This window comes from Carex rostrata, chromosome 26 (genome assembly GCF_964058835.1).
Source record: "Carex rostrata chromosome 26, lpCarRost1.2, whole genome shotgun sequence".
NCBI lineage: Eukaryota > Viridiplantae > Streptophyta > Magnoliopsida > Poales > Cyperaceae > Carex > Carex rostrata.
This window is the reverse complement of record NC_135943.1, coordinates 2,777,270-2,843,698: the sequence shown is the minus strand read 5'-3', so window position 1 is coordinate 2,843,698 and position 66,429 is coordinate 2,777,270. Positions and strand designations below refer to the sequence as shown.

The 66,429-nt window shown below is 34.1% G+C and overlaps 8 protein-coding genes across 17 annotated transcripts in view; 7 read left to right on the top strand and 1 right to left on the bottom strand.

Moving 5' to 3' along the window:
- The window catches only part of LOC144544631 (autophagy-related protein 18f-like), a 5,888-nt gene extending 1,731 nt beyond the window's left edge, over positions 1 to 4,157 (top strand). The window contains exons 2-8 of one of the 7 annotated variants that reach the window (XR_013508275.1): positions 1 to 77; positions 303 to 752; positions 988 to 1,218; positions 1,873 to 2,607; positions 2,955 to 3,137; positions 3,219 to 3,504; positions 3,828 to 4,157. The exon at positions 1 to 77 is cut by the window's left edge and continues 370 nt beyond it. Coding sequence is in view for 4 of the 7 variants with exons in the window: in XM_078293171.1 (XP_078149297.1) it covers positions 1 to 77; positions 303 to 752; positions 988 to 1,218; positions 1,873 to 2,607; positions 2,947 to 3,137; positions 3,219 to 3,483 (1,949 nt within the window). In the remaining 3 variants the exon portion in view is untranslated. Of the gene's footprint in view, positions 78 to 302; positions 753 to 987; positions 1,219 to 1,872; positions 2,608 to 2,902; positions 3,138 to 3,218; positions 3,505 to 3,824 lie in introns of all 7 variants that reach the window. The other 6 variants (XR_013508276.1, XR_013508277.1, XM_078293173.1 and 3 more) reach the window with 6 other exon arrangements.
- A 3,281-nt stretch (positions 4,158 to 7,438) lies between these two features.
- Positions 7,439 to 9,601, top strand: LOC144544385 (putative F-box/LRR-repeat protein At5g54820). Its single transcript, XM_078292892.1, is given in 4 exon segments — positions 7,439 to 8,388; positions 8,687 to 8,854; positions 9,157 to 9,406; positions 9,409 to 9,601. Coding segments are annotated over 4 exon segments (1,377 nt in total). The 5' UTR covers positions 7,439 to 7,488; the 3' UTR covers positions 9,468 to 9,601.
- A 2,589-nt stretch (positions 9,602 to 12,190) lies between these two features.
- On the top strand, positions 12,191 to 14,954 carry LOC144544384 (putative F-box/LRR-repeat protein At5g54820). Of its 3 annotated transcripts, none has more exons than XM_078292890.1 (4): positions 12,191 to 13,223; positions 13,519 to 13,686; positions 13,881 to 14,274; positions 14,623 to 14,954. In XM_078292890.1, the coding sequence occupies exons 1-4, from the start codon at positions 12,267 to 12,269 to the stop codon at positions 14,646 to 14,648; spliced, it is 1,545 nt and encodes a 514-aa protein (XP_078149016.1). In that variant the 5' UTR covers positions 12,191 to 12,266; the 3' UTR covers positions 14,649 to 14,954. The 3 variants fall into 3 exon arrangements, with proteins under 3 accessions (XP_078149016.1, XP_078149017.1, XP_078149015.1); XM_078292891.1 differs by lacking the exon at positions 14,623 to 14,954 and having other exon boundaries at positions 12,191 to 12,569; positions 12,627 to 13,223; positions 13,881 to 14,577; XM_078292889.1 differs by lacking the exon at positions 14,623 to 14,954 and having other exon boundaries at positions 13,881 to 14,577.
- Positions 14,955 to 17,392: 2,438 nt separating this feature from the next.
- Positions 17,393 to 18,001, top strand: LOC144544077 (uncharacterized). The gene has a single exon (XM_078292494.1). The coding sequence runs from the start codon at positions 17,393 to 17,395 to the stop codon at positions 17,999 to 18,001; it is 609 nt and encodes a 202-aa protein (XP_078148620.1).
- A 12,380-nt stretch (positions 18,002 to 30,381) lies between these two features.
- LOC144544462 (sulfite exporter TauE/SafE family protein 5-like) lies at positions 30,382 to 40,923 on the top strand. 2 transcript variants are annotated; one of them, XM_078292972.1, is made up of 4 exons: positions 30,382 to 31,341; positions 39,585 to 39,713; positions 39,948 to 40,097; positions 40,371 to 40,923. In XM_078292972.1, the coding sequence occupies exons 1-4, from the start codon at positions 30,568 to 30,570 to the stop codon at positions 40,677 to 40,679; spliced, it is 1,362 nt and encodes a 453-aa protein (XP_078149098.1). In that variant the 5' UTR covers positions 30,382 to 30,567; the 3' UTR covers positions 40,680 to 40,923. The 2 variants fall into 2 exon arrangements, with proteins under 2 accessions (XP_078149098.1, XP_078149097.1); XM_078292971.1 differs by having other exon boundaries at positions 30,386 to 31,341; positions 39,585 to 39,731.
- Positions 40,924 to 54,790: 13,867 nt separating this feature from the next.
- LOC144544461 (sulfite exporter TauE/SafE family protein 5-like) lies at positions 54,791 to 58,760 on the top strand. The gene is made up of 4 exons (XM_078292969.1): positions 54,791 to 55,617; positions 57,442 to 57,588; positions 57,794 to 57,943; positions 58,214 to 58,760. Exons 1-4 carry the CDS (start codon positions 54,835 to 54,837, stop codon positions 58,520 to 58,522), a joined length of 1,389 nt encoding a protein of 462 aa, XP_078149095.1. The 5' UTR covers positions 54,791 to 54,834; the 3' UTR covers positions 58,523 to 58,760.
- Positions 58,761 to 61,149: 2,389 nt separating this feature from the next.
- Positions 61,150 to 63,934, top strand: PNSL3 (PsbQ-like 1). Its single transcript, XM_078293148.1, has 3 exons — positions 61,150 to 61,532; positions 61,659 to 61,948; positions 63,771 to 63,934. Exons 1-3 carry the CDS (start codon positions 61,226 to 61,228, stop codon positions 63,867 to 63,869), a joined length of 696 nt encoding a protein of 231 aa, XP_078149274.1. The 5' UTR covers positions 61,150 to 61,225; the 3' UTR covers positions 63,870 to 63,934.
- Positions 63,935 to 65,469: 1,535 nt separating this feature from the next.
- LOC144544444 (F-box protein At4g09920-like) overlaps positions 65,470 to 66,429 on the bottom strand; it is a 2,000-nt gene continuing 1,040 nt past the window's right edge. Inside the window, exons 2-3 of the mRNA XM_078292954.1 lie at positions 66,233 to 66,400; positions 65,470 to 66,029 (exon numbers count right to left, since the gene is read on the bottom strand). Of these exons, the coding sequence (XP_078149080.1) occupies positions 65,682 to 66,029; positions 66,233 to 66,400 (516 nt within the window). The 3' untranslated portion in view covers positions 65,470 to 65,681. The remainder of the gene's footprint in view (positions 66,030 to 66,232; positions 66,401 to 66,429) is intronic.

Sequence of the window (66,429 nt, the reverse complement as noted above, 5' to 3'; positions counted from 1 at the left end):
ATGAGTTGAAGTTCAGATCGGCTGTGTACTCAGTTCGGTGCAGTCCGCGCGTGGTTGCCGTATCTCAGGCTACACAGGTGCTGTTGTTAGTCTATAACTTGCTTTATTTATTTTTTTATTTGTGGTAGGTTAGGGCACTTTTAAGAATGCACAATTATTTGCTTGATAAACTTCAAATTGTAGTTGGTGCATATTACGGTGTCTAGTTGGCATTAAAACCTTCCGAGATTAAATTTTGATTTTATTCCCATAGCTCACTATTTATCAGAATTCCTTTATTTTTTTTTCATTTTTTTTTTCAGATACACTGCTTTAATTCAACGACTCTAGAGAGAGAATACACCATCCTTACATTACCAATCTCCTCTACAGTAGCTGGCCCTGTTGGGATTGGGTATGGGCCACTTGCAGTGGGCCCGCGTTGGCTAGCATACAGTGGTAGCCCTGTTACTGTTTCTGATGCAGGTCGAGTCAGCCCTCAGATTCTAAACCCTCCTAGTAGTGGTACCAGAGTTGGTACCGGTATAGGTTCAGGTTCAGTGCCAAACGGGAGTCTGGTGGTACACTATGCAAAGGAATCTAGTCGACAGCTGGCTGCTGGGATTGTGATACTTGGTGATATGGGGTATCAGAAGATATCAGAGTATTTGCCTAGAAATGGTAGAGGTTCAAATGGTATGAACGGGAACTCTTTACCGAGAGCTAACGGTCAAAACATTGGGATTCATGCAGATAATGACAATGCTGGAATGGTACGTGATATATAAATACCGCTGATAAGTGTTGTTATGTTAAAAAAGAACTAAAAACATTGGTAATATAGATTGTCTTATTAATAAGAAAATTTTCGAAGCACCTATAATTCAAAAGACAACTTACCGATTTTGATAGGCAACCTAGGTTTATTAAATTAATATTTTAGTTGGATTCTGTGGATCCTTATCAGAGTGTTATTATTTTTAAATATAAGGAACTAAATATATGCAGGTGATAGTGAGAGACATAGAGTCCAAGCAAGTCATAGTGCAATTTCGGGCACACACTAGCCCAATTTCGGCACTATGCTTTGATCCAAGTGGGACACTTTTGGTGACAGCTTCGATCCATGGCCGAAACATTAATGTGTTTCGAATAATGCCACCTGCTCCTAACTCAGAGTCTGATGCATGTGGGACCTACTTCCATCTCTACCGGCTTCAGCGTGGCATCACTAATGCTGTAAGTATTATTGTAACATTGAATTGTTATAAATAATGTCTTTTAATCTAGAAAAACAGAATAGGTTATTTTATTGTAACTTAGAATATTTTGATGTGTGCGTCCCTGTCTACTTCTTTTGGTTGTTTGCTGATTACATCAGATAGTTCAAATTGTTTGTTGTTGGAAATGAGCAAACTCATAAAAAATTTCATATGATTTCAATTGAATAGCCTTATGAAGATTGTCCAAATGCCAATTATTGATGATTTCTAATTAGAGGAGGGATCCACTTACACCCTTTTTTAATATGCAAGCACATTTTAATATATCCTTCATGTTGAGCAGTTTGGATTGACTGTTTGGACTTTGAAAATGTAGGGTGTAATCCGGTGTCACTAAAAAAGGGTACAAGTGGATCCTTCATCTTCTAATTATTACAGGAACAAATCATTATTGCAAGTTGTCAACTAACTTTTGTTCCGATTATGGAATTTGATTACTTCAATTTATTCTGTGTCACACGATGTCTGTGTGTTTTTTCCATCTAATACTAAAATTGTTTGGGCTTTCAAGGATTAAAATACATAACCAATAGCAAGTGGCTACACCATTATTGCTTTCTTCTCTATTTATAGTTTCTAACTTGCGCTGTTTTAAATGAACACTTTTCAGGTGATAAAGGATATAAGTTTTAGTGATGACAGTGAGTGGATAATGATAAGCAGCTCCCGTGGTACCTCCCATTTATTTGCCATCTCCCCTTACTGCTCAACCTCTTATATAAATGATCCCAACCAAGCAGACAACAATAGCCTTATAATAGACCACATTGCCACCTCCTCACCGTTCCGCGGGCCCCACGTGTCCGCCTCTCCCAGCCTCCATCGAAAGTCTCTCTCCTCTCCTGGCCCACCTGTCACCCTCTCTGTCATCAGTCGGATCCGAAATGGATCCAATGGCTTAAACGGGTTGAAGGGTGCAGTTTCGCTGGCCACGGGAGGGCCCACAAACTCGATTTCAGGGGCAGTTGCCTCAGCATTTTACAAGAACACAACTTCTTCTACAGCCAAGGATTATCTTCTTGTCTTCTCTCCATCAGGGAGTATAATTCAGTATTTTCCACACCGTACTGAGTATAGCGAAAATGGGTCTGAGAATCGATTTGTTGTGGAGGCATTGCAGAAGTGGGACATGTGTCACAAGAAGAATCGGCAGGACCACGGGGAGATATTCGACATTTATGGGGAACAAGAGAAGGGAGGGAATGGGAATAACATGTATAATGGGTCAGCAAAGAGTGACGGGTCAAGGAAGTTTGGTAACGAGGAGTCCCGGAACTTGTACTACATTTCTGAGGTTGAGCTTCAGACTCATATTGTCGAGGTTCCTTTTTGGGCTAGATCTGGGGTATCTCTCTCTCTCTCTCTCTCATTCACACACAAACAAACTCTTAAGACACTCAAAAGCAAACATGCATGGCCCTGTGTTGAGTACACAAATTGGTTGAGAGCAGGAGATTTGGTACTTATGCCTCTATATATTGTATAGTTTTGTTTAGGTTATATTCTTTTAAAATGTTTATCATCAATTAATTTTCCATAGCACTATGATGCTATCATGAAATGAATTAAGATGGATGTCTTTAACCTTGCTCTCAGCCGAGTAAACATTACCTGAAAATAGCATAATTTATGTAAAATAGGCGCATTGAACAGTCTATCCTAATCAAAGATTGGACGAATTGAGGTGAACAGTATCTTACCATGGTTAGAGTGTTGGCAGATATTCTTTCAAGCGATGTCAGAGAAAGAATCAGAAGCTTCTGATGAAGGGGAGATAGAGATAGAACAGGTCCCGACCCGAACCATTGAGGCCCGGTCAAGAGACCTGATACCTGTCTTTGACTCTCTTCAGATGATCCGGTTTCACCACTCAAGGTATCTTATATTACACTCTGTAATTACTAAAAATACCCTTATCAGTACTTCACTTTTCTTATAGTATGTTGGTTAATCTAGAGCAAACGCACATGGCCCGCTTGTCCGACAGAAGTCAGCAATGTCAGAGGAAGGCATAGGTCGACTCTCGCAACATAGCAGTTGCAGTTCAATGGATTACAGCTACTCTGAAAATGGAGGCAACAGTGTACATAACAGAAATAGTGGATCCCAGACTGTTGCTGTGAATAGTAACGGTAGGGACACCATGTCAGAGGCCCGGCTTCAGCTTGTAAATAATGGTGTCGTTGAAGCCAGTGACCTACGTATCCCCGACTTGTTATAAGAATTGGGTTTTCTAGAAAAGGTAAACAATAAATAAAAAAAAAAAAACATCCTTTTTTAATATGGCATAAGCAAATTGAAAAAATTAGCAGAATTTGGAAGTGTTTAGTTGTGAGGTGCTACTGTAATTCGGGATTGGGTTTGCATTTACCAACTTACAATTGTGTCACCACTAGTTTAGCACCAGTTTGTATCAGTTTCGTTACTTTAGTATTTGTGGAGTTGTATGCTTTTATCGCTCTTGATTTTATGGGACTGAATCAGACGGTTCATGTTCTTTTTATTGAGATTTCACCCTTTCTCTATGTTCTGATTTATCTCTTTTTTTTATGTTGTGGGTAGCAGATGACTAGCTTTGGAGAAAAAAAGAAGTTTGAATTGTTGAATGCTTCTTTGGTGTTTGTGTGAGTAGTAAAAAATTCTTTGATTTTCCCCGTTTGAGTGTATTTGGCCCCAGTCTGTTTGTATACGTATTGTATATAGACGATAAGAAAAAAATCAAGGGAAAAATGAGAAAAAAAAAAAATTGGTGGGTTCATGAAACGAGGCCTTTTTTAATTTGGGGATTTTATGTGGGATAAATGTGTATATAAACATGATGCCTAAGAACTTTCTAATAAACATTTATGTAATTTGTATATAGCTGTTGTTCAGTGTGATTTGTGTTTCATCTAATGCTTTTTTTTTTTTTTTTTTTTTTTATGATGATGCTAATAATTGCACTGTTAATTGTATTATTATTTTTATTTAAGGGTTAAATTGCCTTATTCAAAGTATTATGTTGAAAACAATGTAGTTTTTACATTAGAAAAAACATAAACGTTGGCACATTAAAATTGATACGAGAACCAAAACTGCAACATTAATGGCTTATTGGTATTTCTGCTAAAACAACGCAAATCTTATCATTTGATAATCGGTGCAGATGGCCATCGGACGGCCGTAAATGTACTGATCTAATCTGATTTGTAATCGTACGGCTAGGAGATCCATCTGACCAAAACTTGGGTCGTGGGGACCATTAACAAACAGACAAAGCAGGGATATGGGGCTCCACAGATTGCACATAATTTCAATTTGCAATTCGTAATTCGTTTGGATATGCTGCGCCACATCATCTCGCTTGAACTCTTTTATTAGCAATAGAAAAATGACACGTGGTATTATACTTTTTATTTTCTAAAGAAGCTTGTGATCCATACAACTATACAAGGGATAAGCAGCTAGTGGTCTAGTGCTCCGAGTCCGAGAATCGCATTTATTGTTATAAATAGATACGAACAAAGCGGCTGTATGATCCTCCACGTTGCTTTCTTTTCTTTATATTTTTTTATTTTAGTTCTTCTTTCAGAAAAAAAAGAATGTTGTTGTTTGTAATTTTGACAGAAAAGTATATTATGTCTAGTATGTCACGTAGTTTGTCTTTTTGTATCTTAGAAAATTATATTTATACACGATTTATACTAGACTGATTAAATTTGTACATAATCAATGCTTGATAGAACAAACTTTTATAGTGTTTACACTTGACAGAATAAGCATAAATTCAGTACAAATTTATTTCGTCAATCACGAACCATATTCTGTTAACTAATTTTTATATAGCACTCATATATGCTATATATTTATTAAGTCCAACAAAGAAAAATGTGGTTGATTTGTTGATAGAGCTGCACAAAACTTGCAAAACTTGCAACTTTTTGCAGATTCTACAAGTGAACAAGAGTTCAACAATTATAGATTCAATCTTTTTTGGTAATGGATGAAAATATACTCTCCTTGCTCCTAGATTCAACATTTTTTGGTAATGGATGGAAATGACAATGTATCATATGAAAGCTTGCTTTTGAGAATTATTTTCTTCTAAAAGAGATCAAAAGATACGTACAAAGCATCGCTAACAGTATGCGATCCATTGAATAATAATAGCTTAATAAATCCAATGGAGAAAATGGTATATCATGCAGGAGTAGCCAATGTAGTGTTATTTTTATTTTTGTTGAGATATTAATTTGTATAGATTGAGTGCGTATCCTCTGAGATATCTCATATTTTGCGTGACCGACGTGTCCGTTGCCTATTCGGGGATACAGCAGGGGCCAATATTATTTGAGCTTTGAGATTCGTGCAGAACGTATTTGAACGGTTGAAATTTTCCAACAAGTCACGCAAAATATGAGATACCTCAGAGGATGCGAATTCCCTCTAGATTGACCAAAATAATATGAAATTGATTTGTTGATAGAACTTGGTAACTCGCAAAAATCACTTTACGGTTTGAGATTAAATCTCAGCCGGTTTAAGATTTGGGCTAGTGCAAGAACAGTATTATTGGGCTTTGAAATTCGTGTCAAGTTAAAACGAACGGTCCAAACCTATTAATTGCAAAAGATTTCCTTTTGATTTAATGGAGAGGATACGCATTCAGCTTTGAGCAGGCTGCGCGGGACCCTACAGTTCTACTTCACACAAATTCGTATCCTCTGCGTTAACTCAAAAGAGAATCTTTTGAGTTAATGCATCTGCACTAATATTAAAGGGCCCCGGTTTTAAAATCAGACGGTCTGATTAGTTCCGTTGAAAATCAAACGGCCAAAATACATTACCTCAAAAGATTCCCTTTTTAAGTTAATGCAGAGGATACGTGTTCACTTCACACGTGAGTCGTGACAACCTTCCAAGGCAACATTCCATGCGCTGCACCTGGGGTCCCACTGGATCGGATCGGAGAGATTTTCGAGTCCGATTATCTATGATAGTTTCTAGATGCGTCTACCAAGTCCAAATTTAGGCCAACCCATCTAACCTTTCCTATCAACCCGCTACCTGAGAGTCTGTAGAGATGAAAAAACAGAAAGAAAAACAAAATTTACCACTCATAATAAATCTGCAGTGTCATATTCATATAGCCTTCTCTACAAAATTTGAACAAAATCTTATTCAAAATCCGATTATATTTGTATGATTTCTGTCGAGATTTCTAGAAGTCAAGTGGTTAAATTAACACTTATCAGAACGAAATATCTTTAGTTAGCACTTCAATAACCTGAAATTAAACGAATATTATTCAAAACTTCAAATTTCAAATTTTACCATCCAGGCTTCCTCAGAGCATGCACTAAATTTTTTGGTATGCGTCCTGAGGAAGCACACTAAATTGATTCTTTTATTAATTTTTTTTGGTTTTCTATTTTTTTATGCACACTCTCAGAAAGGCATCAAATATTTTATTTATTTTTACTTTTAGTTTTGTTCTGAATTGTTTGAAATTTTTGGACTATTTTTTTTTTGTTTTGCGTATAATTTGTAGTATAAAACGTTGATCGAATTGTGTGTATAATTTGTAGCAATTTGCGCACTAGCTTACTTAGTACAAAACGATGGTTAGATTGTGCGTATAATTTGTTGTAGTAATTTGTATTTCAAATTTAGTCCAAAATTTTATTTGTTAAACAAGTGTGTTTTATTTTCTAAAATTTCACTGTCAAATTTGATGTGTATATATAATTTTAAAAATCACAGAAAAATATAATATAACATAAAAGAATTTAGTCCAAAATTTTTAAACAATTTAGAACAGAACTAAAAAAAAAATTGGTGCGCTTCTTAAGGGTGAGCACCAAAATATAAAAAAACTAAACAAAATAATAAAAAAATTACTTTGATGCTTTTTTTCAGAACGGGCACCAAATAATTTAGTGCTCATTCTATTAAAGTGTCGGTGGTAAAAATTAAAATTTGGAGTTTTGAGTGGTGTTTGTTTAATTTTGATTAACTGAGGTGATAACTAAAATAAAAATTTCGGCTTAACAGATACGAGGATAACATATTGGGGACAAACTTTCAAGATGAGAATCATTTCCTGTTCTTTTTTAATTGAACCTTCGCACGGAAGAATGGAATATCTTCTAAAAAGTACCAAGTCTAAATGCCCCAAAGTGCAATAAATCCGATCCATTTCGTTAGTTGGATTGATTACTCACAGAGAACGAGGGAGAAGACATTGATGGCGAGAGGTGAAGATCGAATTAGCAATCTCCCATATGAAATCCTCCAATCCATTGTTTGTTTGATGCCTCTCAAGGATGCAATTAGAACAAGCATCTTATCAAAGAGATGGATACTTCTCTGGCAATTCAACCTCGTCTCTTCAACCTCTCTGCAATTTGGTGAAGATTTCTCTTGCAATCAATCCCCCAAGCAATTCGTCGCAAATCTAGATCGGTATCTGCAGCTCCATGGAAACAGAAACCTCGATAAGTTTGGAATTCTCTTCTCCCCTTTTGAAAATTTCTTCCCCAATGTGGAGAACTGGATTAGTACCGTTTTAGCCAAAGGGGTCAAAGAACTCGATATAGATTTGTCACAAGGGGTATTAAACTCGTACAGAGAAATCTACATGGATGACAGAATGCCATTTGTGATACCTAATTCTCTATTAAATTGTAATTCTCTGACCCATTTGAGTTTGTCAAGGTGCAATTTCTCTGAACCTTTGGAATTGACCAATTTGGTTGGATTGGATTCCCTATCTCTTGATCATGTAAATTTAACCGATGAGATGTTAACCAATATATTAGAGAAGTGTGTTTCACTTGAAAGTATTAGTCTTAAGAGGTGTGAATTTCTGGAGGTGGTTAAGTTTGTAGGGGATAACTTGAAACTTCAAAAATTGTTGATGGTTGATTGTAGAGGTGTGTACGATATGGAGATATCGGCACCTAAACTCAAGTCATTTTTGTATCATGGATCAATATCTTTCTCTCATGCTTTTGGTAATATATCGAAAGTGACCGATGCCTACTTCTGTTCGGTTGGATTAGAAGATAATGATGAGGAGCTTTTTGGGGTATTATCGGAGTTTTCACATGTTAAAGTCTTGACTATTTGCTCCTTCAGTTTAATAGTACTCTCTCTATCTCTCTACTGTTTTTTTTGTTAGATTTAAATTAATTACATTTTTACATAATCTGTAAACTAATACTTGCTTCTTTTGGAAGAACTATCACTTATTGAACTTATTGGGATATTTTTTGTTTTGCCCTTTTTAAAGATATATTACCAAAATGACATGGCAGATGTATATTGCCCAATTAGAATGTTACCAATTACATCTACTGAAATTAATTTATATTAAAGTACAACTATATTATATTTTTTTTGTTATTGATGATGGTTATTAACATCGCAATTCTTTGTAACAGCATGTAATTGTAGAAGAAGAATATAATGAAGATGATTTCCCAATGGAACTACGCAATTTACTAGAATTGCAACTTGTCATGGATTCAATAAGTGAAGAGCATCTCCATTGCATGTTTACCTTTTTCCACCTTTGCCCCTCTCCATTCTTAGAGAAACTTTTTATTCAGGTTTGTCTCTGCAATTCTGTTTGATAGAGGTTTTATTTCATAAATAGTGTGATGTAATTACTATACCATGTAAATAACTATTTTCCTTCTCAATACATCTGTTGATTGGTGCTTTGCCGACGACCTTAAAAAAAAAAAAAATTGCTTATTGTGGTAATTTACTTTTATCTCACAACCAATACTTATTTTGGTCACAATATCATTTTGCTAAAGCAAAACATACTGGGCTAATTTGGTGCATTATTTGAATAGGAGATCCCAATTGTGAATTTGATCTTCTCTTTTCTTCTTTGATGTTGTAGTTTCCAAGCAATCTTGATCAACAGTATGACATAAGCGATTTGGTGACTGTTGAGAAAAATACACCGGATATAGTATTTCAAAAGCTGAAATGGATCAAAATAACCAATTTTGATGGTTCGCCACTTGAGCTAAAATTGGTGAAGTTTCTCCTGGAGAAAGCTACAGTGTTAGAATCGATCTTTCTAGTCATGAATCAATGTGACATTTTAAATAATAGCTTGTCCCTAAGAATAGTTCAGGGGCAACTATCAATTCTACCAAAGGCATCCAAAAATGCACAAATTGTTATATGTGGACCATTGGATCGTGACTGTACAATAAATCCAACACACAAAACCTTTTACCATCAAGAGAAGTATCGAAATGGAACAGCAGTGCATCTTGATTATGCAACTATTGGAGATGAAAATATTCCAGTCGACCAAGAATTCTTATAGTTCTGTATTGTTAAATTGAGAATTTCTTGAAGCTTGTAGCACTCATTATTGAAGCATGATAATCACTTTGGTAGTTTGGTGGTCTCTTATTTTTCATTTTATAAGAGTTAATCGCTTGTTTCAACTTTCAAGGCTATGTATATAGCAAATTGCTGGTTTCAAGGCTATGTGTAGAATATTGATAGGATTCTTCCGTACATTCTTTTGTATATATTTTAAGGAGATGTGTAGTATATTGCTGGTTGCAGTAATGGGGAGCATTGTTGTTAAAAAGTTGCTTTTCTTTTCAGTTGATGGTAACTATGAAGTCTACTGAAGGATCTATAGAACATGAAAGATGCATTGTTTAGCTATTGAATTCAGATTTGATCTTGTCAAAGAAACTCCAAAGCTTATCAAGTTTGGATTGAATTGAACATGATCTGTAAGCTTTGAATCTGAGACCCAACAAAAAACTGGCAGACTAATATTTAGTTGGTAATTGTTTTCTTCATGCTTGTGCTCGGCAATTTGGTAGCTAGTGTTCTTCTAGAATTAATTTAATTGCAGTTGACATTAAGCCGTCTTGCATTCAACATGAAATATTGAGTTTATGCATTTATATAATAAAGACTTGATATAATATTTATATTTATGTAAAGATTTGTTTATGGTTGATATAATATTTATCTTTTGTTTGTGCAATGTGTTATTTTCTCTAAATTTCTCCTCATTATTAGAATTGAGTGTGTAATTATGAAAATCTTGATTTTCTCTAAATTTTGTTGGATGAGCAATATGCAATCTTATGTTTGATGAGCAAGATGTTAAAGTTTCTTCTACTGGCATGGCTGCTTGCCAAGGACTGTCATAGGTACAATTTACTAGGGATCCTTTAATCTTATGTTTGAACTCAGCAAAGCATCTGCTAGTAGTTTGTTTTTTATTTTTATATTTTATAGTTTTTTAGGGATCCTTTAATTTATTTTCAAAGCACTGCAGGAAGTGGGTTTGTAATAGACTAGTAACAGTTACCATTTGAGCATGTACCAGTTGACTATCGTAGAAATGATCACTGGTATAGACTAAAGAGATTAATATCCACTTTTATTGATATCAGGAGGAGAAATGATACTGATTGGTTTTTTTCTTTTATTATCTACCTTTTATGTAGTTTCTGTGATTTAAAAGATCTGAGAGTTCTTTTTTGCAAAAATGCATGAGACCTGCGTACCGGTCAGTTTGGTACCAGTGTCAATTATGAGACCTGCATGATCTCTGGTGGGAGCACCGCAGCTCGCTCAATGCAGAGGCAAGGGTGAAATGGGACATAACATGCACAACAGGGACTTGGGCGTTATGGTGCGAGAGAAATAAGAAAATTTCCTCAAAGAAATCGCTCCCTATACACTTACTGGTAAATGATACAGTGGAGGAAATATGTCAGTAGAATGCTACTGCTTGAAATAGCTAGACATTAGGAAAGTTGTACTCTAATTGATATAATATGTCAGTGGCCCTATATGACAGGGACTTGAGCGTTATGTTCTAATTGATATAATTTGTAAAATAGCTAGATATTAGGAAAGCACTATAAAAGCTTTTCCTTCTTTATTAATACAAAAGTCTGCAATCACCTTGCCATTTGACATTGAAAAAATAACTTGTGATAATTTGACTTGATTATGGTGAAAAAATATACACACAAAATAACATATTATCTACTGATGCATCTTTATTGAATGAAAAATATACCACGTATATAATATATTTGAACATGTTGAATCCATCTCAATAATTTTCCAAAAAATATTTTTGTTTTGAACTGGTACCAACGTACCAATCCAACTAGGTCAATGCTAGTTTTGCATTGAGATAGAATTTTGAGGTTAAATGTTTAGATAAAATTATGTAATCACTATTATAAAAAGAATGGGTTGGTACAGTTTTTTTTTTTTTTTAAAAATGCATAGAATCACTGGACCAGTTTGGGACAATTTAAAAACTGTTTTCTAGGTGTTTTAAGTATTTATTTGTATTATATGATATTTTTCTACTGGTACGTAATAAATGATATTTTGTTGTTTTTATACTGGAAATATTATACATTGAATGTCCAATTTGATGTATATTATAGACGGTGGTAATAGACTTTACGGGTCACTGTTAGTTTGAAATTACTAATTTTTTTTTTTTATCAAAAAAGTAAGTACATAAGCAATAGACAAAATGAAATCATCATGCCAGAGGTAAAATAGTCGCTCAGATCACTGGAGCAATTAATACTTTAAAAACTTTTCCTTTCTCAAGCAAAAAAAAAAAAAAAAAAAAAAATAAACTTTTCCTTCGTAACCCGTGCCCTCCCCTCTTCTTCTTTTCTGAATTCGCATCCTCTGAGATATCTCATATTTTGTGTGACTTTTTGGAAAATCTCAACCGTTATAATACGTTGTACACGAATCTCAAAGCTCAAATAATACAGGTCCCCTGGCACCCCCGAATAGGCCCCGGACACGTCGGTCACGAAGAAAACAGCAAAATATGAGATATCTCAGAGGATACGTTCTCTCCCCTCCCCTTCCTCTCTCATATAATTACTGGAGCACACCCTAATGCCCCAAAGTGCAATCAATCCGATCCATTTCGTTAGTTGAATTGATTCTCACTCACAGAGAACGAGGGAGAAGACATTGATGTCGAGAGGTGAAGATCGAATTAGCAATCTCCCAAATGAAATCCTCGAATCCATTGTTTGTTTGATGCCTCTCAAGGATGCAATTAGAACAAGCACCTTATCAAAGAGATGGATACATCTCTGGCAATTCAACCTCGTCTCTTCAACCTCTCTGCAATTTGGCGAAGATTTCTCGTGCAATCAATCCCCCAAGCAATTCGTCGCAACTCTAGATCGGTATCTCCAGCTCCATGGAAACAGAAACCTCGATAAGTTTGGAATTCTCTTCCCCCCTTTTGAAAATTTCTTCCCCAATGGGGGTGTTTCAATCTGCCCGAGAGAAAGAGCAAGGATAAATCGTGGTGTAAAATGGATGGAGAACTGGGTTAGTACCGTTTTAGCCAAAGGGGTCAAAGAACTCGATATAGATTTGTCACAAAGGGTATTAAATTCGTACAGAGAAATCTACATGGATGACAGAATTCCATTTGTGATAACTAATTCTGTATTCAATTGTAATTCTCTAACCCATTTGAGTTTGTCAAGGTGCAATTTCTCTGAACCTTTGGAATTGACCAATTTGGCTGGATTGGATTCCCTATCTCTTGATCATGTAAATTTAACTGATGAGATGTTAACCAATATATTAGAAAAGTGTGTTTCACTTGAAAGTATTAGTCTTAAGAGGTGTGAATTTCTGGAGGAGGTTAAGTTTGTAGGGGATAAATTGAAACTTCAAAAATTGTTGATGGTTGATTGTAGAGGTGTGTACGATATGGAGATATCGGCACCTAAACTCGAGTCATTTTTGTATCATGGATCAATATCTTTCTCTCATGCTTTTGGTAATGTATCAAAAGTGACCGATGCCTACTTCTGTTCAGTTGGATTAGAAGATAATGATGAGGAGCTTTTTGGGGTATTATCGGAGTTTTCACATGTTAAAGTCTTGACTATTTGCTCCTTCAGTTTCATAGTACTCTCTCTATCTCTCTACCTTTTTTTTTGTTCGATTTAAATTAATTCCATTTTTACATAATCTGTAAACTAATACTTGCTTCTTCTCGAAGAACTATCACTTATTGAACTTATTGGGATATTTTTTGTTTTTCCCTTTTTAAAGATATATTACCAAAATGACATGGCAGATGTATATTACCCAATTAGAATGTTACCAATTACATCTACTGAAATGAATTTATGTTGAAGTACAACTATATTATATTTGTTTTATTGAAGATGGTTATTAACATGGCAATTCTTTGTAACAGCATGTAATTCTAGACGAAGAATATAATGAAGATGATTTCCCAATGGAACTACGCAATTTACTAGAATTGCAACTTGTCATGGATTCAATAAGTGAAGTGCATCTCCATTGCATGTTTACCTTTTTCCACCTTTGCCCCTCTCCATTCTTAGAGAAACTTTTTATTCAGGTTTGTCTCTACAATTCTATTGCTTTTCTAATTTTGCTTATTGTGGTAATTTACTTTTATCTCACAACCATTACTTATTTTGGTCACAATATCATTTTGCCAAAGCAAAACATACTGGTCTAATTTGGTGCATTATTTGAATAGGAGATCCCAATTCTGAAATTGATCTTCTCTTTTCTTCTTTGATGTTGTAGTTTCTTGATCAACAATATGACATAAGCGATTTGGTGACTGTTGAGAAAAATACACCGGATATAGTATTTCAAAAGCTGAAATGGATCAAAATAACCAATTTTGATGGTTCGCCACTTGAGCTAAAATTGGTGAAGTTTCTCCTGGAGAAAGCTACAGTGTTAGAATCGATCTTTCTAGTCATGAATCAATGTGACATTTCAAATAATAGCTTGTCCCTAAGAATAGTTCAGGGGCAACTATCAATTCTACCAAAGGCATCCAAAAATGCACAAATTGTTATATGTGGACCATTGGATCGTGACTGTACGATAAATCCAACACACAAAACCTTTTACCATCAAGAGAAGTATCGAAATGGAACAACAGTGCATCTTGATTATGCAACTATCGGAGGTGAAAATATTCCACTCGACCAAGAATTCTTGTATTCTGTTTTATTATAATTGAGATTTTCTTGAAGTTTGTGGCACTCATTTTTGAAGCATGATAATCGTATTTTTCTGTATACATAATAAGGTGGCATGATAATCATTTTGGTGGTCTCTTATTTTTCATTTTATAGAGTAAATCGCTTGTTTCAAGGCTATGTATATAGCAAATTGCTGGTTTCAAGGCTGTGTAGAATATTGATAGGATTCGTTCTGTACATTCTTTTGTATATATTTTTAGGAGGTGTGTAGTATATTGCTGGTTGCAGTAATGGGGAGCATTGTTGTTTAAAAAAGTTGCTTTTCTTTTCAGTTGATGGTAACTATGAAGTCTACTGAAGGATCGTAGAACATGAAAGATGCATTGTTTAGCTATTAGATTTGATCTTGTCAAAGGAACTCCAAAGCTTATCAAGTTTGGATTGAATTGAACATGATATGTAAGCTTTGAATCTGAGACCCAACAAAAAACTGGCAGACTAATATTTAGTTGGTGATTGTTTTCTTCATGCTTGTGCTCGACAAAATTTGGTAGCCAGTGTTCTTGTAGAATTAATTTAATTGCAGTTGACATTAAGCCGTCTTGCATTCAACATGAGATATTGAGTTTATGCATTATATAATAAATCTGAAGACTTGCTAATGTACAAAGCCAGAACCTGATTTGCATTCTGGTAAAAAGGTTGGTCAATATATTTTTACATTTTCAATTCCGGTCCTGAAATGATCTGAATTTGGAATGCTTCAGTTCAATCTGAATAGCTTGATTGCTGCAAGAGATACTGTGTTTTTCCTGTAATTACTGAGTCAAAATTTATAAGTGTTTTGTGTAACTGTGTTAGAATCAAAATTGCCCAAAACTCCCGAGAATCACTCGTTTTGTAGTGTATTTTTCAAGTTTTACTTTATAACCACACTGCTTTTGTCTTCTTTTAATCCTGAATGAGGCTCAAAATTCACACCACCAATATTAATATAAGTTGACAATTATTTAGCCAGTTTTTTTTTATTTTTTTAAATGAAAGTTTTGTTACTGTCACATGTTCTGTATTTTAATCCGATTACTTTTGTGCATTCAACAAACAAAACTACTGATGCATCTCATTAAAGCTGATATATAATGGATGTCATGTCAGTGTCACATTAAACAAACTCTCCAGTTGACTACGACACCTTCACTTCTGTCCATTGAACAAACAAACCTTTTTCATTTTAAAATTTTCGTTTAAAACTAAAACTAAAAGTTGATTTAGCACAGTCCGGGATGGATTTTTCACAATCCAGGCTACCTTGGTTCACGGGTCTAGACCCGGACGGATTGGCACAAACAAACTACCGTCTGGACCGGACTGGACCGGCTGGATTTTTTCAAAACACTATATTGAACAAACAAACTACCGACCCATCTCATTAAAGCTGATATTTAATGGATGTTTATGTCACATTAAGCACAAACTATCTTGTTGACTACGACACCCCCATTTTTGTCCATTGAACAAACAAACCTTTTCTATTTTAAAAGTTTCATTTAATAACAATAATAAAAATAAAAATTGGTTCCTCGGCACGCGGAACCCCTGGGTTCTGGGAAATAAATCTGCTGTGATTCTAAAGGGATCTGTTGGATTTATTTAATGGGACGCCCGTTATGGGAAACTCAATCCAAAATCCGACCCGTTATGAATAGATGCGAACCCATTATGAAAAGGTGCATTGGTTTTATATAAACCATCCATACATGTCTCTCTCTCACTAATAATCAGAAAAACGTGTGAATAGTAACAACCAAAATTAGAGAGAAAAGATAGAGAGCACCAAGAAGCACTCTGTTAAGGATTGAAGGTTTTAGGTCGTGGAAAACGCAGGGCTTCCGGCTTCGGCTTGTGATTCCTTGCAGAACCAGTGATACTGCTACGCTCGCAAGATCCGCTTCCGCACAAAGATTAACGGAGTATTTTGTAAGTCCTATCCGTTAATTAACATTGGTATCAGAGCCAGGTTATGGCATGTATTCTGGTTTTAATACACACGTAAAATCTGTTATAATTAAATTTTTTTTCTTCGAAAATTTGCTGATTTTATTTTCTTTAAATAATTTCAGTTTTCTGAAAATTTTCCGAAAATTAATTGTAAAGAAATTTTTAGATTTTTTGGAGAATTTCCGAAAAATTAATTTCATGTTTCAGAAAAAACGAATAATTTGAAATTATAAAATTATAACAGTGGTTAATTTTCAGATTTAATTTACAATTATTTTTTTGTAAATTTGATCAATTTAAATAAGAATTTTATTTTATAAACGTATTTAATTGTATTCACTGTTTTTGGAGATGTTTTAAATGTATCTTTTGGAGATGCATTGCAAAACAGTGATGTTGTATAGTGGAAATGGGAGATGCAAAGCAAAACCATGCATTTTTAGTTGTTTATGGATCTTATACAACTGGTTGGACAATTTTTTGGTTCAAATGAATCACAACCGTCCAAAGAACCATTTTTTCTCAAGAACTTGCCGAATTTTAATTTTGTCGGATTTGATGGTTGATATTTAGTGTGTACCATTTTTATTAGGTGCCTTGGGAGACAATGGTCTTACCACTATACCACAATCTATTTCATGTTATATTATTCATTCTATATATTATATACACTATAAAACATATTTTTCTCTACTTTGCAACAGGATTTTTTTTGTTTGTATATATTATATATATACTATATATTATATATTATATATTATATAATATATTATATCTATTTTCATGGAATTTTTTTTTGGTTATACGGATTTTTTTTAATCTGTTTACATAATTTTTTTTGTTTGTTAAAATTATATATTAAATGTATAATTTCTAGTGGGAGTTTTGCATAGTGAATAATTAATGGTAATAAAATTTATAGAATTAAAGGATGATTGTGAAACTTAGTGATCTTTCGATTTTAATCTATAAGTATTATTATTATTAAATTATTTCACAGTTGTTGTAAAACTAGAGTTGTTATGCTAGGTATTAAATAATTTATATTAAGCCATCAAAACTGTGATATGTCCTAACTTAGTTTAATTGTAATTTCTTAGTGAAATGACATCTGCATCTAAGAATATTGTGGCAGAACTCAATAAGGGTGAAAAACTGAATGGCGATAATTATGAAATTTGGGCCATGAAAATTCAGTATGTCCTGGAAGAACAAGAGGTTCTTTCGGTCCTGGATCATATTCTAACCGAACCAGAAAAAGGTACAACTGAAAAGCACATTGCTGATAGTGTTGCATATGAGTCTTGGAAAAAGAAGAACTCCATTGCTCGCATTACATTGCTGAGCAGTATGGACAATGATGTGATGCGTGAGTTTAGGCAATATGAGATTGCAAAAGAGATGTGGCTTGCTTTGAAGCAGAAGTTCGGTGGAACTTCTGTTACAAAACTGAGACAACTCACCATCAAGTTTGACACTTATAAGAAGCGTCATAATCATAGCATGCGGCAACATCTCAGGGAGATGTCAAATATGATTAGTGAGTTGAAGGATGCTGGCCATGTTTTGACTGATGAGCAACAACTTCAAGCAGTGATTCGTTCACTTCCTCATACTTGGAAACACATGAAGGTGAATCTAACCCACAATGAGAGTATTACAACTGAATCTGCTATGCTTGAGGAAGATCGTATAGAGGCATCTGGAACTTGAGGAAGATCGTATAGAGGCATCTGGAACTTGAGGAAGATCGTATAGAGGCATCAAAGCCTCAAGAAACTGAATCTGCTGTGCATTTGGCTGGTTCAAGCTCTCATGGAGGGCAAGGCCAGAAGCGTAAGTCAAATTATGGTCACAAGGGCAAACAAGAGAAAAAACATAAGGGGCAGGATCGTGGCAAGGGAAAGGCTTCTCAGAACAATTTTAAGAAGCATAATAAAGCCAAGATCAAGTGTTTCAATTGTGGTAAGAAGGGTCACTATGCTCGTGAATGCAAAGAGCCCCGCAAGGTACAAATTATAGAAAAACTTTCATATTTTTCATATATTTCCAGTTCTGTTTTCATTGCTGATTCTCATCCTTTGTGGACTGTAGACTCAGGGGCAACAGACCATGTAGCCAAAGACCGTGATTTGTTTGTGGATTTTCGTCGAATTCCGCAAGGTTCAAAATGGCTTTATGTAGGAAACAACTCTCGTGTACCAGTCAAGGGTATAGGCACATGCAAGTTGGATATGCATGATGGTCGAACCCTTCTCTTACATGACGTTCTCTTTGCACCTGACATTCGACGAAATCTTGTATCTGTAGTAGTTATTCTTAGATTTGGATTTACTTTGAACATGTGTGGTACTAGTATTAAGTTGTATCTGGATGATGTGTGTTATGGTTATGGATATGTATCGAATGGTTTTATTATTCTGGATGTTATTAATGTGATGACTTCTTCTAATACCTATTTTTCTTTAATTACATCATATGCTGATGAAAATGTTGATGTGAATGTATGACATATGAGATTATGCCATATTGGACAGCAACAGATGGATAGATTAGCCAAGGAAGGCATGTTATGCCAAATTGAAAGGGTTAGTCTACCAACATGTGAAAATTGTTTAAAAGGAAAAAAAAAGGCAAGAAAACCATTTGGAACATGAACCAGATCTGAATTTCCATTGCAATTAATTCATTCTGACATTTGTGGACCAATGAATGTGAGGGCACGACATGGAGGTAGATACTTTATCACCTTCATTGATGATTATACGCGATATGGTCACGTCTATTTGATATCTCATAAATCTGAAGCTCTTGCTTGTTTCACGAAATTTATAACTTTATGTGAAAATCAATTAGACAGAAAGGTTAAGGCCTTAAGAACGGATCGCGGTCGTGAATATTTGTCTGATGAGTTCAAACAAATGTGCGAAGAAAAAGGAATACTAAGGCAACTAACCATGCCATATACTCCACAGCAAAACGGAGTGGCTGAAAGGAGAAACCGGACTCTTTTGGAAATGGTTAGGTCAATGATGGCTCAAGCAAATCTGCCAATTAATTTTTGGGGTGATGCATTATTGACTGCTGCATATATTCTAAATCGTGTACCTTCTAAATCTGTTTCTTCAACTCTTTACGAACTTTGGACTAATAGAGACATAACAGTTCGATATTCTGTAAAATGAGACATATATATTGTAATTCATATATATATGTACTGTAAAAAACAGATAATACAAAATCATACGAAATTACAACATACAAATAATATTTAGATAAAAATTCAATCAAAATGATAAATCCGTTACTACATACAATGAAAAAAATAAATTCAACATAAAAACTTACTAGATTTGAATATCGCCGTCTTCTATCCGATCGAAATACACTATCCATCGCGATCATGTTTAAACAACGAGATTGAGTCAGTAATCTAAAAAAAAAAATCATCATTGCGAACGAAAAATGAATGACAGAAGCAAAATACTGTAAAACCACAAGATGCATATTGTAAAACTACAAAGTGAATACTGTAAAATAACCCGATTATGCTCCAGATCGCCTCGCTCTTATCTCTCTTCTCCAGATCGCCTCGTTCTCATCTCTCTCCACTAGATCGCTCCTCCAGATCGCCTCGTTCTCATCTCTCTCCACTAGATCGTCTCTCTTAGATCGTCTCTCTCCATTTGAATCTAAGAGAGATACTGGAGAATTCCGTCGGAGAGAAGAAAGCATCGGCGAGCGGTAATGGGAATTCAAGAAGGAACAGAAGCCGGAGGCTTAGGTGTGGTTGAGACCAGGACAGAGATGGGGATGGTGGCGCGTGGAGGCGACGGGGGACGGGTGGGAAGAACAGTGGTGGAGGGAGCGGCGTAGATGAGAGACTCGATCGGGTGATTAGTTTTGAGAATTCTAATTTGAGGGATCGGGTGTTTAAATAGCAAGACGAAGTCGTTAGAAGAAGGTGGGGACCGACAGTTAGAACGGGAGTTGGATAAGGTTGTGGATAGATGATGGATAAAATCCAGTGGACAGAAACATTTTCTCAATAGTAAAGTAGGTCCCATGCCCATCAAACCTATTCCACTCTAAAATTTCAAATCCAAGATGTGAGAGATAATGGAGAGATATGGATTCGATAAAATAGGGGTGACACGGCTCACATAGGGGCTGTTGTCCGATTGAGAAAAGGGGCAGTAGCCTCTGTGTGGGAATGAGAATTTCGTTCTCTGTTTGTTCTCTGCTCTCTTGAATGAAAAAGAGAATTCCTATTCCTTGTGTGATCCGTATGCAAAAAGTGCAAAATAATGGGATCATAGTTCGATTCGGGGATTCCCGATTAACGCTGAGATGGAGATTCAGGAAAATCCAATGCAAAAATTTAGGACTGTCAACAAGCTAAGCAGAATTAGTCACAATTTGAACTCGGTTTGTGTCAGAACGAACCGAATTTTAGTAAGACGAGCCGAATGAGATCAGCTCATTAACGGCTTGTTCATGTCATGTGAGTCGTACATAGATAAAATAATTTTGTTGATTTGATGCTTTGAATCATTCATAGACCGCACGCCAATTTTTTTTTTCATAATTTTCTTATAGTTAAGCTACTACAACCATTGCCAATAGCAGCTGAAAGGATGTGGCAATACATTAACGAGCTGAATTATAATTGAGCGAGTTAATTATTAGTTTTTTCCGAACTGATATTGAACAAACCATGAGCGATCCTTATGATTTTACATTATAAATCTATAATAAAAGAACAAAATATTTAATATTTTGTCTCTTGACCATAAAATAAATAAAAATAAATAAGAGATCTAACAATTATGGATTGTATACTATCATATATGATTGTCACAATTAAGTGATCTAATATGAAATTAAGATATTAGACAATCTCTATATATTAAATAGGGTGTGATCTATAAATGTATAGAATAATTTAGACAAATACAAATTATTAATTATTTTGAAAATTCATAAAACTGTCTATTCAGAGAATCCGTGTAGTCCATGTATGATCTAATAGTGCATCCTTATATAAGGATGGGTCTCAAAGGCACAAGATAACGAACAACTCAGATTTCTGAACAAAAGTTATTTTAGACAGAATCTGAGTGCATTATCTTTTCTTCTACTAGCAAAGAACTAATAGGAGAGATCAATTAGAAAATTTGAAGATGATTTATCAAGAGTCACATTTTGCTGTCTTGAAAGACTTGATCCATGACCATACAACGTAAAGGCAAGAAAGGCTTCTAGCCATTGAAGACTTGAATCGTGCTCAAGGAAACGACTCTTCGCACTTGAGAATTCCATAACCAATGTTATGGAACCAAGTATTGTATTCCGCACTTATTATTTTGTTTTATGAGTCAACTTTGGGATAGGACAATCTATAGGTATAAAGTGGAGAACTGTTTCTCCTTCTCTGAAATGTAAGTGTTTGATTCCTAAATGAAATATAATTGTTTGATCTTTAAATAAGACATAATTGTCTGAACTTTATGATTCCCTAACATAACCAGCTATCAACTAATGATACAATTAACACTTATAAAAAAAAGTTAGATTTCTTTTTTAAAGTTATATTACATTTTAAGTATGTCAAACGCATGTAGTATTTAAATAAAGAAAAAATGTATGATGCATGAGTCATTTAATATACTTCCATACATTTTGTCTTTTTTTCTTATCTATTTTTTTCACTAGTATTTTTATAACATACTTACATACATTTTAACATTTTGTATTTTATCCATTTTTTATGTATTTTTATGTAATTTCTTAGATTTATTCTAATTTAATTCCTTTGAGTATTTTGTGTGTGTATATATGTTCATTTTTGTCTTTTTTTCCTAATTGAACCTGTATTTTAATAAAAATGAACATACTTTTAATATGAATAATAAAAAAATAATATACTGTATATACAAATATCAATAATTTGACATGACTATTACAAATTTGGATATTTTAGAAACTTTTTTATAATAGTCATGTCAATGTTCTCTCTTATCTTAATACTAGTAATCGTGTCCGTGCACAGCAACGGGAGCAAATTATGTAGTAGAAAATATTAAGCTCTTTAATAAGGAGGAGAGATAATTTAAATCAAATTTGTAGAGAAAAATAGTTAAATACTATATTTAGAGTAAAGCTAGCGTGTGACATGCTCACCAAGAAAGTTTGGTGAGCATAACTCTAAAAGTATATCGGATCGACATCAAATGCCAAATCCAAACCGTTGAAATCCATGTACTTCATGAGTGATGCATATATATGCAAAATTTTGAAAGTTTCGAGTTTATTTGCTACACGGTCAAGTGGTCAAAGAAATGAACATTTTATTATAAGTTATTTTATATATTCAATTTTTATTATTTCTTTGACCACTTGACCGTGTAGCAAATAAACTCGAAACTTTCAAAATTTTGCATGTATATGCATCACTCATGAAGTACATGGATCTCAACGGTTTGAATTTGGCATTTGACGTCGATCCGATATACTTTTGGAGTTATGCTCACCAAACTTTCTTGGTGAGCATGTCACACGCTAGCTTTACTCCTATATTTATCTACAAGATAAAACATGTGAACTCTAGTGTAGTGGTAATAATTTTGGCACCAACAGAACCCAACTGAGTTCGAATCCCGCCTTCAGCAGAAAAAAAGAAAAAGGGTGCGCGGTGCACAGGTTCGGTCCGCAGGTGCTGTGCGTGGTTCAGATGCGCGGTTCACGGGTGCGGCGTGCGGTCTACGGGCACTGGGATCATATGCGGCACAACACTGGGATCATATGTAGCGCGACCAATGCATACTTAAGTGTTGAAGCTCATAATTTGGAAAATTCATCTATGTGCGATCTGAAAATTCAACGGCTGAGTATCATTCCGAAAAAAAAAAAGTAAATCAGAACCCTTGCAGAATCTAGACATTAAGCTCCTTAATAAGGAGGAAAGATATATGTGGGGCATGCCTCACATGGATTTGTCGAAATTTGTTATTAAAACCGACTCTGTAAAAGCGTTTTCATGCTGATCTTCATTCATTTAACAACAATTTTCATAAAAAATTCTTAGTTCAGTACATTTTTTCAGATGAGAAAATAAGTCTAGTTGTATACTTGTATATATATTAAAGTTTTCATGCATACTGAGAAAATTCTTATTTCTGCAATCTTGGTATTAATTAGAAACAATTCTTACAAAATTAAAATTTCTGGAATAATATCCCATTTGCAAACGAAAAAGGAATTCACATCTCCGAGGTTACCTGACTGAGTACAATTAAACCGGACAGTCCAAGATTAGAATTTTTAACTTGGCACGAATCTCAAAGCAAAAATAATATTGCCCCCTCCATCATTCCGAACCGGCTGATATTAAATCTGGGTCGTCCATTTCAATTTTTTTGAGTCAGGAACCCTGGGAGGATTCGGATCCACGAAAAAGATGGAGCTAATATCTTTGGCGCCTACTCCCCCATGTCCTGTGTGCTACCAGCTAGATTCGAGCAGCATCAGATATGGCTAGAAGCTTTGTCTGTCACGATATAAATGTTGTTTGGTGGGAGGAAATTAGACTCGGCAACATGAGTCGTAGTCTATCTGATAGAACCTTTGTTAACAGTTTTGGAATGATGTTTATAATACTAATCGGTCGGTAATTCGCCACGGATTTTGCATTCTTCTTTTTTGGTATCATGACAATATTAACCTTGTTAACCTGAGTAAGGTTCAATCGGTGATAAAAAAAATCAGCAAACATGCGCATGATATTACCTTTCAAATATTCCCAATATTATTTAAAAAAGAGGAGGGTTCAAATGCCTCCATGTTTTTGTGTCTCCATCATGCCTCCAACTCTCTCTATCATTTTCAAAGTTCAAACAGTCGATCCGAACCGCTCAACCTAACCTTCATACTAAAATATGTTTGGAGACCAAATTTTATATTTTTAGAAATTTTTTTACTATTTTTTTAGATAGGTACAAAATCAGTAAATCTGAACCATCTAAAAACAGTATTTTTGTACCTATCTAAAAAAATAGTAAAAAAATTTCTAAAAATATAAAATTTGGTCTCCAAACATAATTTAGTATGGAGGTTAGGTTGAGCGGTTCGGATCAACTGTTTGAACTTTGAAAATGATAGAGAGAGATGGAGACATGATGGAGGCATTTGAACTCTTCTCTTTAAAAAATTCATGCGGCAGGTCATGCGGGTCCGAGGCTTTAAAAAATTCAAATGGTCAATCCAAACCGTTCATCTTGTGCTCCATATTAATATGTGCTTGGAGACCAAATTTTATATTTTTCTAAATTTTTTTACTATTTATTAAGTATTTTACAAAATTGTTGATCCAACGGTAGCTTAACAAACAGTAAAATCAGTAGTCACCGTTGTTGATCCAACGGTGGTATCTCGTTTCCATCCGGAAGCATTTCTTTTAAAGTTTGTAATAATTCAGTAAAACTTCTATCACTCCAACCGTTAGATGCTTTAAGGTTATACAATTTTAATACATCTTTCAATTTTGAAAATTTAGAACAACTAAGATACAATTCCTTATTAGAATTTTCGTACAAATTCTCAAATAAACAATATTGTTTTTCATTATCAAAATCATCTTCTAAATCACGTAACATTTGATCAAAATTATCACATCTATCTACCACCGTATCATCATTTTCTTCAGTATGGTATTCCTAATTCTCAGTACGAGTGCCTATGTCGGTTTCCAATCTCCGTAGATTATTCCCGTCATTTCCACCGGTATGGTATTCCTGATGCTCAGAACCAGTACCTATGTTGGTTGGCAAACTCTCACCATGTCATATCCAACACTTATATCCTTGCTTGAATCCACGACGGATTAAATGGTTCCTCACTTGGTTCGGGTTGGAAACTTTTTGACCATTGTTACAATCACGACAAGGATACGATATCAGTGCACTCCCCTTGTTCGCTATATCTTCCATAGCAACTCTGATAAATTTCTCGACCACTGTCATATATTCATTAGATAGACGTGATGCTTCGTACATCCAACTGCAATCCATCTGCAATTATAATAAAACACAATTAATTAAGAACAAGATTGGGGTACTCAATTCTGTTCACAATAGGGCTTACGTGGGGCCGGTTTACCATCTTATCCCACTCTTTGAATACTTTGTCTCAGTAGTGACCACATGTTCTCGGGGAACTAATAAGGAGAAATGCTACTGAAATTTTCTTAAATAATAAAACACAACTAACATGTGGCCACATCCTAAATGAGACAAAGTATTCAAAGAGCAGCCCCAAAACGGGGACTATTCAAAATTAATCCCTAATGGATTAATTTTGAACGGGTATCATGACCTAAAGGCATTAATCATGTGGTTGTGGCTCATAAGACAATACTCTAGCTACATACCTAATATTAATACATCTACGTACTATGGCTATACACTCTTATCAAAAAACACATTAATGTACAAAACTAATTAAACATGAGTTCTAGGTTGTACTTACAACTTTTCTTTGGATGCCGGATCAAGTAAGATGAAGATCGCTGCACCAAATCTCTCACTAATAGCCAATTTACAAAATTAAACCATCGATCGGAACCTAATTAAGAGATGTATATATATAACATGCTATCCTAGAACTTGAAATAAAAAAAAATCAATAATATCTCATATATAGCATATATATATAGCAAACTCAAAAGCGTGCATGCAAATCTTGAAATAAGAAGAGGTATTCAAACTTATAAAGAAAATCTCCACATATAAAGAATAGCTCATATATAGCTCATATGTAGCATATATAGCTCATATATTAGCTCATATATAGCATATATATGCATGTGCATCCAAATCTCCACATATAAAGAAAAACTTGAAATGAGAAGAGGTATTCAAACTTAAAAGCGTGTGGAACCAATAAAAAAAGCTGAATCAAGGCCTATATTTAGATTTTGAGTGGGGATCATAGCTCACTTCTTGTATAGGATTTAGGGTTAGGGTTTTGAGCCGAATCATAGCCTATAAATGGTGCTCCATTAATAGCAAACTTGAGGAAAGAGATGATCAATTAATGTACCTGAGAAAAGAGAGCTGAGATAGCTGAATTAATGTAGGACGGGATAGCTGCTGCGCTCATTAAGAAAGGCGAGGCCTAGGAAGAGAGACGCAAAGTTTCTGACAAGAATTGGACTGAATTAGCTTTTCACATGCACTATTAGGATCGGTTGTTCTAAAAAACTGATCCCAATAGTATCAGGATCGTTTTTTTTTATAAACAACCGATCCTAATTAATAGACTATTAGGATCGGTTGTTTGTTAGAACCGATCCAGATACTATCAGAATCTGTTTTTACAAACAACCGATCCTAATAGTTCATAAATTAGGATCAGTTGTTTATAGCAACCGATCCTGATACTATTGGGATCAGTTTTTTTTAGAACAACTGATCCTAATTAATGGACTATTAGGATCGGTTGTTTCTAAAAACCGATCCTGATAGTATCTGGATTGGTTCTAACAAACAACTGATCCCAATAGTCCATTAATTAGGATCGGTTGACCAAAAAACCCGATCTGATTAGTTTTTAGGATCAATTTTGTTCAGAAAACCAATTCAGATAGGTATTAGTATCGGTTGTTTTATATAGCCGATCCAGATAGGCCGATCCTGATTCCTATTTTTCCACTAGTGTGTGTACTGCTAAATCATGAAGCCCCATCCCTCCATTCTTTACTGGTAAACAAATGGCACTCCAGCATACAAAGGAAATTGCCCTACTCTCCTCATTTCTTCTCCAAAGAAAACCCCTCCTAATCGCATCAATCATGTCAATTACCCACTACGGTAGTTTGAAACACATCATGTAATAAATTGGAATTGCCGAAAGAATCGACTTGACCAATTGTAAACACCCCCCTCGATATAAGTTTTCCCTTCCACCCTTCCATCCTTTTTTCTAATTTTTCAATGAGAGGTAGAAAATCTCTACAGGCCGGTGCATTTATTGATAATGGCATTCCAAGATACTCAATAGGCAACGAAACCTGACTGAACATCAGAATTACCTTTGCCTCACACCTTGCCCTTGAATCAATGTCGAATGGTACGAAATTACTCTTTTCATAATTTACTTTAGCCCCGATAGGTTTGCGAATAATCTTAGAATTAAATTAATTTTAAAGTGACCAAGGTTTCAGAACTAGCATTTGCTATGACCGCGGTATCATCCGTATATTGGAGGGCTATTATTGCCTGAGAGCATCTGTTGGACAGAGATTCTGGTAGAATTGCATTTGCCAAAGCTATCATTTATTGGAATACATCAGCGGCAATGATGTAAAGCATAGGAGAGATGGAGTCTAGACTATGACGTGGTCAGTATCGTTTCTATCCATTTTATCCACCTTCTTGGAAAGCCCCTAGCCTCCATCACCTTAAGAAAAAAATTTCAATCAATTGAATCAAAAGCCTTGACGAAATCAGTTTTTGCAAAAATTGCCCCTTTTTTTTAGTCCGAGACATGTTGCAATATTTCCCGATTTGATAGAAAATTCTCTGCGATGTGTCTGTTATGTATAAATGTTGTTTGGTGGGAGGAAATTAATTAGACTCGGCAACATGAGTCGTAGTCTATTTGATAGAACCTTTGTTAACAGTTTTGGAATGATATGTTTATAACACTAATCGGTCGGTAATCCGCCACGGCTTTTGCATTCTCCTTTTTTGGTATAATGACAATATTAACCTTGTTAACCTGAGTAAGGTTCAATCTGTGATAAAAAAAATCAGCAAACATGCGCATGATATTACCTTTCAAATATTCCCAATATTATTTAAAAAAGAGGAGGGTTCAAATGCCTCCATGTTTTTGTGCCTCCATCATGCCTCCATCTCTCTCTATCATTTTCAAAGTTCAAACAGTCGATCCGAACCGCTCAACCTAACCTTCATACTAAAATATGTTTGGAGACCAAATTTTATATTTTTAAAAAAAATTTTATTATTTTTTTAGATAGGTACAAAATCAGTAAATCTGAACCATCTAAAAACAGTATTTTTGTACCTATCTAAAAAAATAGTAAAAAAATTTCTACAAATATAAAATTTGGTCTCCAAATATATTTTAGTATGGAGGTTAGGTTGAGCGGTTCGGATCGACTGTTTGAACTTTGAAAATGATAGAAAGAGATGGAGGCATGATGGAGGCATTTGAACTCTCCTCTTTAAAAAATTCATGCGGCAGGTCATGCGGGTCCGAGGCTTTATTATTAGCCAGTTGCAAACATGCGCCTGATAGAAACAGTCTGAATTTTTTATAGCCAGTTGCAAACCTTTTTCTCTTTCTCTTGTGAGTGGGAGTAGGTGTGAGTGGGAGGAGATAGAAACATGTCTTTTATAGTCAATTTCACAGGAAAAAGTCGCTCAAACTTTCGGCAGCCCTACTTTTTTTTGGCCGCCAAAAATTTGAACAGTGAATATTTTTTAAATTTTCTAGTTGAACTGAATATATCTATTATTTTCTATAATATTAGATATTAAAAACCACGTCGGCCCTTGGGCAGCAGATTTGATTGAATTTAACTTTTTCTTTTTATTAAGCTGACAATGACGCTCAATTAATTTATTTTATAAAGTTGTTTAAAGTCGATTGAGAGGGCGAGGAGTTAGTAGGATGACTTTTAAGTTTTAAAAGAGTCATAGATAAGGATGAAAACGGAGCGAATAATGCTGATATTACATTCGCATTTGTCGGATAATGAGTGGATACGAATACAAATACAGATAGTAAACAAATATCAAAATTCAAAACAAATCCGTTTTAAACGGATACGGAATAGATAGTTCATGAATACGGATTCGAATAATTCTTGAATAATTTAATCATATAAATTTAAGAAGAAAATAATAGTACCGGACTTGTGTCATCAGTTAGTCCCACAATAAATATATAAGTTAAAAGCCCATATATAGCACTGCAGTCCAGTCAAAGTAAAGTTGAGAAGCGGGGGCTGTATTCCGTGAGGCGGATTGTTAACATTGGAGCTACTACCCGATACATTCGGATATCTGATCCGTTAGGCATTTCAGAAAATTATCCGAATCTGATAATTTTGTTCTCCATCACTAAATTATCCAGATCCGAATCCAGCAATTATCTGCTCCGTTTAATACGGATTCGGATTTGCTCCAGATACGGAGCGGATTCAGGCTCCGTTTTCATCTCTAACTCATAGAGCCTTGTTTTAGGGGACACAATATAGCGAGAAATTTATGAACACCCAAAATTTACTGAAATTTGGAGATAAGATTTCCATTTTTATTTTAAAAAGAAAACAATATCAAATATTGTGGATATTTTAAAGAATTAAGTACCACCATATCTATATTGAAGAGGGTTGAAATGTCTATATCATGTGGGTATTTTAAATTTTTTTTAATAACAAAAATTCTCCGTCTATATCATGTGGTTGTTTTTAATTTTTTTAATAACAAAAATTCTCCATTCTTTTTTAAATCCCGACAGAAAATCATTCTCAAATTTATAAGTCAAAATAAAACCGCAAAATATGACATATATTATTTTATTTTGTTTTTGTTTTTATATAAATTTACAAGTTAAAAGATTAATATCTATAAATTATCCACATCAGCATATTTTTATAAATTCTTGGTAAAAGACAAAACACAATTCTTTTTATATATATAGAAAGGTGGAGGTCAAGCATATCAACTTCTATTTAATTGACTATAAAGGACCTCCTATTCGGATTTCAAACCCACGACCTCTCACACCGCCACACGGGTGTTTCCCTTTACCACTAGACCAAAGGTTAGTTATTTTGATAACAAACAAAACATAATTAAAATATCATAATCTTTTACATTTAAATGTAGTCTTCAAGTTATTAAAATTTAAAAAATAAAAATATAATGTAATCAAAACTTGAAATCTAAATTAGCTAGAAATAGTTGGAATCAAAATATGAAATACAACACATATCCTAATTACATCGTTTTTTATGAACACCCAACAATACATATTTAGTAAAAATTAAATCATATTTCAATGAAAGTTGCTTTTAGTCATGGTCAGAGAAGATCTTATAATCAAAGTTCAAAGAAATAAGCCAGATGAAATAGCCACTATAAAATGCGCACAACCTGAACAGTTGTCATCTTTCTTTCACAGTTTAAAAATCCTTCGAAAGGAAACAACATTGCCTATTTTGTACACTCCAATTCTTATCTTTCCCTATGAAATCCTCCACAACTTTTCTTTTGCAATTCCTCTTTATCTCTCTAACCTATCTGACTATCTTCTCTCTCTCCACATCACAACCACGGAATGAATTACCAACCTCTCATCATGGCATGGAGAAAATATTACACAAACTTTCTCAATGGAGAAGCCATCAACTATCCTCACAAAACAATAATCATAATTTCAACACTATCATAGCATGGATACTCTCTTTCATTGCCTCCTCTGTTTCAAGTGCTGGTGGGGTTGGTGGTGGGTCCCTCTTTCTCTCGATTCTAACTCTGGTCGCAGGACTCAATTTCAAATCAGCCACAGCTGTCTCCGCTTTCATGGTTTCGGCCAGTTCACTTGTAAACGTAATATATGCTCTCTGTTTCTTGGGTGACAAATCCCTGGTAAATTATGAAATCACCCTTCTTTCACAGCCTTGCATGCTCCTTGGTGTAAGCATAGGGGTTTTGTGCAATATCATGTTTCCCGACTGGCTCATTACGGCATTGTTTGCTGTAGTTCTTGCCAGTAGCACTGCAATGACTGTGAAATCTGGGTGCAAGATTTGGAGGTGTGAATCAGAGGAGAAGAGAGTTAGGGTTGAGGATGAGAGAGAACGTGGGGCTGAGGTGCCACTTTTACTGGACCAGAGAGAAGGAAGGGGAAATGAATCGGGAGAACCTAATTTGATCCCATGGATAGATGTGATGGTACTTGTCATGATTTGGATGTGTTTTTTTGTGCTACATATTGTCCTTGGAGATAAACATGGCAAGGTTTGCAATATTTTTTTTTTTTTTTTTTTAATGCGTTAGGTTTATCAAGTTTAGTTTGACTATGTGAGAACAGATAACCAAATATTATAGTAGCACATTCATGTCCTTTCTATATGGACATGTTAGTAGCTAGTCTGACAGATTAGATCTGTTTACAAAAACCCGGACATGATTCTGAAGTTAAATAAGCAATGAAAAGCATAACTAAAAGTATATGAGATGCAATATGATTGCAAGATGCAGTAAGTTCATATGTAGTCGAATATGATTTTGCATTGTCTTTTTAAGCTTGATAACCACCTAATAAACTATTTACGCATGATGAAATACACTCACCAATTATACTGATGTACACATATATCTATTGATCTTTTGTACTCATTTATTTCTTAAAATACACTTCTAACTATCACTTAATAATTAATATACATTTCAAGTATTACATCAATACATATTTCAATAAACACTTCTTAATTATTTACAAAATAAATGAGAAATAGTTAGAATCTTCCTAATAGCTAGAAGTTATTTAGAAGATGAGAAATTAGAGGTCAAAGAAAATATTCCTTTGTGTTTTTTGTAACGTTGGTTTGTCACCATTATTGGGGTTCAGACGCGGAAGCGCTCAAGGAGTGATTTCATCGAACACCTTATGGGCATACATCAATACCTGACAAAATTGAGAAATATGAAAGTTAAACAAGAAGTCAACATAAACAACCAATCAAGCACAAGAAAATAAAAGAGAGATACAAGATTTTACGTGAAAACCTTTTCGGAAAAAAATCACAGGAGCACACAGCGCAACTTCAATTCACTATATCAAGGAGTCTTTACAAATACAATGAGATTACAAGCCACTAACACTCACTCTAATACTCTCTTACAATTTCATACACTAATATATGAGATTTTCAAGTGTATAGATAAATTGTTAAAAGAGACCAAAAAATCCTAGAATGAGCTTGGAGAGAAAGTTCAAGAAGAAAAACACATGGCTTAGACCCCCTCAATCTCTCTCTGTCTCTACCTCCCCTTTTAATTTCCATTTGGAAATTCATTCCATGAGTAGCAATATGGGCTAATGCCCATATTCATTTTTGGCTTCATACGGTAACAATCTCCCACTTGAAGACAAAACTCTCACTTGATCTCACAAGCACTGCACCGCGCTCCAACATTCGATTACTCAACCAACCCGGAATGCCTCCTTATCCAGAGGCACCACCTTCTTGAACATGTCAGCAATCTTCTCAATCGCATGAACCTTATGCACGATCAATTGCCAACAATCAAGCACATCATCACGGATCAAGTGGTATCACACATCTATGTGCTTCATCTTTGAGTGATACACCGCATTCCTTTCAAGGTGTATAGTGCTTTGATTATCACAATGCACCACATACTTATTTTGCTTTAATTTAAAGTGTCCAAGCAAACACTTCAACCAAATCATCTCTATGGTCACTTTGGTCAATGCAATATATTTCTCCTCGGTTGCATACATGTCAAAAATGTCTTGTATACAAGACATCCAACTAACGGCTCCACCACTAATAGTAAAAACACAATGCGTTGCAGATTTACTTGTCTTTTCACAACCCGCATGAACGGCGTCAACATACCCTTTATCATTCTCCAACAGAAACATCCACCTATTTTTCAATGTTTTATTTTTCTTTGAAAGTTTCACAAACTCCCAAGTTTCATATAGATACAACAAATTCATTTCATCCTCCATTACCCTTAGCCACTTGATTTTTTCCAGGCAATCAATAACCTCATGAAATGACTCGGGTTCATCCGCATCCACAAATAAAGCATAACATAGAGAAGAAGAATACCTTTGTATAGGTTGAGAAATATGAGTTGATCTCCTCAACTCATGTACCGGGGTATTAGTGTGCTCATTTTCACTTGCGCCTTCACTTTCATGCGTTTCCACCGACTCACTCTCATCCTCATGGTCATCACCACCATCTTGAGGATGTGTTACCATCCTAGGTGTTGGGTTTCGGGGTAACCAAAATCCGTTTAGGCTTAAGCTGCGGAAAGAACGTAAAACAAAAATTTTACTTCTAACTTAAGCCAAGGATTAAACGGGGTATGTCAGGAAACTTTCCAAGGCGGTCCACCTTCAGTATTCCTTTGGCATCAAAACCCAATTTAATCCTTTTACAGATCTACTCCATGATTGATTTCTAAAACTTTAAACTACTTACCAATTAAATAGATTAATATAACATATTTATACCTTGTTTCCAAATCACAGTTGGAATGCAGACCGAGCAAGTAGAGCTTCATCACGGGAATGATTCTCCTCGGAGCACCAAACGTATGGTGCCTCTATAGGTTATCCACCAGGACTAACCAGAGAGCGGTTTATTTCTTTTGCCAGAAATACCGTAAACTGCAAAATTCTGCAAAAACACTATTCACAAGGAAAAGACGAAAACCCGTAAACACGAATTTTCAGCTACTCAGTTTCACAAATAAGCAAAACTGACATATCGCAAAATTCGGGAAAACACTATTCACCGATCCCGTAAATATACTTCACAACAACCCGCAAGATTATACGTCAACTACGTATAACTTTCTTTTCTCAACCGAAACACTATTTGGGAGAGAAATCGAGAAAGAGAGAAAATACCGATTCGTTTCGACACGAAACGATACGAGTGAATTAGTGGTTTTTCTCTCTACATGCACCCCTCTATTTATAGGCTTTTGAGGAGGTTCGCAAAAGACCAAAATACCCCTCAACATATGCCTATTTACAAGATATGTCATTGAATGGATAAGGATGATGACATGTCATGTGGATAAGATCGAATACAACGTGTCATACACGTTTATAAATTAACCAATGTTTTTGCTTGTTATTTTTACATAACATTTATAATTTAATTATAACACGTATAATTAATTATAACCATCTTACTATTGATCATAACCAATTTATAATCAATCACAATAAGATTCTCCGATTAACTCCTATATGGTGTGACCCAATAGGATCTGTGTTATGTTGGTAAATAGAGTTAAAACTGTTTTAACTTCTATAATCATGAGCGGTATCTGGCAGTATACATCATGACCATCCAATTACACAGATGATGCTGTACAGTACAATACATGATCCAGTAAACAATTTACTTGTGTTTGTTCTTCTGTCTCATAGCTATCAGATTAGTTTCAAGATAGGTGTGTGTCATCCTTGTAAACTTAATCTTTTCTTGATCTTGAGCAGATTATCAAATACGATTACTCTTGTAATCATACCGCGCGCTGATAATCTTACTCTATCAAGGGGCCCAGTGATGCTATAGCTCGTATAGAGATACGAGGGACAATAGTACTTTTGGTAAACCATCATTACCTCAGCTAAGCCATGTATACCGAAGAGCTACCGTTATAACTGCATTTTACCGACAGCGTTTGATAACAATCACACATATACATTTCTTAGTAGGAAAGATGAATATCTCATACTTTAGAACTTAACACTGAATGAAAGAATTAATGACACGAACACAATTCCGTATAATGTTTCATTCGGGGTCTGTCAGATATCATGTTCCTGGAACATATATCTATGTGATTAAAATGACAACTCCTTGTCTATAGTCTGTAAAACTTGACCATCATTTAATCCACATACTAACCTTACAGCGGTAATTAGTGTTCCTGCTAATTACCTTGGCCAGTGACCTTTTAAGAGTATATATCATCTATATTATGGAGTTTCACAATTTCAGTCATGAACTCGAAATGATCCATAAATGCAATAATACTCAAGGCAACAAAATGATATTAATCATCCAATTCATGAACAAAGCTTTATATATAATCAATTATCGTATTATTGACTTCTAGATTATTACACTAATACTAGGTGCAACACTTGCATCAACATGATTCTTCACATGTCAATCTTTATTTTGCTCATTTTCATAATTTTTCATGTACATCACATTTTCATGAAATATGACATCTTAGCTTCTAATTGTCTCATTCTCAATAGAATCCCAAACCCTATAATCCAAATTATCACCACCATAAACAACAAATACACACCTCTGTGACTTGACATCAAGCTTATTCCTCTTCACATTTGAAATTTTCACAACTAAAAATTCGCAAGTGATCATAATAAAGTTTCTTACCACTCCACACGACTTTTGGTTTGCCACCGTCTAATACCAATCTTGGTGATCGGTTGATTACATAAATCGGGATGTTGGTCACCTCGGTCCAAAATGATTTTGGAAGACCCAAGTGAGAAAACATACTTCTAATCCGCTCCAGAATGGTTCGGTTCATTCTTTCAATGATCCTATTTTCTGGCGGTGTATGTGGAACCGTCTTCACTTTTCAAATGTCATGCCTCACACAAAAATCATCAAATTCGTTAGAGCAAAATTCACCATCATTATCTCATTTTCAACAAGGGTTTTAAACTTCTTAAAAGTTTCAAAGACTTTATATTTTGACTCCAAGTGATAAATCCAACATTTTCTAGAAAAATCATGTAAAAAAATAACAAAATAAGATGCTCCAACAAGATATTTGACATTAAATGGCCACACACATCGAAATAAACCAATTTAAATGGTTTCACTTTTCTATGGGATTCATTCCTCTTAAAATTCATTCTCTTTTGTTTTTCTATAATACAATGAACACAAATTTCAAGAGATGAACAATCAAAAGAAGGAATAAAATTTTCATTTCGTAACACCTTCATACCTCTTTCACTTAGATGACCAAGTCAGTTGTGCCACACTTGCATATCTGCATGCTCACTTGTCGTAGCCACAACAGTTCTTCGAGGTGCTCCATGAAGAATGTACAAACTTCCGTTATTTTGCCTCAATGTCATGCAACCTTTTGACATTTTCCATGATCAATCCCTTGCCAAAAGTCACAACAAAACCGTCGTCATCAAGTTGACCCGCCGATATTAAATTATTGGTAATTTCGAGTACATGCCTCATATTACTCAATTTCAATTGCCTTCCATTAGCTTGCTCAAGCTCAACATCACCAATTCCGACAATCCTACATGATCAGTCATCACCAAGATAGACATTTTCACCTTCTACCTCTTGATAATTAACAAAATAAGAATGATCCGAGCATATGTGGAATGAGACACCCAAATCCAACATCAAAACATCCATGTTTGAACTCACACTTAGTGTCACCACACCTCCTCTTTCATTGGAAACTATACTTGCTTCACTATTATGCTTCTTATCATTTTGCTTATTTTTCAAGAGAGGACAATATATCTTCAAATGCCCTTCCTTCTTGCAATGCCAACAACAAAAATTTTGGCCTTGAGATTCAACCCTTCTACCCGAGGAATTGTTCCTAGTAACCGGCCTCCCCCTTTCACCAACCATCAATACCTTACTAGGCCCGATTCTCAATTGGATTGTAGCATTTCTAGTTTTCTCATTCAACAACGAAGCAACAACATCACTCAACTTGAATTTTTTGCCCATTGTGTTCGCAACAGTAGTAACAAGAGTATCACAACTAGTAAGCAAAGAACTCAAAAGTAATAAGCATAATACCTCTTCATCAAGGTTAACCTTGAAGTACTTCAATTGAGCCGCAATCGAGTTGAACTCACTCACATGCGCTCTCATTGATATGTCATCCCTTATTTTCAAGAGAAATAACATTTTCATAGCATGCATCTTATTTACACCCGAAAGTTGCTCATATAATTGCTCCAATATGGTCCAAAGCTCATAAGTGGTCTTACATTAGTAGACATCAAACAAGATCGATGGTGAAATACACAGCCTTATAGCCGCCAAACATTTCCGACCAAGATTCTCCTATTCATAATCCTCCATGTTCATAGGTTACACACTACTACCACAATCAATGGTAAACCCAACTCCCTTGATACACTAAGTAGTCCTCCATCAATATTTTCCAAATAGCCCAATTGTTATCATTCAACTTCTCAAATTTCATAGCCTTCTCTATTATACATGTGTAATCACAAATACAAGCTCAAATTAAATCAACTCAAGTTTCAATCACTCCTATGCCAAAACCCAACGTGCTATAATACCAATTGTTGGGGTTCAGACGTGGAAGCACTCAAGGAGTGATTTCGTCGAACACCTTGCGGGCATACACCAATATCCGACCAAATAAAGAAATATGAAAGATAAACAAGAAGCCAACACAAACAACCAATCAAGCACAAGAAAATAAAGAGAGACACAAGATTTTACATAAAAACTCTTTCGAAAAAAAACTACAGAAGCACACGGTGCAACTTTACTATATCAAGAAGTCTTTACAAATACAAGAAGATTAACAAGCCTCTAACACCCACTTTAATACTCTCTTACAATTTCATACACTAATTTATGATATTTTCAAGTACAAGAGAGCAAAAAAAACCTAAAATGAGCTTGGAGAGCAAGTTTAAGAGAAGAAACACATGGCTTAAACCCCCTCAATCTCTCTCTGTCTCTATCTGCCCTTTTAATTTCCATTTGAAAATTCATTCCGTGAGTAGCAATATGGGCCAAAGCCCATATTCATTTTGGGCTTCATACGGCAACAACCACAACATTCTCTTATAACTAGTGTTTTAAAATGCGGCCACATGGGCCGCATATGCGTATGCGGTCGGCAACCGTGCTCAAAATACCCATGCGGTTTTTTCATGCGGTTTTGACCATGCGGCCGCATATGCTGTCTGAATATGCGGTCATGCGGAATAAAAAAAATGGATATGCAGATTTTCATGCGGCCATGCAGTCATTCCATGCGGTTTTGATAATTTGATTGTATTTTAATTAAAATTAATGTGAAAAAAGTAAAAAAAAAACTATTGTTGGTTATGTCATTATGTAAAAATAAATTCAAATATATGAATATGAATATATATATATATGAGTAGAACTAGGGTGCTCTTAAGCTCACCAAAGTTTTGGTGAGCTTAACTCTAAAACTCATAAAATCGATTTCAAATGACGAATCCGAACCGTTGAAACCCTCCTACCTTACGTGTGATGCATCTACATGTGAAATTTTTAAACATTCGAATTAATTTAGTATAAAGTCAAGCGGTCAAAATTAGAAGGTTAATAAATTAATTTTAGTGCATTCATTTTTGAACGTTTTTTGACCGCTTGACTTTATACTAAATTAATTCGAATGTTTAAAATTTTTACATGTAGATGCATCACACGTAAGGTAGGCGGGTTTCAACGGTTCGGATTTGTCATTTGAAATCGATATGATAAGTTTTAGAGTTAAGCTCACCAAAACTTTGGTGAGCTTAAGAGCACCCTAGTTCTACTATATATATATATATATATATATATATATATATACGTGAATTTTTATTTTAAAATCCGCATATGCGTCCGCATACCGCATATGCGATATGCAGTGGCCTTCGACATGCATGAACAAAACCACATTTTAAAACACTGCTTATAACATTCCTTTATCTAGTCAATGGTTTTGCAAGTTGTATTTACAAAAATATAATTGTGTCATCATAAAAAAAGAAATAACAATGACATTATGCATTAGTTGAATTCCAAAATAAAACAAAGAAGTATGTCAATTATGTGGAGGAATGATTCAGTGATTTGGACCATTTGGTCTAGTCGCTGAGATTTCCTGCAATATGTTATACTGTAATTAATCTTATAATTCCAGAAACCACATGACTGTAAATTTGTCCTACATCTACCTAACTCAACTAAACCACAATTTAATGATGCGCAATTTTTGTGATGTATGGTAGGCATAGATTGCGCCAGCTCAAGTATTATAAATAGAATATTCACAAGAGTACAGATGTAGCAAAGCTGGGTTGTGTTGTTTACTGTTATTTACTGGTAAAAATAAATATATCACCAAAATACAAAAAGCAGCATGCTGAGCTGTTTTTTTTTTTATTTTTAATTAGGTAGCTGTCACAACAGTTTTGGGATTAGACCCTTGTACAAATCACCAATTATATAGTCTTATGTTGAGAAGACTTAGAAATATTCTGCTAGAACACTCTATTTGAAAACAGGACCAATTTATCATTTCAGAGAATTTAACTCCTTCCCTGTTATGTACAATACCAGAATGTTGGAAGTAAAAATAAATATATTAATTAATGAACATAAACAAAGGTGAAACTCTTCTCTTTTCTTCATCACCAATTTTCCTAATGCTAAATTTAAATTTTTTTTCAGGGTGTGATTGATATAAAGCCATGTGGAGTTACCTACTGGTCGATAACCATCTCCCAAATCCCCATTGCAATTGGTTTCACTGCATACATTTTGTACACCAAGAGAAAGGAACATGAACATGAAAATGATGTATGTGGTACCAACAAGGTATAACAATTGTTCCAATCTAATTTTCTATATTCAATTTCTTCCGGATTGGATTTCTAGTAACCGTAAATTACTAGAAATCTCTGTTGTACTAAATAATAATCAAGCGGGTAAGTTCAAGTTCTGTTGAATCTCTATAAGATTCTTCTTCTTTTTTTTCTTTTTTTTGAAGTAGCGGGTAAGTGCCTACTAATTTTTACCGGTTTACATAATCAGGCCCGTGCAATCAAGGGCAAGTTTGAATCCTTGCCTAGGTATGTCTTTTCTCTGGCAGCGATTTTAACTGGTGCGCTAAGCGGGTTGTTTGGAATAGGAGGCGGCCTAATTTTTAACCCGGTTTTAATTTTCATTGGAGTACCTCCAAAGGTACATAGCCTTTCTGGTTTCTCAATACAAAATCTTGATGCAATTCTTTCATTTCAGAACTAAACATGTTTGTTACCGGCCTGCATGTACCAGCTAAAATGGAACAAAAAACTTGCATAGTATATAGTCTGATTGACACTAACTTTATATTTAACACCACTAGTTTATTATCATAATTAATAATAATTAGATCGATACTGTTATTGAATAATGAGATGATTAACTTTGTTACTAATACATTCATATTTGCTATTTTACAACATAATTTTTCAGACAGCCGCAGCCACATCCTCTCTCATGGTTTTCTTCTTATCATCCATGTCAATGGCACAATACATACTGTTAGGCATGAAAAGGATCAATGAAGCAGTAATTTATGGATTAATATGCTTTGCTGCAGCATCCTTTGGATTAGTGGCAATTCACAGGGTAATAGAAAAATCGGGTAGAAATTCCCTGATTGTCTTTCTGCTTGCTGTGGTAATGGCGCTTAGTACCATGACAACCACCTTCTTTGGGGCAATTGATGTGTGGAGACAGATCACTAATGGAGATTACATGGGTTTCAGGCTGCTTTGTTAAAGAGGTTTTTGTTTGCATTTTTGTTGATGGTAACTTGAGTGAAGAGTTAATTGAAAAGTGACCTAGAACTTAAAATACAATAGTATATTGGGTTTCATTGTAAAATTTTCCCCAAAAGTTTTCTTGGTAATTCAGTGGGGTTGTTTTCTTTGTAAAATTATTGATGTGAAGATGAATTATACTTTTTTTTTTTGAAGTCGGAGAAACAGAAGCCAATAAATTTTAGATAATTATTTTACTTTTCTTTTTTTTGATAGAAATTATTTTACTTTTCAATAAACACTCTTTTGTCCGATTTTTTTTAAAATACCCACTAAAAAAAATATTTTATTAAAAATAACCAGATTTCAGCAAAATTTTTAAAAATACCCAAACCGCGGATTTTTTCCGCGCTCCAGAATTTTTATTCCGGGCTACGGAAAAAATTCGCGCCCCGAAAAAAAAATTTATTTTTTTTTTCCGAGCGCGGATATTTTCCGCGGCCCGGATATTTTATTTTTTTTTATTTTTTTTTTTTAGAGTTTGGAGTTAGGAAAATAATATTTTTTTGGGAATTTTTTGTCCAACTTTGCACCCCTGATTAATATATCAAAACACCTTCAAAAAATATGAAAATTTACTGACATGCATTCTTGACTTCATAGAATAAGACTGTGAAGTTTCATACAAAATCTCAAAACAGATCGTGAGATATCGGCTCTCAAAAATTGCCCGAACTGCTGAAGGAGTGCTTCTGAGCCCAAATTTGCACCTCTGGTTAATATATCAAAGCACCTTCAAAATATATGAAAATTTACCGACTTGCATTTTTGACTTCATAGAACAAGACTGTGAAGTTTCATAGAAAATATCAAAACAGATCGTGAGATATCGGCTCTCAAAAATTGCCTGAACTGCTGAAGGAGTGCTTCTGAGCCCAACTTTGCACCTCTGGTTAACATATCAAACCACCTTCAAAAATCATGAAAATTTACCGACATGTATTCTTGATTTCATAGAACAATATTGTGAAGCTTGAAAATAAGAGTACTGGCAATAAGTCCTATTGGGCGCATTTGAGCTCGTCTCCCAAACTTGGAAAAGAAAATAACTTTTACATACATCAACACACGAAGTCCGCAACTTTCTGACCTAAGCTTGTTTCAAGCTTGGGGGGGCTAAAATAAGAAAAATCACCACAAACGAGGGCATAGTTTCAGTGAAAGAATGAAATATTGATCAATTCGGGTAATTAGCTTTGCAAATATTAAAACATTTCAGAATTTGAAGTTTGATTAATCGATTAGTGGGGTGAATCAAAATTAATCAAGAAAAATCCAAATTGTATCCAAAAAGATTCTCATGGTTCTTAATAAGAGCAATTCATGTAAATTTTCACATTTAGGAATTTATTTTGCATTTAGGTAGTTTAAAGACCAACCTGGTACGTAAGTTGGGATTTTTGCTTGAGGACAAGCAAGATTTCAGCTTGGGGGAATTTGATATCACGCTATTATATCTATATTTCCGACCGAATTCTGTACCAAAACATGTGCCCAAAACAGTATAACCATGTTTATTCCATTAAATATCTATAGAATATGGTACTGCTGCGCTTCTATTCTTATCTTGCAGGAAACGGGCGAAAATGGGAAGAAAATCTGTTTTCTGAAGTTCTGACACGGGTCTTACACATTCTGACACGGGTCTTACAACATTCTGCTGAAATTTCAGCGTCTGAACTAAAACAGTCATAACTTTTGACTCGTAACTCCGTTTTCAGCGTTCTTCGACTTTTCGGAAAGCTTGCGAGAAGATCTACAATTTGAACAAAAGAAACAGGCAAGTCCAGAAATCCTGTACGGTCCGTGTCAATTCTGATACGGGTCGTGTCAGGCAAATCTGGAAGTTTGGAAAGAGCTTTGAATGAAGGAAAGTCGGTCTTGGGTCCATAAGAACGTGATTCCACCTACCAGAGAGGTAATCTGGGCATACTGGAGCTTACCCTAGACATCTCTTGACGGCTGACTTGGAGGTGAAGTCGAGACGAGGAAATCGCAAGAATTCCGACGAATCTTCTTCATATTTTCGGGTTTTGTCATGAATTGTCTATTTATCTTTTGTTTTGCTATTTTCATAACGATGTTTGAGTAGTTTTCTTTGTTTCTAGGGTTAAGATGTAATCGAATGTTTTGTTTTGCATTTTGGATATTGGAATTTTTGTGTTGAAATTTGTGTTTGCTTGATTATGTTTGATTTTAATTGCTTAGCAGAAATTGTTTGATTATTATTGGTTTGCCAATAGATGAATGGCCACGTCTGTAGCGCATTACAACCTTTATAATCTCTCGACCAAACTAAGTACATGAGGTAGGATTAGTGATCCGAAAGGTGAAACCAAGTAGTAGCCGAAAGGTGAACATTTCCTCTTATCGACGGATAAGAGGTTACCTTTAGTATACCAAACAAGCAACTAGGTAATTCGGACCAATATACGACAGTTGAGGTCTAGAACCCGACGAGGGTAGATATTGCAATTCCATACCAAGTTAATGAACCAACATACGACGGTTGAGGTTTAGGAACATTAGGTCTGGTCAGTAAAACCCTACACAAAGGAACAACATAAAGAAACCGTATCTGGTGCATTAACTCGAAGTCAGTACGGGTCGGACAGGAAGCTGTACGACCCGTATTAACTGATACGACTCGAACAGGAAGCTGTACGACCCGTATCAGAGACTGAGAGGCAGAACTTAGATGAGTCTGAAACCCTGGAAACGCCTTTTATTATTTAAAACAAAACTTTACTTTTTGTCATTTAATTATTGCAATTGAACTTAGGAAACATAATTACCCAAACCAACTTTTCCAACTTCTAGTTTTTAATTAATTTAGGTAGAATCCGGTTGATACTTGAACCGTCCCTGTGATCGATACCCGATAATATACTACACGATAGGATTGTGCACTTGCAATCTGACTCGAAGGTGTGTTTAAGGTTAAAAAGTACAGCTTGCTGTACTGAAACTTTGTGCATACTTTTGTGTGAACATAAACCAACAATTGATCCCTCGCATTCTTCATTACATGCCATTGGCAACATCTATGGACTGTACTAGGAAACACTTCTTGTATGGCAGCTTTCATAGAGAGGCATTGATCGGTGATTATTGTCTTTGGTGCCTTGTTGAACATTGCTTGCATCCAAGTACGGAACAGCCATATGAAATTTGTGGCTTGTTGCTCATTTCTAAGAAGGCATGCATCGAAAACAATGCTTTGCCAATGGTGGTTGACTCCGATGAAAAGTCTCAATGGCATGCAATATTTATTAGTGTTGTATGTTGTATCAAATGTCACCACATCTCCAAACTCGGCATATGCCCACCTCGCTCTACCATCAATCCAAAGAATATTCTTTACAACTCCATCACTATCCGGCTCTATGGCAACGCGAGAGAAGTGCTAAACCCTAGCGAATCTCCATGGGGGAGGAACGCAAGATGGGAGGGAGTGGGGCGGGAAAAGAAAAAAACCCTACCGGGAGAGAGAAGGTCGGGACGGAGAGGAAATAAGAGAGAGAGAGAGCGGTTAAAATTTTCCGTCTCCGTTAATTCAATTCAGCGCTCCATCTATTTGCACGAAATTTAAAGCAATCATGTGGTAGAAAATACCGTAGCAAAAAACTGAGTTAACTACCGGGAGCGGATTTTGTTTTGGTTTGGTCGTTCCCGCCGTCCCATCTCACTCATTCTCGTAACTTTTGAGCCCTTCTCTCCGACAGTCGTACTTGAGCAAGAGGCCATGCGCGACCTTCCTATATAAGTCGCCTCCCTCCAGTGCTGGTGGGTTTTTGCTTTGCTCTCTCATGAGTTGAGAATTCGACCTCTCTCTAAATGTTTGGTTTGTCTCAAATCCCAAATTGTTTGAATTTTCTGTGAGATTTGGGTTGGATTTTGTTGTTGGTGCACGATTCTGGTGGTGCTGCTGTTGGTACCTCTCATTCTCGGTGATTTTCTGTTGACGGTCGTGAAGCGAGGTGTCTCACCTTGGAACCGGCCATCTTCTCGTGTCTCTATGGTGTGTTTTCAAACTCCCCCGGATAATTACTTAGCAACCTTGTTTCTTAATTGATTGCTGCAATTGTTGGTTTCCAATTCGAGTTGTTGATTTTCCCGATTGGATTAACTATTTGGTTGATCATCTAAGTGCTTTGTGAAACTCTGACTTGATTGTGTCGATTGGAGCCCTTTCTCTGTTCTGAAAATTTGTATTTTCCTTGTCTGGTCTGATATGATATGGGGCTTGTTAAGCTCATTGAATTGAGTCTCGATGTGTACTTCTTGGTTTAGGCTTACAGGGTGACGCCGGTACCAGTAGGTACCAGCCCAGTGAGGCTACTGGTGCCGGCTTTGCTTGTTTACAGTGGTTCGGTGATGATCTGTTTTAGTGTTGTATTTTTACCAGCATTTGAATTGGCGTTCAATTTACAAATATTTATTATTAGGGGCTGATTTTGAAATTATAAACTCTTAGGTGATTTATAGGAATAATAAGGGCCTAGATGCAAAAATGGGATTTTTAAAATATATGGCAGGCCTATATATGTGATTTACTATAATTGGGCCATTTCAAATTAAGGGCTTAGGCCCAATCCGAATTTGTTGATTTATTAATTAAAAGCTTTGGACTTTTACTAAATTGGGCTTTTAATTAATTGAGTTGGACCAAAAATAATTGATAAGTTAATTGGGCCGAAAGGTATAAATAAAAGGATGAAATGTGAGCTTTTATTAAAATTTAGGTTCAAAATAAGGAATCGAATAAAATCAAAAGCTTATGTAAACCTAAATAGCTCGTAAAATGATTAGAAAAGTCCAGAGTCTTGATGCCTCGATGATAGCTCATAACATAATTTGAGTAGATACAATTTACAATATATGTTCCCGAAACAATTTAAATTTAAAACACCCAACTTGTAGTTAAATAAAAATTTGCGTTACAAAGTTTTAGTTTGGAAAACATAATTTTATATGCTGTTAATTAATAAGGACCATTAACTAACAACATAAGTATTTATTTTATATGTATTTATAAAACGACGAACGAGCGGTATAATTAGATTAATAATTGAATATCGGATTTCGTCGCTTAAGTAGAATAAAATAACCTGCGTAACTTAAACTTTAAAAGGTACAATTTTTAAGAGGAATAATCAATTAGTTGATTTAATAAACAAACACAATCTTAATTAGGGACATAATAAATAGAATTTTAATTAACAACTAATCAACAACGTACTTCTCGTCACATAAGTAAATAAAATAATATTTACAATTTTTTTATTTCAAGTTCTAAATATATGAGTGTTAATTAATTAAGACAATTAGATAACGAACGTTTCTGTATATATTAAAATAAAAGCCTTAATTAAGTAACGCACTTTCATTGTACTTTATTTTTAAGTAGTTGCATTAAAATTGTAAAGCATGTTTATCATTTCTGCACTGTAGTTAGAATATGCATAGACCCTGAAAAATCTAAATTTACTGTATTATAGGAGTAGAGTAATATAATAAATATATATTATTATATTAGGATTATTATTTTGTCTTCTTCTCGTAGAAGACAATATATTATTATTATATATTCACATGCATGCATTTGATGAGAGCTGAGCAGAAGCCGAGTGACTTCGTTCCGTCTTGTAGGATGGGGTTCAGGATGGCCTGTCAGCCATTGAGCCGATTGATCACTTGATTCGTCTGGAGGCCTACTAGGATATATTATATGTATAATTTTGGAACTATATATTATTTTTGTTCATTTTACCATTTCACATGAGCAGTTTCGATCTCGAGTTCTGTGGCACGAAACGATTTGGGACTTTTTTCCCACCTACGTTAGGAGCTACATGCCTAGAATGGGTTACCTCACCACGGTTCCGATCTCGAGTTCCGTGGTGGCATGTTTTTATTATGAGACTGCACAGTTTTGATCTCGAATTCCATATAGGTTTGTTTTACGCTACCGAATGGTTCCAATCTCAAGTTCCATAACGGATTTTTTTGCACAGTTCCGATCTCAAGTTTTGTGGAAGATTTAGTGCATAGTTCTGATCTAGAGTTCTATGGCACTGGTTACTATTGCCCGTGAGTATGGCCGGACAAATGGAGTTCTCTCCTGCTCATGAGGGCTGAGATTGACTATGTTCTTACGATTTGCATTTTATGATTTCTCCTATTTTATATGTTTGGTTGAAGAATCGTTTAGGCGAGATGACATACTGAATTTAGATATAATCATCTGCTAGCATGCTTATAACTTGTGGGCAATGCTCGATGTCACTAGGCAACGTATATCATTGCGCTTATGATCACAGTACTTGGATTATATTGTATTGGATCTATCGATTATATTGGCAAGGCACGAGGTGATTTAATATCTGTATTATTATTATATTCATATACACAGTGCGTTTGTACTAGATTTCATTTTGACTATAAATATAGTACACTTTTGTATTTTATTTTGGAAATACTTCGCATGTTGGCATAATATATTAACTGCATTTTGGCATTGATTAAAAGTGTTCTCTTTTTATTAGATATTGAGATAGGTTAACACATGTGCATAATTATAATTATTATAAATTGTACGTAAGTTACAATTAAAAGTGCTTTGATCGTAGAGGATCCATGAGAGGATAATTCTGGGTCATATACTGGGCGATTCGTCACTCACCCACAAGTTATTTCGTGGGTTTTTAGGTACAGAGTCTGGTGGTCCACAGCAGGAGGTGCCAAGAGCTGTTCCTGATGGCCACGCCGTTTGATTTATTGTTATTTAGGATTTTGATTAGGATCACGAGTACCCGTATTCTTATATTATATACAATACTTGTTAGATCATGTATTCCCCTTCTTTAGATGATGTTATTTTGACGTGACATGGATTGTACCGTTATTATATTTATGTTTATTTATGGATTGTATGACTGATGCTCTTTTGAGATTTGTTTACGCTTCTGCTTTGATTATTATTGTTTGTGGTTATTTAGCCTTGTGTGTTTACTGATTAATAAAAATAAGGCGAGGCTTAATCACATCTTAATCCAGAATTTCTGATAGTTGAATGGACTTTGTTATAACAAAAGATAATACACACACACATCCCTAGTGTTATATCTTATTTCTATTTTGTCTTTTATTTTTCTAATAAAAATTGAAGTTGAAACCACCTTAACTATTTAATATTTATAAAATGTTTTTTTTATTTGAGTTTCAAATCAGTAATCTTCTACATACAAGATATTATCTAGAGGCTAAAAATTAAATTTCTTGTTTTCACCTTGTTTTTCTTACATGAAAACAAATAAAATAATCCATAGTACATATATTATCACAAGTACTTATTTTTTTTGTGAAATCGGAGAATTTATCTCAAAGTGACGTCCATAATTACTTCAAAGTTAATAATAAATCTTTTTATATTTTGGGTAATAATTAAAAATCAAACAACTCAACTATTAATATTTAATCAAAAATTCTCCATTTAGATTTCAAACTTGCGCTCATTCCATTCAAAAAGCTGTCTTTAACGATCAAACCAAAACCACCCAACAATAAATTTTGTTGTTAATACATCAAGATAATATAAAGAAGAATGATATAACATCATTAAGAAAAAAATGAATCACAAAATAATTGTAATAAAAAAAGAATAATTATATTCATCCCCACACTCCTATTCGCCCTCTATCCCCAAAGCTACAATTTAGATCCCCACTAAGTATTTAAACACTTATAAAATTAGAGTCCATGTTAAATAAGGTGATAATTATTTAAAGATTGTACTATGGTCTACACTAATTATTTAAACACTTCTAAAATTAGAGGATCTACTTCTAAAATTAGAGGTTGTACTATGGTTCCCACTAATTATTTATCCATACAAAAAAATATTTATCATGATAAATATATACGAGGTGATTATTCAAGTGTGAGAGGGTATTTGATCGAACTTGTGAGAGGAGCAATACTTTAGGTTATGTGGTTAACAAGGAATAAACTTTGTTTTAAGGGGATTCATACTTCTCTTAGATCTATAGAATCTCAAATTATTTCTTTAGCACAATTTTAAGTGGAATACAAATGAAGGGGGTACTCTTCTTACATTATCCTTAGTTCTACCTACTGATGTGTTGCAATTGCATGTTGTCTTTGATAATTTTCTATTGTAGGAGGCGAGAGTAGCTAGAACAAGTGGTTTAGAGCGTCAGCTTGATGACAATAGTTTTCAGGAGGAGAACATAGTAAAAATAAGTGGGTTAGAGCCACAGAGTTCAGCAGCTGCTAATAGGCTAGTTGTTAATGATGTTTAGTTGGTTGTTTCTTTTGAAGGTTGTTAGCTGTTATATAGTTTTTGGTAGATATTCATAGGAAAATGAGATGGTTGTTCATATATTATTGGGTTTGATTGGTACCAGTTTCGTATCAAATTTTCTAACTTTGTAGGTTTCGTTCGAGTAATGAAATCGGTGGCGTTAAGTCATTTTTATCAACAACAAAAAGAGGTGACTATTTAAGTATTTTTTACAAAGATATAAATACTTGTAATACTTGATATTAACACTTTCATATGTCAGTCAGTGTCATATATAAAAATACTTTCAAGTGTAGGTATAAATACTTACACGATGAGATATAAATACTTGTGTGACGACGAATCCGAAAGTATGTTATCATGAATCTCATTTGAAAGAATAAATTACATAAAAGATGTTCGTAGTTTTAGATTCGTAAAATTTCTTATAGATCATCATAAATATGGACGTGATTGAATGAAAAAAACAAATTCACCTCTAAAAACGTGTATGACCCCCCATGCAATTTGAGATTTTATTGGAGGTACAATTATTTATGTAAAAATTATTCAGGTATAAATATTTTCGTTCTTAGATATAAATACTTATGTGCATAGAGATTAATACGTTAGAAAAAAAAATAGTACTGTAATTTTTGTGGTCCCCAAAGCAGTTATAGAAGTTAAGTGCGGTGATAAATGGAGATAGAGGTGAGGAGACTATTATCATGATCCTAAAAAAAAAGGCACCCACAAATTCGATATACACGTCACCACACGTAGAATCAACGGTTCAACAAGATCATTACACATATCTATGAATTTCATTTATTTTATTTTTTTAAATAGGGACTAAATAAGGATTTCTGTGGATCAACGGTTCAACATGATTATAGTTGTAGCGGTGACATTTTGAATAAATTTCTTGTTTAATTGGGAAAAAGACGCGTATTAAGATAATATTAGGATATTAGCTCTAACCTTGTCTAGATTATGTGCATAGATGAAAAAATGGGAACATACAGAAGCATGCCTATGACCAACATCTTCCAAAAAACAAATAAATTGAAAAATATTATGAATTTAGTTGTCTATTTCATGAATGTAGACAAAATTATATATATATATATATATATGCTAGCATGCTACGCATAGCATACCTCCCCTCCGTGCAACGGCTCAATATTTGACTTTTCAAAATCCTAACAATCGATCCGAACCGTTCATCTTGTTCTCCATATTAATATGTGTTTGGAGACCAAATTTTACATTTTTTAGAATTGTTTTACTATTTTTTTTAGATTTATTGAAAATCGCTGTTTTCAGCAAATCTGGACCATAAAAAATAACGATTTTCAATAAATCTAAAAAAATAATAAAAAAATTCCAAAAAATGTAAAATTTGGTCTCCAAATACATATTAATATGGAGAACAAGATGAACAGTTCGGATCGACCGTTAGGATTTTAAAAAGTCAAATATTGAGCCGTTGCACGAAGGGGAACTATGCTATGCGTAGCATGCTAGCAGGTTCTTTTATATATATATATATATATCATTCCAAGAACTTTTGAAAGAGGCAATCCACCATGTATGTGCCAGCTGGAATGTTGGAGTTGAGTAGCACAGAAATACTACTTCTGAAAGAGGCAATCCACTTGTTTATCTTTTTTTTTTTGTTATTTTTGCTTAAAAATGATTATCTTTTCGGTTTAAAAAATTCTCTCTATTTCTTTTACTCAGGCTGTTAATTAGTTTATTTGTTTGGAAAAAAGTCTGCGGTATTTTTATTATTTCTTTTGTTTTCTGACTTGTGAGCACTTTTTTCTCTCTCTTGTGTTTGTTTATCAAGCTCATATTTAAATTATTTTTTTAATTCTAGTTTTAAAATAAATGTTGCAGCCTCCATGATGGTAGTAAGTTTGTACGCTTATTATTAATACCTTGGTTTTGCAAAATAATGTTCCTAAAAAGGAAAATCTTTTCTTGTGCATGTATAGGCCCTTGGGCCTGATTTGTCTTTTAATATCCAACATTAAATAAAAAAAAAAATTAATCTAAATATTCTAAAGAATTTAAAAACGTCCAAATTGCCGAAAATTTCGGCTGCCAAAAAAAATTGGACCGCTGAAATTTTCAACGACCGAGTAACATATTATTTTTTTACTTTAATTTCTTTGGTTTTGTCGTTTCCGTCCGAAACCGTTTTTTACATTTATGGTTTTTTTTTTATTTCATTAGAAATTTTTATGATTTTTCTTATTTTTCCTATAATAATAGTAGGAATATTTTATGTATTTCTTCAAAAAATAGTTAGAATACTATATAATTTGATTTGTTAAAAAGACTGTAACAAATAATTCGGATCGATATTTTTCATCACGATTTTTTTGCAGTTGTAAGAAAAGATAAAGTATTTCTTTATGTTACTGGAAAAAAAATAAAAATGTTATGAATCTGAGATATTGATCCCAATTTAAAAGTCACTTTTAGGTAAATACAGAAAATACTGTGATCCTTCTATTTTTGAAAAAAATAAAAAGTTTATGTTACTTTTGGCAAACGCAATGATTTATTTTTAAAAAAAAATTAAATAGATACAATATTTTAGAATTTAAATGTATTAGAAGAACCACAATATTTTTTTTATTTAATCAGAAATGAGTTTTGAACTAGAATCAATGACTCAGATTCAAAATATTTTAATTTTTTTCCAATAACACACAAATAAATATTTAATTTTTCTTGCAATTGCAAAAAATCTGACCTGAAAAATGTTGATCCGGATTATTTGTTGCAGTCTTTCTAATAAATCAAATTATATAGTATTCTATCTATTTTTGAAGAAATATATAAAATATTTTTAATATTTTAATTAAAATAAATAATAAATAATTAAATAAAAAACCCTAAATATAAAAGATTGTTTTGACATAAACTACAAAAATAAAGTGAAAAAAAATGTTACTCGGTCTTCGAAAATTCACTTTAAAATTCGCTCTTTTTTGTCTCTGAAATCGTCTCTTCTATTTCTTTTTTTCTTCTTCTTTTTCTCTTCTAATAGATTTCAGTGAATTGTGAGTGGGAGGAGAGAGAAACATGTCATTTATAAGCTATTTCATGGGAAAAAGCCACTCAAACTTTCGACGACTGTATTCTTTTGTCGGCCGCCAAAAATTTGAACGGCCTTGACATTTTATAAATTTTCCAGCTAAACTGACTCTATCTATATTTTTTTTCTATTTAATGTTAGATATTAGACTCTATTCGACTATCAGGCAGAAACAAAATTAAACTTGAGTTCAGATTCAATTTAAATGACTAAAACACTGTACATATAAAAACAAAAACACACTGATTGCTCAGCCGAACAGGCCTAAAATAAAACACGTCGGCCGTTGGTCAGCAGATTTGATGGAATTTAACTTTTTCTTTTTATGAAGTTGACAATGACGCTCAATCAATATATTTTATAAAGTTGTTTAAAGTCGATTGACAAAGGCCGCCGAGTTAGTAAGATGACTTTTAAAAGAGTCATAGAGCCATGTTTCGGGAGCGTATCCTCTCTCGAGTCAATTCCCGTAGAGTTGTGTAGAGTTTTTAATTTTATTTATTTGTTTTGGATCGGACGGATCAGATTAGATTTTGTCTGAATTGAAAAAAAATATATATATTCTTAAAATTTGTAAAATCTGATTTGGTTTGTCCGATCCGAAACGAATAGATCAGATTAAAAGCTCCACACAGCTTTATAGAATTGACTCCGCAGAGAATACGCTTCCCCATGTTTCAGGGGACACAATATAGCGAGAAATTTATGAACACCCAACATTTAATGAAATTTGGAGATAAGATTTCCATTTTTATTTTAAAAAGAAAACAATATCAAATATTGTGGATTTTTTAAAGAATTAAAGAGGGTTGAAAACTTGAAATGCCTCCATCATGCGCCTGTTTTCAATTTTTTTAATGACAAAAAATCTCCATCTTTTTTAAATCCCAACAAAAAATTATTCTCAAATTTATTAGTAAAAATAAAATCGTTAGATATGATATATATTATTTTATTCTACATGTACATAAAAATTTATACATTTTTTTATTTATTTTTTGTTTTTATATGAATTTATAAGTTTAAAATTAATATCTATAAATTATTCACATAGCATATTTTTACAAATTCTTAGTAACAAACAAAATATTATTTTATATATATATAGAGAGAGAGAAAGGTGGAGGTCAAGCATGTCAACTTCTATTTAATTGTTTATTTAATTGTCTATAAAAGACTCTCCATTCGGATTTCGAATTCATGACCTCCCACGCTGAGGGTGTTTCCCTTTGCCACTAGACAAAAGACTGGTTCTTTTGGTAACAAACAAAACATAATTAAAATATCATAATCTTTTATATTTAAATTTAGATTCCAAGTTATTAAAATTTTAAAAATAAAAATATAATGTAAACATCAAAACCTGAAATCTATATTAGCTAGAAATAGTTGGAATCAAAATATCAAATACAACACTCATATCCTAATTACATCGTTTTTTATGAACACCCAACAATACATATTTAGTAAAAATTAAATCATATGTCAATGAAAATTGATTTAGTCATGGTCAAAGAAGATCTTATAATCAAAGTCCAAAGGAAGGGTGCGGAACTTATCCAAAGCCCTTTGGATCATTTTCGTCCAAAGAGGTTGATATAGTAGTAAGTCTTTTCGTTTTTACAGAATATCGTGTACAAATAAGGAATTCAATCTTTATTTCTGAAATCTAAATCCAACATACAACATGTTATTTGAAATCACAATTTTTCCTACAAATGGAGACATCCATTGTTCTTTCTTTGATATGCAGTATATAACAATTTAATTTCGTTATTAATAAATTTGTTGTATGATTATAAAAATTTCTTCTATAATAGATAAATTTAATTATTAATTAGAGAGATTGATTTATTTATAATATAAAAAAATGAAATATCGTATATAAAATTCATTAACTCACGAAATTAAAATTGTTATTTACTTATAATTTTATGAAGTAGGTTTTTTTTTTGATAAAAGTGGGTAACCCCCACCTGTTTCATATAGAAACGGAAATATTGTTCAATACAAAATTCAATGGGTCAGGGACCTCATTGTGATTAGTTCAGCCACATACAGGTTAACCAAAACAAAACAGTAAACAATCACCAAAGAGATCAGCAAGGATCATAGTACCAAAAACAAAGCAAGTTTTAGACTAAAATTGAGATCTATTATTACTAAGCGGATTCAGAAACTGAGGATGTGGAAGAGCAATTCATATTGAATTCTTCAGAGGATGGAGACATGGGATTTGTAGAAGTTGGATAAGAGAGAGTATCTGTATCAGACTCCATTCTGGCAATTAGGTAGATTTTATGAAGTAGGTTATTACTTATATTAAACTATGATATTTTAAATTTTACATTTCTAAACAAACCAATTCATTCCATCCTGCTAGTAAGATATATAACATTTAAGATAATAATGGAGGCTTCCATTTATAAGTAATGGAAGAAAACATTACAATGGAAAGCAAGACTTGACTCCTTCATTAAAGAACAATTAATTTGCAGTATGAATCGATTAGCATCACACACACGGTGCTTATCACCCTTTGGACAAAGATGGTCCAAAGGGTTTTGGACAAGCTCCGCACCCCCAAAGGAATATGCCAGATGAAATAGCAACTATAAATGCGCACAACCTGTTGTCATGTATCTTGGAAGGAAACAACATTGCATATTTTGTACACTCCAATTCTTATCTTTCGCTATGAAATCCTCCACAACTTTTCTTTTGCAATTCCTCTCTATCTCTCTAACCTATCTGACTATCTTCTCTCTCTCCAGATCACAACTACGGAATGAATTACCAACCTCTCATCATGGCATGGAGAAAATATTACACAAACTTTCTCAATGGAGAAGCCATCAACTATTATTACAAAACAATAATCATAATTTCAACACTATCATAGCATGGATACTCTCTTTCATTGCCTCCTCTGTTTCAAGTGCTTGTGGGGTTGGTGGTGGGTCCCTCTTTCTCCCGATTCTAACTCTGGTTGCCGGATTCAGTCTCAAATCAGCCACAGCTGTCTCCTCTTTCATGGTTGTGGCCGGTGCACTTGTAAACGTAATATACGCTCTCTGTTTCTTGGATGACAAATCCCTGGTAAATTATGAAATCACCCTTCTTTCACAGCCTTGCATGCTCCTTGGTGTAAGCATAGGGGTTTTGTGCAATATCACGTTTCCCGAATGGCTCATTACGGCATTGTTTGCTGTAGTTCTTGCAAGTAGCACTGCAATGACTCTGCAATCTGGGTGCAAGATTTGGAGGTGTGAATCAGAGGAGCAGAGAGTTAGGGTTGGAGATGAGGTTGATGAGAGAGAAAGTGGGGCTGAGGTGCCACTTTTAATGGACCAGAGAGAAGGAAAGGGAAATGAATCTGGAGAGCCAAATTTGGTCCCATGGAAAGATGTGATGGTACTTGTCATGATTTGGATGTGTTTTTTTGTGCTACATGTTGTCCTTGGAGATAAACATGGCAAGGTTTGCATTTTTTTTTCTTACATTTATTGCATATTTTTTAATGCGTTAGGTTTATCAAGTTTAGTTTGACTATGTGAGAACAGACGACCAAATATTATAGTAGCACATTTATGTCCTTCCTTTATGGACATATTAGCAGTCTGACAGATTAGATCTATTTATATGTTAGCAGAGTAGGGTGTTCTTAAGTTCACCAAGTCTAAAACCCATCGAATAATCCAAATCGTTGAAATCGATCTACCTTATGAGTGATGTGTCTATGTGTAAAAATTTTAAACATTCGAATTAATTTAATATAAAGTCAAGCGATCAAAATTAGAATGTTAATAAATTAATTTAATGCATTCATTTTTTGAAACTTTTTTTTACCACTTGACTCTATGCAAAATTAATTTCAAAATTAAAAAAATATATATGTAAATGCATCAGTCGTAAGATAGGCTGGTTTTAACAGCTCAGATTCATCGTTTGAAGCCGATTCGATAAGTTTTAGATTTAAATTCAACAAGAGACTTGGTGAACTCAAGAACACCCTAGTTCTACTAATGAAAAGCATAACTAAAAATATATGAGATGCAATATGATTGCAAGATGCAGTAAGTTCTTATATAGTCGAATATGATTTTGCTTTGTCTTTTTAAGCTTGATAACCACCTAATAAACTATTTACGCATGAAGAAATAAACTCACCAATTATTATACTGATGTATTATACTGATGTACACATATATCTATTATATCAATGCAACTTGTTGGAAATCTGCTATGCAGATATGATCAAATCAAAACACATATATTTTATTTAATAGATATCAATAACTATCTTGATCTTTTGTGCTCAAATGTTTTATTTCTTAAAATACACTTTTAACTATCACTTAATAATTAATATACAATTTAAGTATTACATCAATACGTATTTGACCATTATTTCAATACACACTTATTAATTATTTTTAAAAAAAATCAGAAATAGTTAGAATCTTCTTAATAACTAGAAGTTATTTAGAAGATGATAAATTAGAGGTCAAAGAAAATATTACTTTGTCTTCTTTGTAATGTTGCTTTGTCACCACAACATTCTTTTATCTAATCAATGGTTTTGCAAGTTGTATTTACAAAAATATAAGTGTGTCATCATAAAAAAAAAAATAACAATGACATTATGCATTAGTTGAAATTCCAAAATAACACAAAGAAGTATGTCAATAATTGTGGAGGAATGATTCAGTGATTTGGACCATTTGGTCTTAGTTGCTGAGATTTCCTGCAATATATTATACTGTAATTAATCTTATCATTCCAGAAACCACATGACTATAAATTTGTCATACATCTACCAAACTCCACTAAAACATAATTTAATGATGCTCAGTTTTTGTGATGTATGGTAGGCATAGATTGCGCCAGCTGCATCATAAATAGAATATTCACAAGACTATAGATGTAGCTAAGATGGGTTGTGTTGTTTACTGTTATTAACTGGTAAAATAAATATATCACCAAAATACAAAAGCAGCATGCTGAGCTGTGTTGTTTTTGGTTTTTAATTAGGTAGCTGTCACAACAGTTTTGGAATTAGACCCTTGTACAAATCACAAATTATATAGTCTTATGTTGAGAAGACTTAGAAATATTTTGCTAGAACACTCTATTTGTAACCAGGACCAAATTATCATTTCAGAGACTTTAACCCCTTCCCTGTTATGTACAATACCAGAATGTTGGAAGGAAAAATAAATATGTTAATTAATGAACATAAACAAAGGTGGAACTCTTCTCTTTTCTTCACCAATTTTCCTAATGCTAATTTTTTTTTTTCAGGGTGTGATTGATATAAAGCCATGTGGAGTTACCTACTGGTCGATAACCATCTCCCAAATCCCCATTGCAATTGGTTTTACTGCATACATTTTGTACACCAAGAGAAAGAAACATGAACATGAAAATGATGTATGTGGTACCAACAAGGTATAACAATTGTTCCAATCTAATTTTCTATATTCAATTTCTTCCGGATTGGATTTCTAGAACCGTAAATTATTAGAAATCTCTGTTGTACTAAATAATAATCAAGCGGGTAAGTTCAAGTTCTGTTGAATCTCTTTAAGATTCTTTTTTTTTTTTTGATGTAACGGGTAAGTGCCTACTAACTTTTACCGGTTTACATAATCAGGCCAGTGCAATCAAGGGCAAGTTTGAATCCTTGCCTAGGTATGTCTTTCCTCTGGCAGCGATTTTAACTGGTGCGCTAAGCGGGTTGTTTGGAATAGGAGGCGGCTTAGTTTTGAGCCCGGTTTTTATTTTCATCGGAGTACCTCCAAAGGTACATAGCTTTTCTGGTTTCTCAATACAAAATCTTGATGCAATTCTTTCATTTCAGAACTAAACATGTTTGCTACCGGCTTGCATGTACCAGCTAAAATGGAACAAAAAACTTGTATAGTATATAGTCTGATTGAAACTAACTTTATATTTAGCACCACTAGTTTATTATCATAATTAATGGTAATTAGATCGATACTGTTATTGATTAATGAGATGATTAACTTTGTTACTTCATTCATATTTGCTATTTTACAACATAATTTTTCAGACAGCCGCAGCCACATCCTCTCTCATGGTTTTCTTCTTATCATCCATGTCAATGGCACAATACATACTGTTAGGCATGAAAAGGATCAATGAAGCAGTAATTTATGGATTAATATGCTTTGCTTCAGCATCCATTGGATTAGTGGCAATGCACAGGGTAATATCAAAATCGGGTAGGGTTTCCCTGATTGTCTTTATGGTTGCTGTGGTAATGGCGCTTAGCACCGTGATAATCACCTTGTTTGGGGCAATTGATGTGTGGAGACAGATCACTAATGGAGATTACATGGGTTTCAGGCTACTTTGTTGAAGAGGTTTTTGTTTGCATTTTTGTTGATTGTAACTTGAGTGAAGAGTTAATTGAAAAGTGACCTAGAACTTAAAATACAATAGTATATTGGGTTTCATTGTAAAATTTTCCCCAAAAGTTTTCTTGGTAATTCAGTGGGGTTGTTTTCTTTGTAAAATTATTGATGTGAAAATGAATTATACTTTTTTTTTCCTTGTTGAATTCGGAGAAACAGAAGCCAATAAACTTTAGATAATTATTTTATTTGTCGTTCATAATATACTACTATCTAATTGTAAAAATTTCTACTGAGACTCTGAGAGAGAGAGAACGCACACAATCTTCCCTAAAAGGCTTAAAAAAAAGCGAAAAAAAAACCTTGGCTACTGAAAATTGGGCTTGGAAGGGAAGACTGGTCCCTGGGCAGCAGGAGGAGGTTGCGGGTTGAGAAGAGGTGGAGTGGGTACACCCGGATCCGGTAACAAAACGGGGCTGCATGCAACATTGTACGAGTTCCCTTGATCGCAGTTGGTAGTATCAGAGGAGGCACCATCTTGTGTGGACCTGTTTCTGGGTATTCGGTGTATAATTAATGCAAACACCAGGACTAGACCAACAACCACCAGCACTGCCATGGCGATCATGAAGATCTTCGTTGCCTTCCCCACATAGCACAACATCTCTTTCTTGTTCTTTTATCAGTTTCTAATTTGTGGCGATTTATTAGAGGGCAAGGAGGGCCGGTGGCGGGTCTAAGAGATGAGATATGGTGGGGATGGTAAATAATTTTGAACGCAGTAAATTATTACAGTAAACAAGTACCGGCCGAGAAAGAGGAGGTAGCACAATTGACTAAAAAAATATTCTAGAGTTGTTATACCCAAAGGTCGAGAGTTCGATTCTTCCTCACGAACCTTGATAGCTACTACCAAGTTTTCAAAAAAAAAAAAAAATAAGTACTGGCTGCTTTGAGTACAATGCCACATTGCCAAGTGGAAGAGTCCGCATCGTCTGCATTAACTCAAAAGTTAATACATATGGCCGTTTCATTGTAAATGGAGCAGATCCGGCCTCCGCCTAAAACGGGTCTTTAATATTAGTGCGGATCTAATTTGCACAAATTTTGAAGCTGATTAGACAGTCTATATGCATTAACTCAAAAAGATTTTTTTTTGAGTTAATGCAGAGGATATGAATTTCAAGTGAAAAGGGTAATTTGTAATTTTGTATTCTCAGCATTAACTCAAAAGAAAATATTTTGAGTTAATGCATTTGGACCATCTGATTTATTTTAAAATTCGTGCAGATTAGATCCTTGCTAATATTAAAGAGCTCTTGTGTTAAAATTAAATAGCTAGATTAATTATGTTTAAAATTAGACAATCGAAATGCATTAACTCAAAAGATGCAGAGAATAAGTTGGGTTTATATCTGCAATGCCATTATGTCAGTAACTAAAAGAGCCCATTCAGTTTTAATAACATTAACAAATAGTTTCTCACAAGCTTCCTATAAGTTGGGAAGGGAGATTAGGTTTTCATAAGTTGTATATGTACTTAGCTTAATCTATAATCCGTTTCAAATTGATTTTATAAAATTAGAACGTTGAATTAATATTGTTGAATACAAAAGGCACCAAACTTAACATTGAACTTTTTTATATTAAGATCTTGTCACACAAAATAAACCATTTTTTTAAAATAATCAGGATGTACAAATTTTATTTTTGAAGTATATCAATATCAACTATATGAATAATAAAAATAAGGGATAAATATTTCACATACCCTCCGAAAACTTTTGGATTTCTTATTTATCTTCAAAGACTTTAAATTATCCTATTTAACCTCTAAGATTACCTTTCTTATTTGCCTGTGAATTATTTTAACTAAATCACATGCTTAACAATTTGTTATTCCGACTATGCCCCTTAGCCTCTAATGATGTTTCTTTCCAAATTTTAACAATTCACTCTGACACTGCCATCCTCGTTTAATTTTCAGAGCGAAATGTGTAAAAAGTGATACTGGCATACTGCTCCAATAGGAGCTAATCATAGAACAGTATTTAAGTTGTGAATCAGGGAATCAGTTTGGGTCCGATGGCCATTGGACCCAAAGTGGTTCTAACGGGTTCTCTCACCTTAGGATTTGCTTTAGAATTCTTGTGTAGGGATTTTAAAGCAGATGCGAAATTACGGACACGAATCCTAAAGTAGATCCGACAGTGAAAGAACCCGTTAGAACCACTTTGGATCCGATGGCCATCAAACCTTTCAAGTCTTTACTCTTTATGGAACTATTAAAGTTCTATGGGCTAGTCTTTAGCAGTGGGCCATTTCGGCCTCTTAATCCAGAACTGATAGAGCCCGGTTCCCTCAATTACCTAACCGCGTCCGGTTAATTCACATAACACTTTGAGAGTCGTGCTGAGACATAATGAACGGTTCAGATATAATCTGGCGTTGTCAGTACATGAGGTATCATAATTTGAACTAATGGCCCCTGTAACGCAGACATGTGGGGCCATGGGGACTAGAAATAACTTCTGTACAGAGAACTACAGCACGAAAGCCACATTAGATCCTATCAACTTGCTCATTTAAGTGGATATAGTTTGAGTGGTGTTGGTATTATTTTCTCATTTCCCTCCTCTTTCTAGCCAGATAAGAAACAGTCTCTATTAATTTATACTCTCTCAGTTCTCGCTCAAAACTAACACGCCATGGTTTCTTCTCTCTCTAGCATCAATCCAGTTGCCTCCAATTTCATCCAATGCAAACAATCACAAACTAATGTGTCAAAATTCATAGTCAGATCAACCCTTGGCACATCATCTGATTCCAGAGAAAACCAGGTTAATCCTTCTAATAATGAGAAGCTTCATATTTCAAGAAGGGTATCTTTTGGAATTGGTGCGATTGCATTGTTTCCTCAGCTGCAGACGGGACCCGCACGGGCTGATGAAGAGGTCACTGACAACGGGTGGTGGATTACTAGCCACCCGTTGCCGGTTCCAAAAGTAACAAGCAGTTAGTTCTTTTCAAATTTCTCATTTTATTCATTCAATTTTCTCTTTTCCTAAAGTCTTAGTATGTACCAGAATGCTACTGAATGAATAGTAAATTAATACCTAAAAATCAATATAACTTTAACAGAGATAACGAATGAAGAAACCGGCAAACGGTCGTTTCTTCAAACTGGAATATACATGGCGAAGATTTTACCCGAGGGGAGTGCGTATAGATTGAAGCAATGTGCATTTGATCTCTTGGCCATGAAGGATCTAATATATCAAGGTGATGTTTGGCCCCATATCAGGCGGTACTTGTGCCTCAAGTCGACCTTTATGTATTACGACTTTGACATCGTCATTAATGCTGCCACTGACGAGCAGAAACCGCCGCTCACCGACCTTGCCAATCGCCTCTTTGACAATGCTGAAATGGTAACTGTTGTATATTATCAACCATTATTGCTTGCATATATACATCTGAATGAATTATATACATATGATGGCTAAGCTTAATTGGTCACTGTAAGAAATGTCTGGTACCAAAAGAGTTTTACAAACTGGTACCAACATTCAGCACTACATAGAGTTCATATCCCAAATTTTTTTTATTTATTCTTTAAAAAAAAAATCATTTAATCCTATCTTATGAAAAATTTCATTTTTACCATGTCTACAATTTTAAATTAGGACATCAGCAAGTGGTACCGCAGCTTAAAATTGCGGACCCAAATTAATGCATTCTACTGGTCTGCAACTTTAAATTGCGGTACCAATCTACTGGTACAGCAGTTTAAAACATGTCCGAAACTGGAATTTTTCAAAAAATAGGGTTAAATGTTTTTTTTTTAAAGATGGTAAATAAAAATATTTCGGGTTCATATCACCCACTGAGAGTTTAAAGCTGGTCTACATAAATAATTACCTTTGTTGCACACCAAAAGACATGATTTGATCTAAAACAAAAGATGAACTTGTCATGCATATTCTGGTTGAACATGTGTTAAAATTTCAACTAATTTTTAATACCTCATCCGTTAATGAGTAGATGTATTGTACGACCAATTTTTATGGTATATCTATTTAATATTTTGAAATATCACCCAAAATTAGGGTATGTTTGGATGACACAGGAATAGCGCTAATTCAGAAATAGCTGCTATTCCTGACGAACTATTCTCAACACAACACGTTTGAATGAAAAAAAAATGTTATTCTCAACAAAAGAATAGCTCGGATTAGCTGCTATTCTGCTATTCCTATGAAATGTTGGGTTAGCAGCTATTTTGAACCCAGGAATAGCTGCTATTCTGAACCCAGGAATAGCTGCTATTCTGAACCCAGGAATAGCTGCTATTCTGAACCCAGGAATAGCTGCTATTCTGAACCCAGGAATAGCTGCTATTCTGAACCCAGGAATAGCTGCTATTCTGAACCCAGGAATAGCTGCTATTCTGAACCCAGGAATAGTTGCTATTCCGAGCTATTTCTTGATTCATCCAAACGCAGTCTTCTCAATATCTGAATATTTTGTTTGTAAATTTGAACCAATTAGAAAGTAATTTAACATTTTATCAAAGAATTTAAAATTCTTAATGATTGAGTTTTAACGAATTTATATAGATGACCAAAAATAACTGAATTGATAAATGTCCTATCTAAAAGATGAAGAACACATCAACAATTTTGATTTTTTTTTATTAGAAGTTTGAACAATATATTTATTATTTCAAATGAAGGAACCATAAAAGTTAGACACACTCTAGAAACTTTTTGTCTTATAAAGTTTCTCTAAGCAGTTCACTTTACACCTTAGAAATATGAGGAGAGATCCAATTACAAATTTTTTGTGACACCAAATTATATTTTTTATTTTTAAAGTTTTCAAAGTTCAAATAGTCGATCCAAACCATTCAACATAATGGATATATTAAAATGTGCTTGCATATCAAATTTTGCATTTATTTTCGAATTTTTTTACTATTTATTAATATGGGTACAAAAATTCAATGGTCTGAATATAGTGATTTTGTTAAATACTTAATAAATAGTAAAAAAATTCGAAAAAAATGTAAAATTTGATCTACAAGCACATTTTAACATAACTATCATGTTGAACGGTTTGATTCAACTGTTTGAACTTTGAAAACATAGAATTTAATCCAATGTCACCAAAAAAGGATGTAAGTGGATCCCTTCACTAGAAATATTGTACTATGTATATTATCCTTTATAACTGATTTCCAATATATGGCAGCTGTTGGCGGCAGTAGTGAAGAAGGATGAACCATTGACAAAATCAATCTATGCAGATACTGAAGTCATTTTACAAGAGGTCATGGCAAAAATGGCTTAATTAATTAAGCTTCTAAGATTTTACAAATTCTGTACCAATCCATAGAATTAGCATTAATCAAAAGTTTATTAACCTTTTCACATCAATATTTTATACAAATTCATGTGAAACCTGTTTTTATTGTCTTAGAACAAACATGTATGTACTACTCAAGGGGTTCAATTTTGAACAAAAAAAAAATTAGGGTTTAACAAACCTGTTGGTATATTAGTAACAAGTTATAGTCACAAGATTTGCGAATTATATCCGAATAATTTTTTTTTGGGTGATGCCGAACCGAACGCCGAATTATTCGGTTGACTAAACTTTGACCGAATTAAACCCGAATAATTCACGAATTTTACGTATTTTTCCTGAATTTTTTCCATAACAATTTTGTTTTTGGTTTTTTTTGCTCTCTTGCAGAACTGAGATTTCTAGTCTGGATAATTTTGAATCTTTACCGAATTATACCCGAATTATTCCCGAATCACGAATTTTTGACTTCACTGAACCGAACCCGAATAATTCATTTGTCACTATGGTAACAATATTAAGTTTATACAACACAAAACAGCCATCTAACCAATTCTGTTATGCTAACAGCTTCCTAATTACAAATCTACCCTTGAGTATAATTGCTGCACCTAATAGGCTGTTTTGAATTAAAGAAGACAATGTAGCCCAAATTACTTCACAACAATCTAAAGCCCAATTTAATTACATATCATAGTGATACAGAGCACATTTCCGTATTTTGATGTGATTTCAGCAAGTTTTGGGCTTAAAACTAGAAAGAAAAAAAATTATTAAATATTTTGCAATATTCGGCACATGAGGAGTCTCCATTGATATAAAATTTGACTCGATTGAGTGAAATACTGAAATGTCATGTTTAGTTACAGCATGACAAATACATTGTCAGTCAGTGATCTCACAGTCATGCTCAACTAATTTTGTTAGATTTTAAATTGTTTCTGAAAAAATATAGAAAATGCTTAAAATTACGAACAAATTGCAAAAACATTGCACAGTGATTAAAAAATGTTGAGATTTTTTTCTGTTTTAATCTTATACAAATTTTAAAGAGGTCCCGTAAATCTAAAGCAGGTCCGTATAAAATTTTACTCGGTTAAATTAAACTCATTTTATCTTTTGAGATATTGGAGGGGATATACACTTCCGGATTCAGATTGGATAGAAGCAATCCAAATCCAGAATGTTTAAGAACAAGAATAAAAAAATGACACCACACAATACATCATGCAAATTAGTCTTGATAAGTCACAATATGTTACATGATACTTGGTAATGTTACGAAACTTGACAGATAGACATAATTTTAAGCATTTTCTATATTTTTGTAAGAAGCAATTTAAATCTAACAAAAATAATTTGATCATGACAGCTGCCAGGTCACAGACTGACAATGCATTTGTCACGATGTAACTAAACATGACATGTCATAGGGGTGACGTGTTTTCTTCATCATTTTTGACACATCATGTCACGTGCCTGACTCACAACATATTTATTACATTATTGAAAATGTTTTCAACTTTCTGATAAGTTTTTAAGATTCATAAAATGTATAAAAAAGAAAGTACGTAACAAATCATGTCAACATTCATACATAGCTTTGAAACCAGCAATTTATTCTGTAAAATAAAAAATAAGAGACCACCAAAATCATTATCATGTTTCAAAATTGGTGCCAAAAACTTCATGAAAATCTCAATCATAACAAAACGAAACTACAAGAATTCTTGGTTCAGTGGAATATTTTCACCTCCAATTAATGGTTGCATAATCAAGATGCATTGTTTTTCCATTTCAATACTTCTCTTGATGGTAAAATCTTGTGTGTGTTGGATTCATCGTACAATCACGATCCAATGGTCCACATATAACGATTTGTGCATCTTTGGATGCCTTTGGTAGACTTGATAGTTGCTCCTGAACTGTTCTTAGAGACGAACTATTATTTGAAATGTCACATTGATTCATGACTAGAAATATCGATTCTAATACTGTAGCTTTCTCCAGGAGAAACTTCACCAATTTTAGCTCATGTGGTGAACTGTCGTAATTGGCAATTTTGATCCATTTGAGATTTTTAAATACCACATCTAGTGGTTCCAAATCGCTTATGTCATATTGTTGATCGAGATTGCTTGGAAACTACAAGATCATCAAAGAAGAAGAAATTCTTAGTAGTTTTGAGAAGAACAGAGAAGATCAATTTCACAATTGGGATCTCTCAGGCCAGTATGTATTGTTTGGCAAAATGATATTATGACCAAAATAAGTAACGATTGTGAGATAAAAGTAAATTACCACAATGAGCAAAAAATTAGAAAATCAATAGAATTGTAGAAACAAACCTGAATAAAAAGTTTCTCTAAGCATGGAAGGGGGCAAAGGTGGAAAAAGGTAAAAATGCCATTGAGATGCTCTTCACTTGTTAAATCCACAACAAGTTGCAATTCTAGTAGATTGCGTAGTTCCACCAGAAAATCATCTTCATAAAATACGCCTTCTACAAATTTATGCTGTTACAAAGAATTACCATGTCAACAAC

Coding starts and splice junctions, on each gene's coding strand:
- LOC144544384 (XM_078292889.1), top strand. CDS start 12,267: ATGTCGAGAGGTGAAGATCGAATTAGCAATCTCCCAAATGAAATCCTC. Junction 13,224..13,518: donor TTTGCTCCTTCAGTTTCATA/GTACTCTCTCTA, acceptor TCTTTGTAACAG/CATGTAATTCTAGACGAAGA. Junction 13,687..13,880: donor TAGAGAAACTTTTTATTCAG/GTTTGTCTCTAC, acceptor TTGATGTTGTAG/TTTCTTGATCAACAATATGA.
- LOC144544077 (XM_078292494.1), top strand. CDS start 17,393: ATGACATCTGCATCTAAGAATATTGTGGCAGAACTCAATAAGGGTGAA.
- LOC144544461 (XM_078292969.1), top strand. CDS start 54,835: ATGAAATCCTCCACAACTTTTCTTTTGCAATTCCTCTCTATCTCTCTA. Junction 57,589..57,793: donor ATGTATGTGGTACCAACAAG/GTATAACAATTG, acceptor TTACATAATCAG/GCCAGTGCAATCAAGGGCAA. Junction 57,944..58,213: donor TCATCGGAGTACCTCCAAAG/GTACATAGCTTT, acceptor ATAATTTTTCAG/ACAGCCGCAGCCACATCCTC.
- PNSL3 (XM_078293148.1), top strand. CDS start 61,226: ATGGTTTCTTCTCTCTCTAGCATCAATCCAGTTGCCTCCAATTTCATC. Junction 61,533..61,658: donor GGTTCCAAAAGTAACAAGCA/GTTAGTTCTTTT, acceptor TAACTTTAACAG/AGATAACGAATGAAGAAACC. Junction 61,949..63,770: donor TCTTTGACAATGCTGAAATG/GTAACTGTTGTA, acceptor AATATATGGCAG/CTGTTGGCGGCAGTAGTGAA.
- LOC144544462 (XM_078292971.1), top strand. CDS start 30,568: ATGAAATCCTCCACAACTTTTCTTTTGCAATTCCTCTTTATCTCTCTA. Junction 31,342..39,584: donor TTGGAGATAAACATGGCAAG/GTTTGCAATATT, acceptor ATTTTTTTTCAG/GGTGTGATTGATATAAAGCC. Junction 39,732..39,947: donor ATGTATGTGGTACCAACAAG/GTATAACAATTG, acceptor TTACATAATCAG/GCCCGTGCAATCAAGGGCAA.